The sequence below is a fragment of the Coffea arabica genome, chromosome 5e (genome assembly GCF_036785885.1).
Source record: "Coffea arabica cultivar ET-39 chromosome 5e, Coffea Arabica ET-39 HiFi, whole genome shotgun sequence".
In the NCBI taxonomy this organism is placed as follows: domain Eukaryota; kingdom Viridiplantae; phylum Streptophyta; class Magnoliopsida; order Gentianales; family Rubiaceae; genus Coffea; species Coffea arabica.
Genome location: NC_092318.1, coordinates 1978714 through 2048187, shown reverse-complemented (window position 1 = coordinate 2048187; position 69474 = coordinate 1978714). Strand labels below are relative to the sequence as shown.

Here is a 69474-nt window from a genome sequence, read left to right as displayed (position 1 = left end):
GGTGTTGAAAGCTGAAAATTTTTGCTTAGGTTGGATGGTTGGATGTAGTAGTTACGGGAAACAGGACAATTGAAATTTTAAAAGCATGAATTTTTCACTTTATTGATTGGAGCAAGTTCAATTGAATGTTTCTGAAATTTAATTGATAATGTGAAAGTTTATGTTAAGCGGGCAGTGGAACTGAATCTAATGAGTTACGATGTTGGAGTAATTGGTGTAATCTGTTTAATCTTTTGTTTGCCTCACTATGTTTATGCTGTGCAATTATTTTTTATTATTCGGATAAATTTCTCAATGTTTTATCTGCCTAACTGTTTTAACATTGTGGATGATTGTGTTATTTGATAAATTTCTCCAATGGGGAAGGTTAAGAACCTAGATACTTTCAATTTGGAAATTGGGTGTCTAATAGTTTCTGTGTCATGTTTTGCAGACATCATGATCGTTATCATCTATCGATAGTTCAAAAGTTGCTGCTTATGCATTGTGAACTTTTTTTTTTGTACATTTGATATTCTCTTCATTGTTTTCTTCCCTTTTTACTCATCTAAAATTTACTTTTTTTTTGTGATTGCAGGTGGAGAAAGTTGGGCTTTTTCCTCTTCAACATTGCTGCAATACTCTAAGATATGGTATATTTTATTTCATTCACTAACAAAAAGTTTACTTTAATGCACTGTGATCTTTTATATTTTTTAATCAAGTTTTGATTGTGATTTTCCTGGTTATTCATTACTTGGATGCTCTTTCATGAGCTTCCTTTTCCATTCATTAAGGAGAATGCCTGATTTCTTTATTTGCTTTGCATCTCTATGCCATTAAATGTTGGATCTGTTTTTGATAGTTCTGTGTGTATTTAGTTGCTGGTTTCCAGCCACAAATGACCAAAAGCATTGTAAGTCATCAAGGATTTCCATTATTCTAGATTATTGTTTCTAAGTGCCTTTTCCTCATGTCTTTGCATAAATTTTGCCTTTTCATTTTTCTTTTGCTAGAGTACAAGTTTTTCATTAAAATTTTGCTAATTTTGTTCTGAGGGGATTTGCTTGTGTATCTGATAGGATGACATTTTGAGGATATAATATAAATTATAGTAAAGTTAGTTCACCACCAAAATGGCTTTTCTTCTCTTTTTTCCTGCCATTCAAGAGGTTTTTTTTATTCTCAATGGAGCTTTTTTCTTCCCTTCTTCGTACCTTTTGGCTGGCTTTCATGGTACAGTTTAGTAGTACAAAATGCGATAAATCTCTTGGTAAAACTTCTTAGTTATATATTCCATGAATCTAAACTGTACAAGCTAACCAATTGCTTTCAACCCTATGTCAATTTTCGCTAAATTACAAGGACTAGCATAATTTTACTGATCTGATTGTTTCAATTTGGATGGTCAAATTTTTTCTTATTGGATGGGATAATTTGAAATTTAGAAATCGTATGCAAGCGTGGAATATACTTGGCAATGGATGGACTAAAATTGTTAGAGTTGTTTTAGGCAAGTAACGGGAATTAATTCATGGTAAATGATCTACTTATTTAGTGTTTTAATATTTGCCTTGTGTTAATGCCTAGATGTTTGAACATCCATTTAAGCCATTGGCAATTTGCGATTGATTAAACAAAATCTGTGCAAGCTTAAAAAAATATGTTTGCAACTCCTGTTTGTAAGTGCCATGAGTCTCTGATCATTGATTCTGTCTAACCGTATAGAAAAATGGAATTAATAAAATAGCTATATTTGCATTACCAAATTGCTATAAGTAAGAGAAGTCAATGGAATTCCTTCCCTAAGATACTTGCATCTTGTGTCTTACATGTATATTATAGTATAACTCATCCAAGAATAGTCTACTTCTATGCTGGGGAACATTTATGATACTTGGAGATTACTTTTGATGTCATTTTCTAAAGATAACATAATATTGCCTTTTGTTGATATTTGTCACTCAGGTGCTCCAAGAGAGTTCTAACATTTATTTTTGCAGTAAATTATGGGATTGTATTATTGTACCTTTTAAGTTGATTAATGGAATTTTCTGAAGATAACATAATACTACTTTTTGCTGATATTTGTCACTCTCAGGTGCTCCAAGAGAGCTCTAACATTTATTTTTTCAGTAAATTATGGGATTGTATTATTGTACCTTTTAGGTTGATTAATGGATGCTTCTTACCCTTTTGACTGTTGAACCTTTTTTTGAAATTCCATCAATTTTTTGAGATGCCTAATGAATCTATTCAAACCGTTTGTTATAATCTAACTGAGCTGGTCAGCTGATAATGTTTCTAAACCTGGAATTTTTTAAAATTTTATTTTTTTAATGTTGTTTCATAGTTCTTTGAATTGAAAGGATTTTGGCTGGCTTTAGCATCACTTGATAAACAGGACTTTTCTCTAGGCAGCAAGCCTTTTATGATTTTTATGAAGTTGGCAAAATATTAGAACTTACCAGGAATTTTCAATCTCTTGTATTGTGACGTGGAGAAGATTATAGTTGCTAAGTGTGATTTATAGTTGTCTTTCTTTTGTGGGTCTTTTATTTTCTCAATTCTTAAAGAGAATCCCTGCCTAAAGTCTCCATTTTCCCTTTGTTTCCAGCCTTCAAGCATGACAATGGAAGGGTGCACAAAAAGAAGCACCAAAGATGGTGATAAATCCACACTGGTACAGGCAGTTAACAAAACCTGAGCTGCTTCAATTTTTTAAATTCGCTCGGTTAAAGAACTATTGTTACTCAAATTGATGTTAATTCAGAAATAGTAACTATGATATGAAAGCAAGTATTATGATACACCGCTACATCACTTATCTCTTGATGCACTATATGTATATACGAATACATGAGAAACATGTGATCCAATAACAATCCAAAAAAAAATAAAAATAAAATTGCCAAAAAATCTAATTAAAAAGGAATTATAATCTTTTTGAATGTAATAATGGTAAAAAATACGTTGTAAAACTGAATGGAAAAAGAGCTAGAATCTTAATGGTAAACAATCTGCCTAGTAACAAATCCAAAATATATCTTTTGAACCAGGCTCCAAGTATCTGCACATCTGCGGTCAAGGCTTCGTCATTCATGGTAGAAGTAAAATAAACAATGCTCACGCAAATGTATAGAGAGCAGCAACAATGGCCTAAAGATTGATTGGTCTCTTTACTTATTTGATTATTCCTTTGTTGTATTTGTTTTCTGTGAGAGTTCTATCATTTTCATCTGAATTATGTGTTTCTCGGATTATCAAGTTTTTGGTTTCAACAATATATCACACTATTAGATAACATCATCCTTAATTTTTATAATATAATATAAGGTTTGGTTCTAACATCATCCTTAATTTGTATCCCAAGATTGCTATTTTTATATTTCCTTTCCTTTTTTTCATTCTTTTTTCCCTTTCTTTTACTCAATCTTAGGAATTAAGCATTCTGAAATTCAAATCCCATGTCTACTCATTTTTTTAGCTAACAATTTTTTATAAATAGTTATTAATTAGTAGTTATTGATAAGGCTGCTGGAATTAACTCTCCAGAGTTCAAATGCCATGCTTACTTTTTATTTTATTTTTGGTACTAGCAATATTTGGTGTTTTCTTTCCATCACATTGTTTCTTTCTTCTTTTTTTTAAGTGGTTATTTTTTTTAATACTTTCTGATAATGTCACATAAATTAGCTAACTTGACATCGAATCCAATGCCAATTTTTTTTCTTTTTTTTACTTACAATATTTGTTATTTTCCTAGGGTTTCAGTTTCTTTATACTAATAATAATATTACTATAGTAGATTATGGAATAGTGCTGTTGTGTTTAATAAATTGTTATTAATTAGTAGTTATTGATAAGGCTGTAGGAATTAAGTTTCCTAAATTCAAATCCCATGCTTACATTTTTTTATACTAACGATATTTTTTCACTTAAAGTAATTTTCCCAAAGTTGCCATTTTTTTTCAACAATAATAATACTATTATTATAGTAGAATATAAAATTGCGTTGTTACGTTGTTTTTTCCCTTTTTCTTTATTAGTAGCTAATTAATGAAAAATAACGCTGTAGAAATTAAGTATTTCTAGGGAAAGAAAAACACTTGCCGATTTCTTTTTTTTTTTAAACTACAGTATTTTCTTTTTTTACAAGGTTGTTGCTTTTTTATAATAATGTTATTATTATAATAGAGTATCCTTTTCCCTTTTTCCCCTTCTTTTATTCTCTTTTTTTACCCAAAGGTTTCTTTTATTTTTAAGTAGTTACTAATTAGTAGCTATTGATGCGGCAGCGTGAACTGAGTATCCTGATGCAAGAAAACATAATACTATTCTTCTTTCTGTTATGTGAACAACTAATTAAATACTTTAAAAAGTCTTTATATAATAAGCCGATAGAATGTGGATTTAGTATATAAGGGTGTAAATTTAGTCCTTCCCTTATAGTTCTTTCAAACAAAATTTAGAAATTAAATATAAATCAAATATCCAATTATTCTGACCCACACAATATACATATGTGCATAACCAAATACGCATATTAGTAAATCCAAATATATATTACAAAATAACTAATCCAATTTTTATACCTCATTTCAACAAATGATTTAATAAGTATCTCTATCCAAAAAATAATATCCACACAGATGAATTTGCATCCTTTTTAATGAAACTCCTTCTTATCCATTACTATGTCATTCACTCTTTTTTTATTATGACACTATACTAGGGATGTACGCGAGTCGAGCCAATATCGAGCAGCTTGCGAGTAGCTCGGTCAACGACTTGGCTTGAACTCGGTCAAATCGAGTTCGAGCCGAGTCTCGAGCTACTCGAGTATATTGTCGAGTCGAGTTCGAGTCAGCAATTTGAGACTTAAGGCTCGACGAGTAGCTCTTCTTTAATTAATATATATAATTAATATATATAATTTAAATAATATATATGTATTATAATTATAAAATGACCGTTATGGATATAATTTATACTGAATTTACAAGATACTCTTCTTTATAATAAAATTTCATAAGGGCAGAAAAGTAATAACATAATTGTAAAAGACCTAAAAAGAAAAAATGTTGGGAAAAAGCAAAGAAAAGCTTCAGACTTTAGTTTCTCTTCCTCCCTTCTTCTCTGTTCGAACGAGTGACTTCTAAACCCTACCTCCGTTACTCTCAATCTCTCACTCGTCGCCGACGCCGTTGCTCGCCGCATCTGTCAGCCGCCATCGCCATCGCTTTTCTGGTTACCGGTATGTCTGCCTATGCTCTAATGTGCATTTCCAGTTCTATTTCCATTTCCCCCTTCATTCATCTTCGCTTCCCTCCCTCTCTCTCTCTCTCTCTCTCTCTCTCTCTCTCTCTATGGCACTATGGGTGTGGGGACTGGGGACGGGGAATGAGAAGTAGTAGCATGATTGATTACTGGGTCTGGGAGTAAACCCAGAAGCATATTAAATTTGTTTGCCTATCAGCCTCCATCGTCATTTGGATCTGATGAAACACTTCTGCTTTAATTTGTTTTCCTTTTTTGTCTTTTTTTGGCCTTTTTTATTAGGCATGCGTAAGTGTAACAATGAATACGAAAGCTGTGTGGAAATTTTTTGCCTCTTTTTTGTCTTCCGTATTTGAATGGTATGTTGTGTGGAATTTTTCGTAAAAATGCCACGCAATTGGCTAAAGTAGGACACGGTTCTACTAAATTGGACTTCAACTGAATTGGTAACCTTTGTCAAAAGTGGTAAATTACTCACAACCCTTTTTTTCAAAAAAAAAAAAAAGAATTTGAAAACACACTCCATCATCTTCACATGGCTCTAGAATCTAATTATTGCTCTCTTTGTGCTAAAGAATAAATTCTAACTTCTAAGAGCAGATTTCTAAAACCCCAAAATAAAATTTGTAAATCATAGATATAAGGTGTAGCCTGTCAATCCTGGATGTTAAAAAGAAAGAAGGAAGAACAATTTGAGTATTCCGTGGTAGTCTGGATTTAATGACTTGATATGGAGAGTTAAACAAGCACCACTAGAATTGTTGAGTGTAATTTGTTAGAAATGCCATTAAAACAAAACACACTCTGTATAATTCCACTAAACTCCACAAACTTCATTCCACTTTGTATAATTCCTCTAAAGTCCCTAGATCACTTACATTAAGAGACTAAAGCTCAAAAAGTTTGATTAGGCTCGACTTGATAAGGTTTGACTAAAGGTCGAGCCTTATCGAGTCGAGTCTCGAACTTAAAAGAATTTTCTCGAGTCAAGCCTCGAGTTGCGATTTTTAGGCTTGGTGAAGCTCGAGCCGAACTCGAGTCTAGGTACATATAGGTCGAGTCGAGCTCGAGTATAGCACTACTCGAGCTCGACTTGGCTCGAATACATCCCTACACTATACCGCTGCAGTTCCATGTATTAGCCCTAAAGATTTGATACCCTATTTATTATATATTTAATAATTATACCACCTTAGTTGCATTCATTATACATAGGGGTGCAAACGAATCGAACTACTCGCGAGCAGCTCGGTGTTAGGACATGGATTAGTTGTAATAAATGCTCAAATTGGGCATAAATCAATTGAAGTCAAACGGTGTCGTTTGGGTTAGTAGTTAGTTAAGTCGGTTAATTAGCAATTTGCAGGTTGTTAGGATTAGTTATAAAAGGGGACCCACGCATGTGAAGAAGACAGTTTTTGGGTAATAACAAATTCCATCTCAATTTCCTCTGATTTTCTCTCCTTCTTCTCGCTTCCTCTGAATGCTCAAATTGGGCATAAATCAATTGAAGTCAAACGGTGTCGTTTGGGTTAGTAGTTAGTTAAGTCGGTTAATTAGCAATTTGCAGGTTGTTAGGATTAGTTATAAAAGGGGACCCACGCATGTGAAGAAGATAGTTTTTGGGTAATAACAAATTTCATCTCAATTTCCTCTGATTCTCTCTCCTTCTTCTCGCATCCTCTGATTCTTCCTTTTCTGCTCTTTTTCCAATTCGTTTCCCAAATTCAACTCTAATCAGTAACTCCAATTCAGGCCATTGTGCTTGAGTTCCTGACAAATTGGTATCAAGAGCAAGAAGATCCTAGGAACATACCATTAGCAATGGCAGAAGGCACTAGATTCCGGTCATTGGAGGAGCAAGTAAGGAAACAAGAAATCAAGCTGCAGGAATTGGTAGAATCTCTCCATGCATCACAGTCAGAGCAGCAACAAATTAAGAAGGATCTGAAACAAGAACTAGAAGAGAGTAGCAAACGGATAGAAAGCCTGCTAACAGGAATGGAGCAGAATCTCCACAGACTTCTGGAGCAAAAGCTGAACAATCTTCTGCTAAGGACCCCTCATATGAAGGAGAAGACTACCGAAGGGGATGGAAGAGTGCCAGTAGATCATACGCCACTTTTACCAACTCCACCAGCTCACCACAGGATACAAACAGAAGGCGAAGCTCAAAAGCTTTTCAAGAAGGACTGGAGTAAGTTTCAGATCCCAAATCCTCCCAAAATTGACTTACACTTGTTTTCTGGAGAACATCCTAGAGATTGGTTGAGAAAATGTAATAAATACTTCTTGAACTATCAAGTTCCAAACGAGCATAAAGTTGAAATCATTGAAATGTACTTGGAAGGAAAAGCTGACAAATGGTTTCAAGGTATAAGAATTGAGAAACCTAGACTAGATTGGGAGGAATTTGAAGATCTGTTATGTAGGAGGTTTAATGATAGGACGTGCAAGGACATAGTGGAGGAATTCAATAAACTACAACAAGTAGGTAGTATTGAAGACTATCAGGAGAGATTTGAGGAATTGAAACCTCTGATGATGATCAAAAATAGAAACCTGGATGAAAGCTATTTCATTTCTAGTTTTATAAGTGGACTTAAGAAAGAAATTAAGCTTGTAGTTAGGATGTTGAAGCCTACTACACTATCTGAAGCCTTTGAGCTGTCTCAATGGCAAGAACAAGCCATAAGAATCCAGAGCAAAGGGCCTAAAGAGAACACCAAATCATTGGGAGAAAACAGATTTGGTATAACAAGGAGTACTACTATTTCTGTGGGAACAAATTCTTACAATGTCCCTGCCACTAATAATTTTAAGCACTCTAAGTTCAAGAGTTCACCAGGGGATACCAGAGAGCCAAAAAGGATATCTGCTCAAGAGTTACAGTATAGGAGGAGTAATGGTTTGTGTTTCAGATGTGGAGAGAAGTATGGGATAGGACATCAGTGCAAAGTGGGATACACAAATTGTATGATACTGGAAGACAAGGAGGATGCTGCATTTGAGGATGTACTTGGAGAACAAGATGAGTAGACTGGGAATCCTGGACAGACCATGGAGATGTCACTGCATGCCTTATCTGAGGCTTTAAAAAGGAAAGCTATTACACTCACAGGTGTCCTGGATGGAGAGGAAGTACTGATATTAGTGGACACTGGGAGCTCAGACAGCTATATTAGTAGTGAGCTACTAATTGGAATGGACATAAGCTATCAGTGGGTGGATCAACCTTTTTCTGTCATCATGGGAAATGGATCAAGTGTCACCAGCAATGCTATATGCAAAAGGGTGAACTGGAGGATTAATCAACACAACTTCAGTTATGACCTCAAAGTGATGGAACTGGGAGGTTGGGACATAATCCTAGGAGTGGACTGGATGACACACTTCAGTCCCATCACATTCGACTTCCAACAACTCAGGATATCTCTGCACCATGAGGGAGATGAAATCCACTTACATGGCCAAGCAGATAACTGTGATATGGACTTGATCAGAGGCAAAGATTTAAGAACATTTATAGAGTACAAGAGGCAGATGTGTATGGCTATGAGTGGCAAATAGGACAAGGACAGAGAGGGGGAGTTAGAACCTACACCCCAGGAGGTAGAGGCTCTGCTACAAGAGTATAAGGATGTATTCCAGACTCCTAACTCACTGCCTCCAAGTAGGAGTGTGGATCATGAGATACCTCTCAAACCAGAGGCTCAGCCCTTCAAATTGAAACCTTACAGATATCCTCATTGCCACAAGAAGGAGATAGAGAGACAGGTTGCTGATATGTTGCAGAAAGGCATTGTCAAGCATAGTAACAGCCCTTTTGCCTCCCCTGTGCTGCTGGTCAAGAAGAAGGAAGGCACTTGGAGATTTTGTGTGGACTACAGAAAACTGAATGAGATCACTGTCAATGACAGATTTCCAATACCCAACGTGGATGAATTGCTGGATGAGTTGTCAGGAGCTGTGTTTAAAACCAAGTTGGATTTGACTGCAGGGTATCACCAAATCAGAGTGAAGCCACAGGACAGCTTTAAAACAATTTTCCAAACTCATTGTGGGCATTTTGAATTCTTGGTAATGTTTTTTGGCCTCACCAACGCCCCTGCAACTTTCCAGTCACTAATGAATCAGGTGTTCCAATCGTACCTGAGGAAGTTTGTCTTAGTATTCTTTGATGATATCCTGGTCTACAGTGCCACACTGGAAGATCATGTTCATCATCTAAGAACTGTGCTGGAACTTCTGAGAGGACATCAACTATATGTGAAGAAATCCAAGTGTGCATTTGCTCAGAAACAAGTTGACTACCTAGGACACACTATTACTGATAAGGGGGTCAGTATGGATAATTCTAAGGTCCAGAGCATCTCACAATGGCCAGTACCAAGATCTGTCAAGGAATTGAGGGGGTTCTTGGGACTTACTGGCTACTATATGAGATTTATTAAACAGTATGGACTGGTATGCAAACCACTGACTCAGCTACTTAGAAAAGATAATTTTAAGTGGAACCCCCAGGCACAAACTGCATTTGATCTTCTTAAGGAGCTCATGTGCACAGCTCCTGTTCTTAAGCTGCCAGACTTCAAGCAGGCCTTTGTGATAGAAACAAATACCAGTGGAGGGGGCATTGGAGCAGTTCTGATGCAGGAAGGACACCCCATAGCTTTTCTAAGCAAGGCACTGTTAGCAAGGAACCTAGGCTTATCAGTCTATGAGAAAGAGCTACTTGCCTTGGTAATGGCAGTTACCAAGTGGAGGCATTACTTGGTTGGCAATCACTTCATTATTAGGACTGACCACCAGTCCTTGAAGTACCTACTGGATCAGAAGCTGAACATTGCTCTTCAGCACAAATGGATGACAAAGTTGATAGGTTTAGATTATGAGATACAGTACAAGAAAGGTACTGAGAATCAAGTAGCAGATGCACTATCAAGGAGACCTGATCATGATCCCAACTTCCCACTACACTCCTGCCTAGCCATCACTACTGTTAGACCTGGATGGATTGAAGAATTGCAGAAGAGCTATGAGACTGATAACCAGTGTCAGGATATCATAGCTTAGATATCATTGGATCCCAACTCACACTCTGACTATAAGTGGGCTGATGGAGTACTTAGATATCAAGGCAAGATCTATATTGGGAATTCCAGTGACATTAGAAGACAGGTCATTCAGGTCTTACATGCTTCAATCTTAGGGGGACATTCTGGTCAGAGAAATTGTTGGCAGAAGGTAAAGAGTCTGTTCTACTAGCCAGGAATGAAGGAAGAGGTGGTGGCATTCGTACAGAACTATGACATATGCCAGAGAAATAAATCTGAGCATGTTCCCTACCCTGGACTGCTGCAACCAATTACCATTCCTACACAAGCCTAGTCTCATATATCTATGGATTTTATTGAGAAATTGCCCAAATCACAGGGTTATGATACCATATTGGTAGTCATTGACAGGTTCACAAAGTTTGGCCACTTTATTATGCTCACTCATCCCTTCACAGCTAAGACAGTAGCTCAAAGTTTCCTGGATAACATATACAGACTGCATGGTCTGCCAGAATCCATCATTACTGACAGAGATAGGATCTTTACTAGTGGTTTTTGGAGAGAGCTGTTCAAGGTGATGGGAACAGAACTGCATTATTCATCATCCTATCATCCCCAATCTGATGGACAAAGTGAACGACTGAATCAGTGTGTGAAAACTTACCTAAGGTGCATGACTGGGGAAATGCCTTCTCAATGGAGTAAGTGGTTGGCAATGGCTGAGTGGTGGTACAACTCTACTTACCATTCCAGTCTTAAAATTACCCCATTTGAGGCATTGTTTGGATACAAACCAGTACCCCTACCTCTAGGTCCTTACTTGGAATCAGTGGTACCTGCAACTTCTGACGTGATCCAGGAGAGGAACAGGATTGCCAATTGTATCAAGGATAACTTAGTTAAAGCTCAACAAAGAATGAAGTATTTTGCTGACCAACACAGGACTGAAAGGGAGTTTGCTGTGGGCGATTGGGTGTTCCTGAAGCTACAGCCATACAGGCAACAAACGATTGTAGTCAGGAAGTGCCTCAAGTTGTCTGCCAAGTATTTTGGTCCCTTCCAGGTAGAAGAGAAGATTGGTTCAGTAGCCTACAAGCTGAAGCTACCTGTAGGCACCAAATTGCATCCTGTGTTCCATGTGTCATTGCTCAAGAAGAAGGTGGAGCCATTACAGAATAGTTCAACCAAACTGCCAAAGTTGGACACTCATGATCAATGCCCTTTGCAACCAGAAATCATTTTGAAAAGGAGGGTCATCTTGCGAGGAGGACAGCCTGTTGTACAATTCTTGATCAAATGGGATCAACTGGACTATGAAGAAGCTTCATGGGAGGACAAGTCTTTTATTGAACACCAGTTTCCCATATTCCAGACTTGAGGACAAGTCTGATCTTAAGCGGAGGGAATTGTTAGGACATGGATTAGTTGTAATAAATGCTCAAATTGGGCATAAATCAATTGAAATCAAACGGTGTCGTTTGGGTTAGTAGTTAGTTAAGTCGGTTAATTAGCAATTTGCAGGTTGTTAGGATTAGTTATAAAAGGGGACCCACGCATGTGAAGAAGATAGTTTTTGGGTAATAACAAATTCCATCTCAATTTCCTCTGATTCTCTCTCCTTCTTCTCGCTTCCTCTGATTCTTCCTTTTCTCCTCTTTTTCCAATTCGTTTCCCAAATTCAACTCTAATCAGTAACTCCAATTCAGGCCATTGTGTTTGAGTTCTTGACACTCGGTCAACGTTCGACTCGAGCTCGGTCAATATCGAACTCGAGTCGAGCTCGAGCAGCCCGTTTATAACACGAGTCGAGATCGAGTCATGTGTATGAAAGCTCGAGTGGCTCGCGAGCCATAGGAAATTACATAAATATCCTACTTATATAACTAATTACTAAATTAGAAACTAGATAACAACTAGGCCTGGTGCCCCGCGAGTTTCGCGGGGTGTCCATTGTTGATTGTTTAATGATAATGTAGGTTATAATTTTAGAGAAAAGTTTTTTTTTTAAATTTTGGTTTTTGGTTGTATATTTTTGATTTTTTTAGTTTTTGAAATATTATTGAAGTAATATTTTTGGAATATAGTTAATGGAAGGTAATGGAAAGTGGTATAATTAATTTGTATTTATTAAATAGCTATGGATTTTTTGTTGATAAGTGTTTTATGGTAGTTACATTTGTGTTATGTTATTTAATTTAAAAATGGAAGAACTTTAAGTTAATAATTCAATTATTAACGAATATTATTTAAGGAGTATTTTTGAAATAGAGAGAAATTATGTTATATTGTGAAAAATAATTGGTTGGGGTAAAATATATTTTGGAAAAAGTGGAGATATATAAAATGGGTAATAAATAAGATATAAAAATATGTTTATATGTTTTTGTAGCGAAAATAAGTCTGTGTTTGTATTATAGAATTAAAGTTGTGTTTTTAGAGAATAAATATTTTTGTTAATATATACATTGTGGAAGATAAATTATATATAAAGGGTATAGAATTAATTATAACTATTTTTTGAATAGAAAGAAATTATTGGATATTTTTAGAAAATGGTTGGTGAAGTGAATGGAAGTTAAAGATAGATTGGTATAGTTGATTTATATTTATTGGATGTGTGTGAAGTTTTTGTTGATATATATATATATTTTTTGAGAAAATGAAAATTTTTTGATATATATATTTTGGGTGAGAAAATGTATGTTATGATTGTTTGATGTTGTTTATATTATCTGTTTTTTTGTTTATATATGTGCGGTTATTATTGTAAATATTTAGAGTGGGCGGTAATGGTAAAATTTTGTGAAGTTGTGTAATGAGAGGAATTTCATAGTTGGTGGTAAATTTTTTATTTCATTACATAAATGATGGATAATTTAAGGGAATATAACTGTTATGTCTCATAAGCTGTAATGAACATTTGTTGATCAGGATTGCTGGATGAAGTCTCTGTCAAAGAGGTTGATAGAATAATTGTTTTCGTTGAGCAGGGTAAACAATAGTTATTAAACCCGGCCCGGAGAGGAACCCGGTGAAAGAGGTGGGTCAACGGGTTACTGGTTCAACCAGTGGGTGAATGGTCCAACCGGTGGGTCACTACATATATTTAAATATTATGTTTTATAATTTTTGATATGGTTAAAATTATAATAAACTATGTTATAGTAAGGGTTAATCGCACTTTATCCCCTTTAAGTATGTGTCATTTCTTACTTTACCCCCCAACGTTTGTTTTTCTTCAGTTTATCCCAAATACTAACAGTCAACTCTAACGGAGATTAACAGAATAATGAAAAGACAGTAATATCCTTAAGAAAATAATGAACAACCCAAAATACTCATATGTCAAAACAAATTTCCAAAATTGCCCTGGAACAATGGAGGAGGAAATTTCCCTCCATCGGGCACATGGGACAAGAAAAGGGAAACCAGAAGACAAAAGGTTTCCTTCCTCTTTGTCATTGTCGGTCAAGTCTCTCTCCCCTCTATCAGCCTCTTTCTTCTTCTGTATTCCTAGCAAAACCTCCAAAACCTCCATTAAAGAACATGAAACGACACCAGAAATAGAAACGGCACCTGCTTGGCGGGTCGGACCCAGGTGCAATTGACCCATCGATGGTGAAATCTCAATTGGGAAGGAGGAAAGTGAAGTTCGTCGGGTGGATTGGGAAAGGTGACGACGAACCTCAGAAGAGAGGGGGACTGGGGCTGCTTGTGGTGGTAGTGGCAGTCGGCGTCGTGGTGCTGAAGAAGAAAAGCGGTGACGACACCAGTCCACCAGCCGTCCCTATAGTAGGCATCGACGACGTCGCCTAGGTCGAAATAGGGTTCAGAAGAAAGAGGGTAAGGAGGAAGCACAGGGCGGAGGAATTCGGCATTGACGTACTCGCGGAGAGGGACGTTGGAGCCCTCCTCGACGACGAGGGTATGGTACTGGACGTAGGCCTTACTATTGGAGTGGAATTTGAATTTGCGCTTCTTGGCAAAAGAAGCATAGAAGGAAAAAGAAGAAGCATATAATTTTTTGAATTTTATGTTTGTGAGAAAGCTTCTTGCACGTTTACTGGCTGATGCTTAGGTTAGTTTGAAACATCTGTGATTTCCTAATGGATAATTTCCTCCTCTGTAATTTTTTGCTCATATTATGCTTTGCTCTGTTGGATTAGTACTCGTGGGTCTGCTAGAATAATCCAAACTGTTTCTAAAGGCTTTGAACTGTCATGTTAGCCTGAGGATTAGTTAAAGTTCACAGTATATTAGATAGCTGATTCACTCTGCTGTTCTTTGAAATCAAACTTTTTATGTTTATTCAAAAAGTGATAGTCTGAATCTTTGGAAGAAAAAAATCTCTTTTAAGGAGGAAAAAGTGCTAAGCAACTTTTTAAGTGTTCAACTGATGAAATTGAAAGAGTGAGGGTAACTAGGTGCTGGAGGAAGGAAATACTTAAGAGACTGTGAAAGTGACAATTCAACAGAAATATTATCAATTAGAAAATCATGCACCACCTTGAACTGCTGATGAAAAATGCACACATCCAACTCAAAAATCAATTTGCAATAACTACGGAGCCCTATTAACTACCCAATGGCAATTTCGGCATCTTGAAGTTTTTAACGTGCAATTGCTGATGGATGGGATAAACTGAGGAAAAACAAACGTTGTGAGGTAAAGTGAGAAATGACCTATACTTAAAGGGGATAAAGTGCGATTAACCCTTATAGTAAATACTTAGTTAGTCCAATTTATTATAGAATCATTAATTCTTATAAGAATTAACAAAACCTAAATTTAATTAGTAATCCACCAAACTTCAAGTATAAAATTTTATCTAAGTGTAATTATCTAGTTTATTTTTGAATTTTAAGCACAAAAGGTTATTAAGAATAATATTTGTTTTTAAAATGAATTGTGTAATATGTTATTTTTTAAATCCATTTCATAATTTATAGAATTTAGAGAATAATAAAATTTTATTAAAAGATTCCAAACAAATATTGTTTTGAAGAAATAAAATAAGAATAAAAATCTAATATATAATATAGAAGGAGTGAATAAGCACCAAGTGAACTGCTAGGCTAGTGGTGAGTGCGCGTAGCTTTTATGCTTAAAGTCGGAGGTTCAAATCAGCATTGGACCAGCCCGGTTTCATGGCCGGTTCACCGGGTTGACCGGTTGAACCACCTTCTGTTATCTGCCAACCTTCTGTTATCTGCATTCCTTGTAGCGAACACAATTTTAAAGAGTCTATTAGCTCATTGATATGAAAAATTAATCATGGTTGTTAGCTCATTAATATTTATGTAATCATGAAGTCATTTATTTATTGATTAATGAATATGTTACTCAAAATCAACAAATAGTACATGGGCTTCTGTGTTATGGAGAAAAAACACAATTTTAAAGAGTAATTTTAAACAGTCTATTAGATCATTGATGTCAAAAATTACTAACACTTGTTAGCTCATTATATTTATCTAATCATGAAGTAATTTATTTATTGATTAATGAATATCTTATTCAAAGTCAACGAATAGTACATGAGCTTATGTGTTACAGAAATTTAAATTACAATAAGGTGACTCGAGGCATTATTTTTTACAAAATCAATATGTTTGTTAATATATATATTTTGAGTAATTAATTTATTGATTAATGAATATCATAATAAATATAAAAGAGAAGAGAGCATTATAGTTTGAAGAAAGAAAATGGAGGAGAAAGAAAAGGACGAAATTGGGGAGAAAAGCTAACATTTGTGAGTAAAGTCAGGCAACAGCGGAAGATCCAGGAGAAACAAAAGGACAAAATTGGGGACAAAATTACAGGCGAAACAAGGGAAAGGGCAGAATGGGAACAAAGCAACAAAAAAAGCAACAAGGACAAGCGGAAACTAGGGCTGCAAACGAGCCGAGCCGAGTCGAGTTTTGAGCTAATCGAGCCGAGTCTCGACTAAATTTTACCAAGCTCGAGCTCGAGCTCGAGCTCGACGAGCCAGCAAATTTCGAGCTCGAGCTCGACTCGAATCAAGTCGAGCCGAGCTCGAGCTCGAGTTCGAAAAAAAATAAAAAATAATTATTTTATTTTTTAAAAAATAAATAAAATAATATTTTTTTCTTAATAAATAATAAAATATTAAGGATATATACGTAATTTTACTATGAAAATAAAAAATAAAAAAATATATATATAATATACGTAATTTTATTATTAAATAAAAATAAAAATAAAAATAATATATATATACCCAAGCTCGCGAGCCGGCTCGCGAACTAACGAGGTTAATATTTTGAACTCGAGCTCGAGCTCGAGCTCGATATTAATCGAGCTCGATGTCAGGCCCCAGTTTCTAAGTGTTGTCGTTTGATGTGGAGTGCTCTGCGTTTGAAGGTTTGAAGGGTAGCAGTCTTAAACGACGTAGTTAGACTAAGTCAGTTAGTTGGAGTTAGTTGCAACAGATAACAGAAATTGTATAAAGGTCCCTTTCAATTGCTGTATTTGATTACCAGATTCATAATACAAGAATTACTTTCTCTTTCTTCTCTGTTACTCTCTCTTGCCTTCTCTCTTTTCTCTCGATTTCCCTCCTTCCCTAATTCTTTTCTTCCAATCTGTTACCGATCGATCTAGCTCAGGAGTGCTTGCCTGACAATTGGTATCAGAGCAGCCGATCCTTGGCTGCTTTGGGCACCACTCATGGCTGAAAACACCAGGTATCGTTCTCTGGAAGAACAGCTCAAGAAGCAGGAAACTCGACTCCAAGAAGTAATGGAGACCATGGCGGCAGCTCAGGCTTCCTGTCAGAATAGCTTGCAGCAGAAACTCCAGGAGGAGCTCGGACAGAACAACGCGAAGGTAGAGGCGATGGTCGGTAATTTGGATCAGAGGTTCAGTAAGATGGAGATGAAACTCAATGCATTGTTTAAGGTGATGATGAAAGAAAAAGGTATGCAGGAGACAGAGGCAAGCTCGTCAGAACCACTTCTACCGACTCCTCCGCCGCATTGTAAGCTCATGACGTCCACAGAGGTGCCTGGAGCTCAGCAGGAGGTGAGAACTAAGAATTTCACTCCTAACTTGCCAAGACTTGAAATACCTATGTTCGCATCTGGTAATCCTAGAGAATGGTTGAGGAAATGTCAAAAATATTTTCTGAATTATCAGATACCTGAAAATCAAAAGGTAGATATGGTGGAAATGTTCTTAGAGGGGAGGGCTGACAATTGGTTCCAAGGAGTTAGACTAGAAAAACCTAGGTTGACTTGGGCTGAATTTTGCGAGCTGTTGTGTGAGAGGTTTGCAGGGAAGTGGTCACGCGATGTGGTTGAGGAATTCAACAAATTACAACAAAAGGGGACAGTAGAAGAGTATGAGGAGAAGTTTGAGGAATTGAAAACACTAATGTTGATCAGGAATCCTAGGCTGGACGAAGGTTATTTTATATCCAGTTTCATTAGTGGATTAAAGGATGAGATCAAACCAATGGTCAAAATGTTCAAACCACAAACTCTGTCCAAAGCATTTGAGGTTGCTGAATTGCAGGAATGTTCACTGGAGACCATGTCCAAGCAATCTAAGACCTCAGGCAGGAATGTGGTTGAACCGAAGTATGGGATGTTTAGAAACCACAGCACTGGTCAGAACAATTCCAGCTCCTATAAACTTCCTGCTATTGATCCTACTAACAGGAAGGGTGACTATAGATCCAGGGAAGTGAGCAGGATTTCAGCTGAGGAAATGCAGTATAGGCGTAAGCATGGCCTTTGTTATAGATGTGGTGATAAATTTGGAATTGGGCATCAGTGTAAGGCTGGGGGGTTAAACTGTGTGGGTATAGAGGAAGAGGAGGAAGCTGAATTCGAAGATGCAGAAGGAGAGCAGGATGAGCTCACTGGTAGGGTGGGAGAAATGGCTGAGGTGTCACTGAACGCTCTAGCAGCAGCAATACAGAGGAAATCTATTTTACTACTGGGCAATTTAGGGGGAATACCTGTCAAGATCCTAGTAGACACTGGTAGCTCTGACAGCTTCATACACTATCAGTTGGCGAGATCTCTTCAGCTTCCTTACCAGACAGTCAGGCCTTTTACTGTAACCTTGGCAGATGGCACAGACATTACTAGTGGCACAATTTGTCCGGATGTTAGGTGGTTAATACAGGATTACCAGTTTCAATTCGACCTGAAGATAATGGAGTTGGGGAACTGGGATATCATTTTGGGAGTTGACTGGATGTGTCAATTCAGCCCCATTACCTTTGATTTTCACGCACTCAGTATTGCTCTTAGCAGCAGGGGTGACTTATTACATCTCCAAGGCCACATTAATCAACCTGTGATGGAACTAGTAAGGGGTAAAGATCTCAGGGCTTTTATACAAGAAAAGCAAAGGAGTTGTGCCTTCCTGCAGAGGAATTCCCAGGGAAATCAAGAGAGGGATATGCCTGAGCAAGTGGCTTCAGTTCTGCAACAGTACTCTCAGGTGTTTGATACTCCTCAAGGACTACCCCCTGAGAGAGAACTGGACCATCAGATTCCCCTGAAACCTGGAGCAGAGCCATTCAAACTTAAGCCTTACAGGTACCCCCATGCACATAAATCTGAGATTGAGAAACAGGTTGCTGAAATGCTTACAAATGGAATTGTTAAGCACAGTTGTAGTCCATTTGCTTCTCCTGTGCTGTTGGTTAAGAAAAAAGACAATACCTGGAGGCTATGTGTGGACTATAGGAAGCTAAATGAGCTCACTGTCAAGGACAGGTTCCCTATCCCAAACATTGATGAGCTATTGAATGAACTACATGGGATTAAGTACATGTCTAAACTGGACCTCAGAGCTGGATATCATCAACTCCGAGTCAAGACTGCGGACGTACATAAGACTGCTTTCCAGACACATCATGGCCATTTTGAATTTTTGGTAATGCCATTTGGCCTCACTAATGCTCCAGCTACCTTCCAATCTTTGATGAACAGGATATTTCAACCTTACATGAGGAAGTTCGTATTGGTTTTCTTCGATGACATTCTGGTTTATAGTCCTACACTGGAGGCACATGCTCAGCATTTAAAGATTGTGTTGAGTATCCTAGCTGACAACCAATTGTATTGCAAAAAGTCTAAATGCTCTTTCGCTCAGACTTCAGTGGAGTACCTGGGACACATTATTTCTGAGGAAGGAGTGAGTATGGACACGAGCAAGGTGGATTGTATTCAGTCTTGGCCTACTCCTGGCACAGTCAAGGACTTGCGTGGATTCTTGGGGTTAACTGGATATTATAGAAGGTTCATTAAGGGGTATGGGATCATCTGCAAACCGTTGACTCAGTTGCTGAAGAAGGAAGGCTTCTTATGGAGTCACCATGCTCAGCTAGCATTTGAGGATCTCAAAAGGGCCATGACTACTGCACCAGTTCTCAAAATGCCCAATTTTGAGCTTCCTTTTGTAATAGAAACGGATGCTTGTGGTGTGGGTATTGGGGCCGTGTTGATGCAGCAGGGGCACCCCATAGCTTTCATTAGTAAAGCCCTTTCTCCTCAGAATTTAGGGATGTCTGTGTATGAAAAGGAGTTGCTGGCTTTAGTGTTAGCGGTGACTAAATGGAAGCATTACCTTGTGGGGCACCACTTTATTATAAAGACTGATCATCAGGCTCTTAAGTATCTGTTGGAGCAGAGACTTACCCATCCCTTACAGCATAAGTGGCTCACCAAGTTACTTGGTCTGGACTACGAGATTCAGTACAAAAAGGGGACTGAAAATGGGGTGGCTGATGCCCTCTCTAGAAGAAAGCTGGAGGGAGGAAACAGTGAGTCAGACAATGGTAAGCTACTATGTGTCCTATCAGCTGTGCAACCAATGTGGGTAAAGGAGCTAGTTGGGAGTTATGATGGTGATGTGGTAGCTTTGGATGTCATGTCTCAATTGTTGTTAGATCCTCATGCGTATCCAGAGTATCAACTGGATAAAGGATTGCTCAAATTCAAGGGGAAGCTGTATGTAGGGGCAGCAAATGGAATCAGGCACAATCTGATCAAGGCTTTACACGACTCAGCAGTTGGGGGTCACTCTGGTCAAAGAGCTTGTCTGCAAAGGATACAATCTATATTCCACTGGCCAGGCATAAAAAGGGATGTTGTACAGTTTATTCAGGCTTGTGATACTTGTCAAAGGAATAAGCATGAAAATGTCCCTTATCCAGGCCTTCTGCAACCTCTTCCAGTTCCTCAACAGGCATGGACACACTTGACTATGGATTTTATTGAACAGTTGCCTTTATCTCAGGGGTATGATACCATTCTGGTAGTGGTGGATCGTTTCACTAAGTATAGTCACTTCATGAAGTTGTCCCATCCATATTCAGCTCATCAGGTAGCTAAGTTGTTCCTGGACCAGGTGTACAAGCTGCATGGTCTACCTGAGTCCCTCACCTCTGACAGGGACAAGGTCTTCATTAGCAGGTTCTGGCAAGAGCTGTTTCGTGCCATGGGGGTTGGGTTGCAGTATAGTTCCTCTTATCATCCTCAAACTGATGGTCAGAGTGAAAGGGTCAATCAGTGTCTCGAAAGCTACTTGAGGTGTATGTGTAGTGAACATCCATCCCACTGGAGTACTTGGTTGTCTGCAGCCGAGCTGTGGTATAATACTAATTTCCACACCAGTCTGCAACTGACCCCTTTTGAAGCTCTATACGGATACAAGCCGTTGCACCTGCCTTTAGGACCCTTCCATGATAGTGTTGTCCCCGCAGCTGTTGGTATGGTGCAGGAGAGACTACAGGTTTTAGCCAACATCAAACATAATCTGGCCAAAGCCCAGAATAGAATGAAGCACTTTGCTGATCAAAACAGGACAGAGAGGTCCTTTCAGGTGGGGGAGTGGGTCTTCCTGAAACTGCAGCCTTATAGACAACAGACAGTGGCTATCAGGAAGAGTTTAAAGCTGTCTCCTAAGTACTATGGGCCCTTCCAGGTTATCGAGAAGATTGGAGCAGCAGCTTACAAGCTGCAACTGCCGGAGAAGGCCAGAATACATCCAGTGTTCCACATTTCTCTGTTGAAGAAGAAGGTTGGGGTAGGCTTGGGCACTGAACCTACCCTGCCTGAGTTTGATGCCTCTGACCAGTGTATTTTGCAGCCGGAAAGGATAGTCAAGAGGAGGGTTGTTCTACGCAATTCCCAACCCGTCATTCAGTATTTGGTCAAATGGAATCACTTGCCCGAAACTGAGGCATCGTGGGAGGACAAGACGTTCATTGACAAGCAGTTTACTGATTTTTCAGCTTGAGGACAAGCTCATTTCTTATCAGGGAGGGAATGTCAGGCCCCAGTTTCTAAGTGTTGTCGTTTGATGTGGAGTGCTCTGCGTTTGAAGGTTTGAAGGGTAGCAGTCTTAAACGACGTAGTTAGACTAAGTCAGTTAGTTGGAGTTAGTTGCAACAGATAACAGAAATTGTATAAAGGTCCCTTTCAATTGCTGTATTTGATTACCAGATTCATAATACAAGAATTACTTTCTCTTTCTTCTCTGTTACTCTCTCTTGCCTTCTCTCTTTTCTCTCGATTTCCCTCCTTCCCTAATTCTTTTCTTCCAATCTGTTACCGATCGATCTAGCTCAGGAGTGCTTGCCTGACACTCGACTCGAGCTTGACTCGAGCCGCTCGCGAGCAGCTCGTGAGCGGCTCGATTCGTTTGCAGCCCTAGCGGAAACAGAAGCAAGGGCGCTACATGAAGCCCGCGAAAAGACGAAAAAGGACAAAATGAGCTGCAAAACCACAGCGAAACCGGCACAATCAACTGTTCATCAGGCTTCGCGGCTTTAAGTAGTTTAGATAGATTTCTCCAAGGACCAAGAGAGTGGAGGACGGTGGACCCAAAGTCACAAACACATCTCCTTCTTCCCACTCGGCTGTTCTGCTGTCCGCATTCTTCTTTCCCCAAATCAAAAGCAAGCCCTAGCCGCCGCTACCACTGTCTTCAAGGCTCAAGCCACTTCTGCAACCACCACTGCCGGCCTTCAATTGAAGAGCCCTTTCTCTCCGACTCCCAGTTTGTTGGCCACTTCTGCCACCACCACTGCCGCCATTTCTCTCCGACTCCCAGTTAGAAGCTACGGTAGGCAAAGCGAACAATCTCCGACTCCCACCACTGCCGCCCTCTCCAACGCCCATTTCATCAGCTCCATTGGTGGAGGGCCTCGCGAACAGGCAAAGCGAACAGGTTGTCCTTTCTCTTCTTCCCTTATTAATTTCCTCTTTCCTGTTAATGGCGACCGAGCTTTCGTTAGAATTAGATCGCCTCTTCTTTCCCATTTCCGTCCCCAATTTCTCTCAATTTATTTAGAATTTATTTGGACTTTCGCATGTATTGAATTGTTTTCTGTCAATGTACTTTTTTCTCCTTATTTTTTTTTGAATTTGGATCTGTTATTATTATTAGGGACTGTTTTTTGAAGATTGGTAAGAATATTGGGTTTCTTTTCTTAACTTCTTACATACATTTTCATGGAATATACCTTCTGTTTGATTGAAATACTTTTGGTTTGTAGTTTTTGATTGTTCACTTTTTATTTTCTCATTCTGGGGTAATTTTTAGCTTGTCCTGTTAGAAAATGCAATCTGGATTGCGTTTAAAAATTATGTGCTTAGTGACAGAAATTTTCGAGCCAATTCAAGCTCTTGTCGAGTTGAGTAAATCGAGCCTTATCGAGTCGAACTTGAGCCAGCTTCTTACTTATTTGAGTCGAGCTCAAGCTCGAGTGTACAGTAATCGAGCCTGACTCGATAAGTTTAATGTTTGACTCGGCTTGTCTCGTTTGCACCCGTAATTATACAAAACAAAAAAATCCATAAATTACATGAATATCAACTCATTGTGGGCATCACTTAAATTGTTTGCGCACGGTGTTCTTCTGCTAGTTTAGCTAAAACCCTCTAAGTCTCGTGCAGTGCAGCAAAAGGCAACTGCTGGTGTTTAAGGTCCAAAAAAGCAGCAGCTCCTCCTCCTCCTCCTGAAAGCTGAAATTGAGAATCCCCATAAGTCACCAAACACAACATCATCTCGCTAGTCGCCACTCAATGGCTTCAGATTTCTTGTTTGAACCCCCGAGCGATGAGGAAATCGAGTACGAGCACGACGACAGTAAGGACGACTCAGGCGAAGAAGACGGAGAAGCGGAAAACGACGCCGTTAACGAGGAGGAAGACGAAATATCAATTTCTCCAGCTAAAAAGAATAAAAAATCCAAGCACTCTCCCTGGGATTTCTCTTCCTACTCCCAGTCAGTTGCCGACGAGCATGCCCGCCGCTGCACCACTTCCATTGACTTCAAAATCTCCCAAGCCCTCCTCCAACAGCGATCCGCCCCTGCCCCCTCCCCGCCTATCCCCACCTCTGACCACGACCACGACCACGACCACGACCACGACCACGATCACGACTCCGATTCCCAACCTGACCGTCAAGTTAGTAGCTCTCAACCCCCCCTTAATTTCTCATTTCATTTTTTCCTTTCTCCTTTTTCTTTTGGGTGGAATTGCCTTTTCGATAAACCTACCTAGACAGTAATTCTTCCTTTTCTTGTTCCTTCTTTTGAATGAGGCTAGTGGAATCTAATTCATTCCGGCTAATGCTCACCCCTACTTCAGTATTTAATCCCGGAAGTTACGCAATCCACCTTCACTTTTCTACTGATTGAATTGTCAAAATTTGTGTCATGTTATCAAGTTCATACATACACTATGATCTTGACACTTCCCTTATGGTATTATCTTGTAAACGTGATAAAAATACTTTTCCTTCTTTTTTTTTTGCTTTGTTTCTTGGGTTAAAACTGTAATATGTACTCCAAATAGTAACTAGTATGATTGAAAGGAAGCTAGAAAGTAATACTTTTTGTTAGTTTGTAACTGTCCCTATACCTAGGCATTTAAGTTGTTAAAAAACCTAAACTTGGGGGTATTTGTATTATTTTGGCTAATATAAAGTAAGAGAAGAGTGCCTGAAGCTAATGCTGGAGTGTCAAGATCATTAGCCTCTTTTTTTTTTCAAATAATAATAATTTTTATGGGTTTAAAATTTAGGAGGACTATAGGGAGGAAGATGATGATGATATGGCTAATAGTAATGCTGTCAGTGATAAAAAACCATTCTTTGGGTCGGCGGAGGAAGTTTCCTACCACGCAAATTCATTTCTGGAGCTGCATCTTTCGAGGCCCTTACTTCGAGCTTGTGAAGCATTGGGCTATACCAAGCCCACACCAATTCAGGTTTCTGTTTCTTTTCCATTTTTTTCTTTTGGTTTTTTAAATGTGACTTTAATTTGATGGATATATGATAAAGTCACGCATCCAGTAGTCTTATGTTTTTGTGAGATGATAAATATTTGAGGATCTTTTGTTGTAGGCTGCATGTATTCCGTTGGCATTAGCAGGCCGTGATATATGTGGAAGTGCAATAACAGGTTCAGGGAAGGTATATAATATAGATGGAGATATTTATGGGCTTTATTTCCTTATTTCTTTTAACCGATGTATGCTGGTTTTTTGCCATTATGATTGGAAGAAAAAGAGAGAATTTTTTTTTTTTTAAAAGTTGGAAGTGCAATAACAGGTCCATGGAAGTTATATACAGATGGAGATGTTTCATGGGGTTTATTTGCTTATTGTTTCTTTTAACTGATGTATGCTGTATTTATGCCATTATGCTTGTAGAAATAAGAAAGAGATTAAAAAAATTGTAGAAATAAGAAAGAGATATTAAAAAAATTAATTGCAGTTATTGGTATGTTTTCTTGTTTGACTTTGCTCATGCAGACGGCTGCCTTTGCCTTGCCAACACTGGAAAGGTTACATTTCCGTCCAAAGAATCGCCCTGCCACTAGAGTTCTAATTCTGACGCCAACAAGGGAGTTAGCTGTGCAGTAAGTTTTGAGATTAGGCTGTCAGTCGATTCACTTGATTTGTCATATAAAATTAGAACAGTTTTATTCCATTTCCTCAATCATTCCCCATGATCTTAATTGTGTCTTTTCTTCTCCTCAATAAAACTCTTTCTTTCTTTTCAAAGTCAACCGAAATATGTTAATGATGATAAAAGTGGTGCATTGACTTCTCTGCTCAGGTTTATGTTTGAATTATATTTAATTGATTGGCTAATTTTTATTCAACCTTTTGAATCAGGGTCCACAGCATGATAGAAAAGCTTGCTCAATTCATGACAGATATTAGATGTTGTCTGGTGGTTGGTGGGCTTTCATTGAAGGTTTGTTGTTTATCATGCTTTTGCAAGAGAACTATGCCATCTCATCTTGTGCTTTTTTATCATTCATTTTCACTTTGCTGCATCTTTTAAATGTAGTTGTATTGACTGCCAGATAAACGCTCTTTAGTTCGTTTTCAGTTCTCCCATATCTTTTGGCTTGTACGATGCTAGTCAATGCCTTCTTTACTTCCTTTTTCTCCCCACTGCCTTTGCTTCTAGAATTAGAGTGGATTTTGAGCTGAATTTGGTTCTACATATGAGTAAGCTTAAAACATTGTCAAGCTTCACATTAGTTTGGAGTTAGATGGAAAGGTGGCATGCTACTAGTGAATAGGAGTTAGGCATTTGTAACACATAATAGGTAATAGTTGGAACTTGGTTGCATTTGTTTGCAAATACGAATTGGGTAGAGTATGCAGAACTTCCTCCCTTCTGCCCCTAAATGCTGAAAAGGAAAAGTAGAAGAAACAATTGCCCAGGGTTGAAGTTAATTTTCTTCTGTAGGGACTGGTGGTACATATTTGGGAATTTTGTTAGTCTCAGTTTCTATTTAAAAAATGCATGGAGGTACCAGATCATGGTAGTTCCTCATGTGATTACATTATCTAACTATTAGTGTTTTTTCAAGGACTTTACTTTGACACTACTGATGGTTTATCATACCTTGTCTACTCATAGCATTTGGTTGTCTACCAGAGAAAGTTTGCTAACCTTGAGCAATTTTCAGACGCAAGAGGCAGCTTTGAGGTCCAAGCCGGATATAGTTGTTGCTACTCCAGGACGTATGATAGATCATCTCCGGAATTCTCTGTCCATAGATTTGGATGAGCTTGCTGTTTTGATCCTTGATGAAGCGGATCGTCTCCTGGAGTTAGGATTCAGTGCTGAAATTCGTGAGCTGGTATGTTTGACGACTGTGTCTTTTTCCTTGTATGGAGAATGGGCATTTTTAGGAAGTTTTGCAATGAGAATCCATTTTACTTTAACTCCTCTAATATTTTTCTTTTCTTTCAATCGTTTTTAATAATCCCTTCTGTGGTTGTTTTTGTACTTTGGGTGTGCTTTCTTTAAGTGATTATTGGAGGGCTTGTCTCAGGTAAGACTGTGTCCTAAACGTAGACAGACCATGCTATTTTCAGCTACCATGACAGAGGAAGTTGATGAGCTTATCAAGCTATCCTTGAACAAACCTCTGCGTATTTCAGCCGATCCATCCACAAAAAGGCCAGCAACTTTAACTGAAGAGTAAGTCATCCCAGAGATGCTTTGGCACTTAGCAGCTTATGCTGATGGCAAAGGGTTCTCAGAGCCTTGTATTTTTATTGTGTACTACATCGCTATTCATTTTCTTCACCATGTCAACTGGTTTTCTGAAAAACTTGGTTTTCTTTAGACATTGCGAATTTATTATCCTGTTCTGCATTTATGTAGGGTGGTTAGGATACGCCGGATGCGTGAAGGGAATCAGGAGGCAGTACTTCTTGCTCTGTGCTCTAGGACATTCACATCTAAAGTCATTATTTTCAGGTTTCCGCAGATAAAGTGATACGAGTTCATTCGTTAAATTTTTGTTCGACTCCTGATGTATAAGTATGGTTGATAAATAGGTTATTCGAGTGTATGTTTCATGTTTACATCATCCATGTTATGAGTTCAGATAATTGAGAACCTTCCAGGTCTTAACACTGGTTAGTGTTGATTTAAGTCTACATTTTCTCAGAAATTTCATTTTCATGTGGCAGTGGGACAAAGCAGGCTGCCCATCGGTTGAAAATTTTGTTTGGGTTGGCTGGCTTAAAAGCTGCTGAGCTTCATGGAAATCTGACCCAGGCTCAACGCCTAGACGTGAGACTTTGCATCCTGCATCCTGCTTTAAAAATTAAAGTAGGTTACTTTGTAACTGTTCAGCTAGCATATTCTCATTGGTACTTTTTCTGTAGGCTTTGGAACTTTTTCGGAAGCAACAAGTGGATTTTCTGATTGCAACTGATGTTGCTGCTCGAGTAAGATAATTAGTCCATCTTTTGTAGGGTTTTATTTTAGCATTGCTTTCAATTCTTTATTCTGTCTATATTGTACAGTCTGAAAACTCGGCAGCGCAGTTAAAACACAAATTTAAAATATCACGTGCTTATGGCCTAACTTCTTTTCTTTTTTTAGGGACTTGATATTATTGGAGTCCAAACAGTTGTCAATTTTGCATGTCCTCGCGACCTTACAAGGTTTGTAATATTGGTCCCCCCAAAAAATTGCTTGGAGTTACATGATTTCAGTTGTTTTGCTCTTCTTGATTCCGTATTTGTATGCAGCCATATGCAGTTTCTTCTATGCATATGTTGTTCTTTGGAGCCTTCCCTGGTCTCTGAGAATTGAATTTCTTTGGATTGATTGTATCTTTGAATTCTGTCGGTTCTGTTAATTTTTTCTTCTTAATTTTATTTCCAGTTATGTTCATCGAGTCGGTCGTACAGCTAGAGCTGGTAGGGAAGGGTATGCTGTTACTTTTGTGACTGACAATGATCGGTCTCTTCTGAAAGCCATTGTAAGAGCCTCATCTTCATTTTGCAGAGTTGCAATTGTAGAATGCTTTGCATTTTGTGCATGTTTGTGATTTTTATGCTTCAATGAGAAGGTGTTCTAGTGATTGGTAATTGTATTTTAACTTAATATGATATTGCTATGCTCCATTACATCTAGTGACGGGGGAAATTTCTATGATTGAAACTCAATATTGCACTACAAGTCAGAAACATTTTGGATTTTGGTCATGTCCACAAGCCACACTTTTCTAAAGGCAAAAAGGTAAAAATGGTTTTGAGATCTTGCCTGCAAATAGCTGGTTTTGGCTGTGATTCTTTTGTCTGCAATGTGATGCCATCTCGGACTGCAACATACCTGCTGATACCTCTCAAGCTTCTAGCCACTAATTTGAGTAATTTCATGGTTCTTAAGATTTTTATAACTCTATATTAACGTTAAGCCTTTCCCCCTAGATTGACACCCTGCTGCATTTTTGAATGAGAAATATGCCAATCAATCAGTGTTGGTCCTTGTGAATGAATCACTACATGAGAAGTTCATTTCAGATGATTTTGGTGGTGCAACAGGGTGTTCTTTTTTTTTACCCCTCCTTTTTCTTTAGTAGTTTAGACCTGAAAGAGAAGGATGTTTATGCTGGTAAATGTAAATGTGATACATTCTGGCAGGTTAAAAGAGCTGGGTCCAAGTTGAAGAGCCGAATTGTGGCAGAGCAGTCCACAACTAAGTGGTCTCAAATGATTGAGCAAATGGAAGACCAAGTTGCCGAAATTCTTCAGGAAGAGAGGTTTCTCAATATTCTAACACTAACCTGTATTTTATTGAACTTGTGCCTTTTGTTTCAACATCAATTTGGTTTTTGCAGGGAAGAAATGGCTTTGAGAAAAGCAGAAATGGAAGCCGCTAAGGTTAATCACCTTTCCTTTCTTCTAGTTTCCATTTTGATATTTATGAGAACAACTTGCTTGTTCGTGGTATATTTTGTGAAACAGTTGACTTGAAAGTAGACAATACTTTATTCTGGCACCAGCATCATCTGAAAACTGGTGTGACTTGTTTCCATGGCACTTGCATTGTTGCCTGCTGGAACTAGACACATATCTTTTGTGGTATCATTTTGACAAATATTAACAGGAATTCCTCAATGCATTGCAGGCTGAAAACATGATTGCGCATAAAGATGAAATTTACTCACGCCCTAAAAGAACTTGGTTTGCTACTGAAAAGGAGAAAAAGCTTGTTGCAAAGGCAGCCAAGGTAAGTTTCAACTTTCCATGGGGATACTATGGAAATATGAATCTATGCTTCAATTTTGATGATGAGATACTTGGATGGTTTGTGGATCAGTGGTCTTGACTATTGTTGTGCTGATTTGAATGCTTTGCTGCGCTATTCAAGCTTCACTACTTGGCTCTATGAAGATTTCAATTTGATCATTTTTTAAGTCATTATGTGGGGAATAAGAGAATGTTCATTAGAATTGGTTTACTATCCGTTGAGGCCTTTGGAACTGCTGAATCCATTATTGTCTCTGTTGTTTTTGTGTGTTATTGATCAGTTGGAAACATACCACACTTCTGGTACTGTGGTTTTTAGCTGTGGACACCTTTTTCTGACCTCGTTTTCTTAGTTTCTCTGCTTATACTCTATATTTAGTATGAAACAAATAGAAAAATCGTTTGTTATTTTCACAGGGTCTATATTGTGAAAGTTGGTAGTCTGTTTGTTTTTTTCATCCCAAAAGCAAGTCTAATAACTAGCCCATTTGTTTTTTCTTAGGGCCCAAATATTGCTTAAAGTCCAAAGTCCCAAAACAAATTTGAGGAAAGGCCCAAACATGGCTAATCAATGTCCTCTTCCTCACTCCTCAATAGCCCTAAAAACGGCATAGCTAACACACTCCTCAAGCTTTCATCTTCATCATCAGCCCCAAATCCTAATTCCCAACTCAATCTTCAACACATTTTTTCTCTCATCGCAGCATGACCACTGTTCACTGTCATCTTCCACCTTGAACAAAAACACACAGCCGCCACTCTCAGCCACCTCTCAAGAATCTTAATCATCATCACTGATGCTCCTTTTTCTTTCCTTGAAGATTTTGATAATCATCTCGTTGCAAAAATTCAACTTTCCCTACTGGGATTCCGTCATCTGCTTATTCTCCTATTTTGTTTCAACTATTCTCACAGAAATAATGTTTAGGTGACTTGTTGCCCCTAGAATCAGGTATTCTGGCTTTGCCGCAACAGTAGCACTTGTCTCAAGGACCTCATGTGAAAATTTTGGCATTTGTCCAGAATCTCCATTTCTTCCTTCTCATTTTCTCTTTGTAGAGGGTTTCTGTTATTTTTGTGAACCCATTTTTGTTTCTCCATAATGGCAAACAGGATTCATGAGATTGCTGCAATTGTAAGGCGTTGTGTCAGGAAGGGTCAAATGCCATAGCCTACTCCTTTGTGCCAGACCTGTATTGGTTTCGTAAATACGGATCATGATTTAGTACCCTCAGCTGTGCTTGAAACCTTGCAATTGATTTTGCTGCACATACATTATTTTTTCTTGACTATTCCCCTATGTGACCCATGTTTATAAAACATCAAATTTGCTAGCTTCCCTGTAGTTTGTAGTTTTTGAATTTCTTTGTTGCTTGAATCTTCCATTTTTGCTTTTATACTTGCATGGACAAGACTAATTCTCATTAATGGTATCTGGTTAAGTCATGGACTCTGGATTCGGTTTGTCTCCTTAATGCAAGGTTGTGGCGGAAAGTATTTGATATGGAGATAACATGTTGATTTCTGTTGCTAGGAATTGTTGCAAAATAGGAAGCATCCTGGAAATGAGCTAGTTAGTGCTGAACAAGCTGAAGATCTTAAGATGAAAGAAAAAAGAAAGCGAGATAGGGAGGTTCGTATTATCTTTTATTGACACAAGTACAAAATTGTTGGCGTAAGTTGTCATACACATTTTTATCTGATTGTTTTCTTCAGAAAAATCTTCCTAGAAAGAAAAGGAGGAAGTTGGAAGCAGCTAGAGAGAAACTGGAAGATGACAGTGAAGTTCTCCAGGTATGTACACTTGCTCTTTACTTTTTGCCTCTGACTGTTTATGACTAAATTCTTGCTATGATTGCATGCACGTTGTAGCTTCATTTGTTGCTGACCTGCTTTACTTTCTTTGCCAGTGTTATCATTTACAGTTCTTTAATTGACTGTCTTTTGTTCTTATAGCTAGTTTCTCGAGTATTGGGTTTAGCAATAATTTTTTTCCCCTCCAGGGCATTGACAAAAGTAAGAAAGAGAATGCTGGAATTTCCCTTGTTGATTTAGCTTATCGGCGGGCAAAAGCTGTGAAAGCTGTGAAAAGGGCTACTGACGCTGGAAAAATTACAAGAAGGGTGGAAAAGAAATCCAAACATCCTTCCCAGAAAACCCAATCTAGAATGGAAGAGATGCGGGAGCTTTTTCAGAGTGACATGAGTGAGAAAAAACAGAAAAGAAACCCTCAAGGAGGTGGGAAGAAGAAATCCTCATTCAAAAGCAAGTCAAGGTATGAATCTGGTCATATTTCTCTTGTCATATCCTATATGTAGAGTCTTGATACACTGGCCGAATGCTGAGTACTCCAAAGATAAACCCTGCCTCGTAAGTTTTTAAAAGACCATGCGAGTGACTAAAACATAGGATCTGGTGATGCCTAATGTTAAGATTTTTGGACGTCAGAGGTTGGAGAGAATATCATATTGTCACATATGTATTGATTTGAGCTTGTTACTTGAGTTGCGCAATAGCAGTTTGATCTTCTGCATGGGTCTGGAAGTTGGAAATGGGCAATGCAGGATAGCAGTGCTATTCAAAATGCGTTCTTAAGACCATTGTTACTGATGCAGGTACAAACGGAGGTAGCAGAACAAGCAGAAGAGAGTTTAGATTACACTGGAAGTAGAGATGCGTTTTTGTTTCAGAATTACATCTGACCGACCTTGAGCAAATATATATTTTTTTTTAAGTTTTAGTACGGCTGTAATATAGCTGTAAGTGTTTCTTAGTGGACGGTGATTAATTAATTATTCACTTCTGTACATTCTTTTTTGCATAAACAGCGTTTTACGTCTACCTCTAATTATTCAGGTAGTGAGTAGCAAACTCATGATATCATCCTTGGCGACTTTTTGTAAACTCAAGCCACCTGGGAATCGAAGTAAAAAAATTTCCTCGTTTATTAGCTTGGCAAACAAAGTTTTTCTTCTTCATTTTTTTGTTTAGTTGGAGACAATCATGAATTAATTGGTAATTGGGCCTCTGATTCTGTTGTTTCTGCTTTATTAGTCGATGCATATGTTGCATTTAGTTGATGGAAATTTTCACTGGTTTTAGTCACGCAGGCGAGGAGGAAGTGTGAAAGGACGGCACCTAATTTCGAGAATTTTTTGAAAGAACAATGATCGTACTAGTTGCTTAGTCTCCAAACAAATAGCTCCGATTCGACTGTAATCGTCGTCCTGCTTTCCCCTTTCGTCGTAGAGCGTGTGATACCCCCTTACTAAACTACTAGTGAAATGAATGAAACGGATTTGGTTTTACCCTCATCTAATGCATTCTGAATTGCGGATGTGCAAATCCCTCGCGGACTAGACTCGTGAAGAACTTCCAAGTTCAAACCTGACGCGGCCAGTTCATGGGAGTTTACGAGCCTTAAATAGAGTTACCAAGCAGACCTGGTTAGTCGCTTGGTCGGTCGCAGAATATGATCGGTCCGACGGATGACTCTCGCGGACAAATTTTAAGGCAGAGCAGATGGCTTTCCTAGTTAGCACGCAGTCAAACTGATGACACAAAACTAACGGTCTGCTTCTAGATGGCTTGAACACGTCAAGAGAAACATGGGTATCAGATGAGTATCAAAGTAACAGTGTTGCTGCTGGGTTTTTTTAATCTTTTTTTTCCTTCCAATTGCTGCTGGATTTTCTGAGATTGACTGGTTCGATGCACACTGTAACCCGTAAGGGTCTTGTCAAAGTAAAAAAAGAATTGAAAGAAAAAAGGAAGAGGAAGGAAGCAAGAAAAAATTTGCTTCGCTCTCTCTATCTGCTCTTTTTCACCGGTGGCGGCAATCAATCTGGCCGTCCGCGCTATATAGGCAATCGAGCCCGACCATTTAATGAACCGATCTAAGTTTGAACCTAAAAAATAGGTCCGAATTAAATATGAGCCGAGTTTGGGCCTTATTAGGTTCAAACCCGGTATAGGGTCGACCCTTTAATTACCTATATATATAATATTTATATTTTGATATTATGTATAATTATATATCCAAATATATTATTACTAAATACTAAATATATATATAAATTGCAAAACACAACAATACATTTAAAGACTCTTTCATGAGCTTTCTTGAGAGCCAATATTAGTAATGCATAACTAGATCTCTAACTTTTCTTATTGGTTGAGTAAATTTTTGTATTGGCATAATTTTGTTGATTTCTTTTTGGTCTACAAACACAAAAATCATCAAGCATATTTGGATTTAAATCACAAGATTATAAAAAAAGTTTCAACTTTTAAAGATGTATTGGCCTATGATCGCATGTTTTATTACTATTTTTCATGCATTTTGAACGAATTAAATATAAATATTGTTGAAAAAAATTTTGGTTTATATACTTGTTAAGAACTATTATTTGTTCATGTTTAGTTTTAACATTATAGTCTTGTAAATGTTAAATTAGTTTTACAACTTAATAGTTATAGTAATTATATTAAGAAAATTAAGGAGTAATAAGTGAGTTTGGGCTAAACTCGATTAAGGCTCACAACCCGAATATTATGTGAGTTGAATATGAATTTCACATATATGAACCCGAAACTCATAGCCCGAAGCCCGAAAAAGTTTCAAATTAAATGAGCTGACCTTGAGCTCATCAAAGCCCGGCTCATTAGGCCCGATTGACAGGCCCAGTGAAAAGAGAAGGTTTCTTTAGGCCTACTCAGCATCAATTTTGATTTACTTGTTTTGGGCAATTACATAATCAACCCAACCTTGGTAATTGTCAGCCTGGATGGAGAACCCTTAGAATATTAATTAACATCTTATCATGCACTACAAAATACAGAGGTTATAAATAATGAGATAGACCTAATCCATAGATTTATTTATGGATGTTCCAATCAATTGGAGAGTTGATATATGATGACAAAGAAAATTGTTGTGGCTAAATAATCCACGAGTAGTTTGAGAAATTGAGTCTACCTAAATATTTTTCAATTCGAGTTAGAATATGTTAGGGTACTTTTGAGACTGCCAAGAACGAAATGCGGAAAGACGTATACTTGAGATGATGAACATAAAAGATGTAGTATTGTTAATTGCCTATTCTCTATGAACGTGGATACTTGAAGCATTTATCTAAAGGGAAAATTCCAGAAACCTTCCTTGAGGTTTCTGATAGTTTCCCTTAATATCCCTTAATTTTGAAAAATATCACTTGTCTCCCCTCCTTTAGTCTATTTGTAACATTGTCAATCTATTTCAAAATATGTTATTAAAAATTCATCACTAGATAGAGAAGATGTTTCATTTCAAAAGTACCCTTTATTATCTTACCCTTTTTTTAAGAAATCATTATCCTAAGAATTTTGTACCTTATACAGTTCATGGTAAGGACAGCTATCCATGTTATAGAAGAAGAAATGATGGTAGAAAAATAAAGGTGCACAAGCATGAGTTGGACAACAGATGGGTGATACCTTACAGCCCGTACTTATTAGCTTTGTTTGATTGCCACATGAATGTTGAAATATATTCGACTGTTAAACTTGTTAAGTACCTTTATAAATATATTTTTAAAGGTCATGATCTTATTAGTTTTAATCTTCTTGATCAAGAATCTGTTGGTAACATTGATGAAATTAATCGCTTCCAACAAGGACGTTGGGTTTCAGCTCCCAGAAGCTTTGTGACGCATATATGAATTTCGACTGACAGAAATGAATCCAGCAGTTTACACCCTACAGGTTCATCTTCCTGACCAACATCGTCTTGCTACAGCTTTACAGCGAGATCCCAAACATTATACCTATAAATATGATGATGCATTCATTCAACAATATTCGGCCTTGATTGAAGACGTTGGAATTCTTGAACTTAAGAATACTATTTCCATTCCTAAGTGGTTACAACGTGTCCTAATGTTTGTTTCTCCATATCCACCAGGTAATTGTAAATTCACATCATTTCATCCTTGTATTACAAAAATGCTGTTTTCTGACTAACTGCTATTTCAATTATTCTTATTCCAGATACTGCTCTTCCTGAGGTTAATCCTAATGTCTATGGGCCACAACCATTCTATTTTACGATTTGTTTTACAAAAAATAAAAGACTGGTACTTCTTTGATGCATGCTAATCGCCTTTTTTCTACACAGAAAATTCTAACAACCATAACTAAAGATATTGTTAATTCGACAGCATGTTCCAGATGGCCTTATTCCAATGATATGACAGTGCAGACAGCTATTCCTGACTGTCAAAGCAAGAGATGCATATTGGTTGATCACCTTAACAAATTTTCAATTTGATCAAGGCTGGAATGACTTTGCAACAGACCATAAGCTTAGCACAGGTGATATCGTTCTGTTTAAACATTTAGGAAACATGTAGTTCAACATAACCATCTTTACAAAAAACTGTCAACAGCAAACATTTCCCTGGACTACACAGCTAACACACAAACCACAGTCAGATCCATTCGCACAAATGCACTTTAATAAGACTACCTGTGTTTATCAACAAGTTATCACCGGCTTATCAGATAGCTTCGCATAGGATTTAACTTTTCCAGCATTTTTCCATCGCGTCACTCTTGAAGATGCTCTTCAACTGGTATCTTTAATTTTATATTGTTGCTATCATAAATTATTATCCAAAGAGCCTAACCTATAGTATATTTTCACAGAAGCTGCCCTTTAAAATCAGCACGCCAGATCAGCAAAAGAACCGCACTTTAGTCATTCATCTACATCGGCAAAAAATTCATGCTCAGCTACAATGCATTAACAACTGTCTTACGAAAGGTTGGATGGAATTTTTGGACCAAATTCATGCAAAATGAAATGAAATCTTATTCTTCCTTCCAACAGCAATGCTCAACTATCAAGTCATCATCTGTGCTGAAAACAGCAGCAAAAAATACACTGCAGAAGACACAAGAATGGTGCTTCAATCATATGAATTTGAGACAACACTACCAGTTTGATGAGTCCACTTGCAAAAACTCTTTTATCCTTCTTTTGTATCCGCCTATGTTCTATATTTGTTTTATCTAAAGAACTCCAAACTCATTTGCCTGTAGGAGTGCCCAATGTCATAGGTTAAATGTACAACTTTTTCTTCTATGCAAGACACAACCAACAGGAAATATTTTTGCTTAAAGTCAGAAGAAGCTGTTTAATTTTTGATGTTTAGTTTCCTGAACACATAATCAACTGTTTGTCCGTGCAGCATTCTATTGTTTCCATTTCCTCTTGAAAATCTTTTCCGATTGTACTCGTTTAATCCGAAACAGCTACTACACAACAAATCTAATGTATTATGCAATAATTCTCTTCATCCAGGATGCATTATATTAACAACAGTTCACGCTCCCATAAAATATATGATTAGCAAAAGAATATATACATAAAAAATTTAATACAGAAACTAGCTATTTAAAGAAATCACCTGTGCAAACCCTATGCAAAACACAACACCAGTGGTCTATTATTTAGCCGTTCCCAATATACGACTCCCTTCCTATAAAACTTGACAGTACCCACTTTATTTGTATAAAACATTTCTAGGCACGACACCTTTTAGCTATATGGTTACGAAGCACTCGTGACTCATAGTAAAATCCTTGCACGAAAAATTCATTGTCCAGACTATCTTAGCTGTCTCCTATACCACGCTGCACCTTTGTCAATCACTTTGCAACCCAATTCATAAATTTCTTCTCTTTCCAACTGTTTAAGAGACTCATTTCACAGACAACAATTCCTGGCTCAATTCTCTTCCTCCCACCGCACTGCACTTGGTCTTAAGGTAATTTTCCTTCTCCTCTTTCTTCCTATTTTTCATTTTTCTATCCACTGGACTGAAATGCACCTACTTTTACACTTTTTTTCTTCATCTGCCCAATTTTTTGTCTGGTATGTTTTAGAATGTTTTGTCTAAATGTTTTCTTTTAAGCGAAAAAAGTAGAAATAAACTTTTGTGTGTACATATAGGGGTTTAAAAAGTACACACACTTTTGGGGTTAAATAAAAAATATATGGTATTTGTTAAATTGGTTGCTACCGAATATGACGAAATTGGAAGGGGTATTGCAAGAGTTATTTCAGTTTGTGGTTGCACAAATTACTCGATGAAAAACTAATCCTTGCTGCTTATTTGTGCCTTTTTTTTGCCAGCCCAAGACTTCTTCACTAAAATCATTTTTTTTTCTCGCATGTTTTGAAATACCTTTGACTGCTAATTCATTGTGCATGAAGTAGATCTCAATCTTCTTTGTGGTAGTTTTGAGCTCAAAGCCACCAAAATAGAGCTTCTTAGTGATAGTTGATGATCATATTTCAGTTTTGTTCACTACCAAACATTGTAAGGGATAGGATTTCCATTTTTGTCTTCTACTTGCCAATGCATATTGTTGCTTCCCAAATAAGGTCTGTTACAGATGTAATCACAAATAATTCTTATTATTCTGTAGTATCCTAGCTTGTGTTAAGACTACCCTTGCCAATTGTAGGTTTTACATGGTTTTGCATGACTGTTAAATTAATTTACTCTGCTTAGTATTTCACTAATTTTCATTTTCACCGACATTACTAACTAAATATTAACTGGCATATATACCACTGCGCACAACGCAGTGCACACCCCCTAGTTAAAGGAAAAAGCATGTAGAAATACAGTTTTTGGTTATGCACTTGTCTAGGTGATATGAGCAACATCTTATTGGCTCTTTTGTTTTCATATAAAAATTTTGTTAAAATAAATTTAAATTAGTCTTTCTACTCAGTTATCTATTTGAATTTGTGCTCTTTTGTAAGGTGAATATATGCAATCCACGCTCAAAAAGAACTTCTTGACGTAGTGACTTGGTAGCGGCGACGGTTGTTTGCTGTTGTAGAGTTAGTAAAGTCCGCAAGATTCAAAACATTTGTCAATGCAAATTCCGTTGATTAAAGTGGAACCTAAACTATTTTATATACTGGCAAAGAGGAGATAGGACTCTACAGATATATTTCATTTTACCTTTGACAAGATGACAATAATTCCATTAGATTTCATGGTGATGACGAGCCTGACTGTGGATAGTAAGAATATTTCCTATGACACTACAATTTCTGATGACTACGACTATCTAATGAAAATATTTGGATATGTGCCAGAGATGGATAGTGATGGTTAAATCAAGGTTGATAATCTACATGAGCATTTCATTATCATGAAAATTCCACATGATAACCGAGCTTATGCGATGACAAGGGGATTTATCTTGTATATGTTTGGTTGTTTGGATTGTATTTTTCTGGATTTTTTTTTATAAAAAAATATTGTAGCGATTTGATATATGTAAGATAAAAAGATAATTAAAAAATGTGTTCATAGAAAAATTTGTACGCGATAAAATTTCAAGTCTGCAAAACGACAAGAAAAATACACGACAAATATATGATATATAAATTTAGAAAAGTATATAGGTACAATCTCTGGGGTTTTCTCGAACTTGTGGAGAGTTTCCCTCGATTCTTCTCCTCGAACACCAATCCAAGGGCTTCGCAGCTTGTTCTTGGATCCACCACCGATTCCTTCAAATCTTGATATAGAAGATTTGAAGAACTTTAGAAGATATTTGAAGACTCAAGTCTTGATATCTGGGAGACTTGGAGAGCTTGAAGAGCCGAACCTTTGTAGCTTGGAGCTTCAATGCTTTGAGCGTATATGATGCTCTTTGAAGTCCCTCTGTGTATTTTTTTTGTGTGTGTCTTTGATTTGGTTGAAAGACCCCTATTTATAGCTGTGGCAAGGGGTAGAGGTTGAAGACCTGCATACCACTTACTTGTCTTGCAAGATGTGCAGTCATATTAGGACTGTGCTAGCCAAATATTATCTCTTCATTTTATATTTATTAATAAAGAGATAAGTAATCCCTTGATTGGCCAAACCCGTGGGGACACGTGACGTGGCGCCGTTTGACTGGTCAGGCCATTGCAGTATATAAGAGATATATTTGGATAAAACAACTCTAAATATTATCCCTTTAATAAGAAATAAATATTTAGATATTTATCCGATAAACATGTGATATGATGTGATTTGGTTGGTGGAGATACCCCTGCAATTTGAATTGATTTGGAACACCTCACCTTGACACGTGGAGGAATATAATTGGCTATTTAATAACCAAACTTTTCAAGTGTACATGATATATGGCAATATCCGATTGGATGAAAATATTTAATAGACCAATGGTAATTTTTAGAATTTAATTAAAATTTCATTGTCTACAAATGCCCCCTCGAAACTCGTTCGTGAATAAAATTAAAGCGGGATTTGAGCGAACGAGCTTCGACAATTTTTTCCAACTTAATTCGATTGTCCTAGGAGCAGGACAACATTAACCTCCAATTCAAATCCACAAACGTATGAAGTTCCTAGCCATAGCTCTCAATTGATAACAAGCTCCCGAGGCCAGTTCCAAGTAACATTTGGGTTCCAATTAGCACTTGATGTTGATGATGACTAAGCAAGTCCCGAGGCCGGATTACTCCAATTTGAAGTCTTATAGTAGAGTCCGTCAATGGACTTAAAGCTTTGCAATATCTTAGCTTTTGAATTGGTCATGAGAAGACCACGTGGGGTGCCACCAATACATGCAAAATTCGGTGATATCAATCCAGGACCAAAACATACCAATCTAAAGTTTCAAGTCCACCGCTAGATGTATCATTAAACAAATTCTGCTGGTTTCAATTTTCAAGGCCGAATGACTTCATATCCATTTGCCCAATCACCTACGTGCAAGGTGCTCTAAAAATGAAATCACAGGAACCCAATTGATCTCCCACGCATTTTGCTTATCAATCACCCACGTCACTCCACAGATCCAAACCCCAAGACCACTTCTCCTTGTCGGCCTCGGGGACTTGGGCGGCAACTCTTCAAGGATTCATCTAATATGACTAGGACACCCGAATTAACAGCTTTCATTCCCTTGTTGGTTTCAAAGTCCAAGCGATCTAGAAGTTCGAAATCGACTGCGATGGAGCCCATCGCGGAAGCAATCTCCCAAGACTTAAAAGACTTCGTGAGCAGGTTTTTTTTTTCCTTTTAACTCGGATTGAATGTTATAAGGGCAAGCCCTCCAATTTTTTAAAAGATCAATTGACTCTCTTTAGCCTCATATCCACCGCCCCAGCCATGTGTTTAATATTCCCAAGCTGAACCAGAAACTAGTTGCCATCGGAGAATCCCAAGTAGAATTTGAGATTCGTTAGAATTCTACAAACCACGTATAACAAAATCTAATTAACCGAGCATGAAGTCCTGAAGCCAAACTGATGTTAGAATCATAATGGACCTTAAACTCATGTGCGCAGGACCTGAAAGTAATTTGAGCACCCGACATATATTAAAACTCCATATCGGATCAAAACTCCACGGTGACTTGCCATTACAAATTCCGCTGATATCCACGCAAACCCAAAGACTTTGATGAACTAATTTCGGTTTCGGATGGCAATCAGTATATCCATTAGTAACTGGAATAAATTAGGAGTCCGCAGGATATGCACACTCCAATCTTAATTGACCAATCAGGAAGGTCCCGAAGCCAGACTCACGTTGGACTTGTAATCAATCTCAAAGTCATCTTACGGTTCCTTGCATTAAAGAGCTTAACTCTACCTATTATAAATAGTCAGGACCGAAGCCGGGAATTCTTCACTGAAAGCTTTTAAACCAAGCTTTGTTCCTTTCTTCTTACTTGCCATCATCCAGCTGCCGCTACTGGGAATTGCTTTGTTGCCATCACCACCGCTTATTATTTGCCGTTCGCTCTACTCAACTGTCTTTCAACTGATAGAAACAAACTGGAGTTGGTCATCACCTTTGCCGAGCTACTCTTAAATTATTTGGAGGTACGCATTACTTCTCCAAGCTACGAGTGGATTTTTTTTCTTTTGCTAGAGTCTAAAACTCTCCCTTCCTTTTTTTTATACTACTGTCTCTCGGACCTAATCACAATGCTACTAGTGTAAATAACCAAGATTATACCCGTGCGTTCACTTGTGAGAAGCCAGAGACAGCAATAATCACTTCCCGCTACTGCCGAGTTGCCTTGTCGCTGCTACCAGCGCTTTCTTGTGGTTGGCGATTCGAGAGCTGCTGCCTAGAACTGCTACGGTCGCTGGTGCCACCAGATTGATGCTTGTTACTTGTAAACTGCCTCCATCGTACTGACCTAAAGCCGTTGCGCAAGCCGCTGCCGCGAGAGTTGATCATCCTCCGCTGGTTGCACTCCAATATTTTTCCGCCTGCCAGGTACTTGAAGCCCTTTTTGTTTCCTCCTTGCAGCATTTAATTGTTTCAAGATTTTTGCATGCCAAGAATTGGTTTCGGTCAAGGCTTTTGCAGGTTTCATCATTGGATGCTTTAGTCACTAAATAGCTTTGGTCATACTTGTCAATAAATAGCCTCGGTCAAGGCTCTTGCACGCTTCATTGTTTGACGCTTTGGACATGATCAGCACTTGGAATTTATTTGTCTACTCCACGTGTGCTTTTGACTTGTATCTCCAAGACAGTTTGGCCCTTTGTGATTTATCTACTAAAATAATGCCAAGCATGATATTTGAGTTATCCCTCAAGGCTGAGAATTTAGTCTCAATTTTTGTACCCCCTTTTCTTAACACTAAAAATTATTTTTTTTTTTTTTTTTTTTTTGCTAATCTATTAGGACAACACCAAATATGATATTTGGGCAAGAATTTCCCCTCTTTTTGCTAGAACTCTGACCTTAAAATTTTTTTTTTTTTTTTTGCCCCCCCAAATATCACTATACATGATTTTGATCTAAACTTTGTCAACTTGCCTCTTTGTAGACAACTCAAGCTGCGCTTGAAGAGGGGTTCGAAACAATTCCAGGGATTTGAGAAGAGGCAACCAATTAGGTAATTTAATTACCAAACTTCTTGCACGACGCTCCTGCATCCTCTAATATTTTCTTTTACAAGATTCCAGCAATCATGCAAATTAAGGACTACGCCGTGCCAGTGCCGCATATTTCACTGACGGATGAACGGGGAGGAACGCAATCAAAGAGCTTGTCACTACATGTTTACAAACCCGCAATTGGCCCGCTCGCTGAATCCTTCATACCCCTCGAAGGATGCTTTCATCTCGAAGACTGGACTAGCAAGTGGACTAAGGAAGTGGTGGCACCGTCGACTTTCTCCACTACGTCAAGGGAAGAAGAAGTGGTCGTGCTAAACTCGTCTCTTCACAATGGAGATCCAGAAATAGCCAAATTCACTCTTCCGTTCGTGGGATTCAATGTTGACAAAGCTACATGGAAAACCCCTTCGTCATTCTTCGGCGAGGCGTGCTTTACCTCCCATTATTGGGAGTGGGTTGAGGACATGCTTGGACGGCATAAAGACATACTCACACGCGCTGGGATATTTGAAGCCGTCTACGCGTCGAGATACTCCTACGACCGCTGTGAAAATATCTTGCGAGCCTTCTTCAAATATTGGTGTCCCTCGACGAACACACTCCATACGCCCGTTGGGGAGTTGTCCATCACACTTTGGGACCTTTATCGACTTGGTGGCCTTTCGATCGATGGCGCGTTTTTTGATGAAGTTGTTCCTTCGGCGCGGGAGCTCCTTACTCGTGACAAAGAAGGGAAGCCACTTCTCCCTGAGAGTTGCAGGCATATTTTTTCGGCTTACTACCACCTCTGGACGAATGACCAAGGGGTATGGATGAAGGACTGGATTCGCTTCTGGTTCAAAGGAGAGGCTAGGTATAGGGCTCCTCCGAGTAGAGCGAATAGAAGGAAGACCACATCTAAACCAAAAATGACTTACAACCCTTCTGGAAGCGTGGAGCCTTACGACCTTGCCGATACGAATGACTTCAATGTCCATTTTGACACCCTGGGTATCCCAAGGTCTCTAAGAAAGGAGACCTATATTGCGGCATTCATAGCGTGTTGGATCTGCAAGTTCCTTTTGCCAAGCAAAAAGGTCGACCGTATTCGCCCAAGTGTCTTCAAGGTTGCATGCTTAATGGCTACAGGGAAAAGATTTTGTCTTGCAATTCCCGTCCTTGCGAGCATATATCATGGGTTGAGGGAGGTCGTCCACGCCCCTAACCTTGGAGAATGTGGGGTAACTTTTCCAATCCATTACGTCTATGCTTGGATTGGTCAATACTTCGATGTATACTACGAAAATCATCAAGTGAGTAGCCATCACGCGCGCATGACAAGGTTTAGTGGTGAGAAAATGGCAATATTTTATGGCCAATTGGAAGCTGAGGAAATTTTCAAAGAAACGAATCCTTTGATGCTTCCTAAATTGTGCTGGACTGAAAATGAAGAAAAGGCGTTGATCGATGACGGATCCTTATCATCAAGACTCACGAGCTACTTCATTAGTCAACGCTCTTGCCATTTAACTCTACGTAAGGACAATACTTTCATTACTGAAAAATATAATCCTTGCAGGTTCAGCAGGCAATTCGGTTTTTGTCAGGACATCCCCAACAACTTGAAAGAGATCACTCACACTTATACCCTAGGTGAAGCTATTCAACTATGGGATTCCTCAGTTCGCACGCAGACGCGGTCTCGGATGACTATACCCATGCACAGGAAGCATCCATTGATCACAAAAGACTATGATGCCTGGTGGTCGACTCGGTCAAATAGTGTCTCTTCAACTCCCTTAAAATTCACCGTTAAGATCCCTCAGCAATCAGTGAAGAAGGGTAAGGTTACCTCTGCCAACGAGTCAGTGCATCCTAGTGGAGTCATAGAGATTGTAACGGGTCTTACCTCATCCACCTTGCGGAAGAACAAAACCATTAGCAGCCCCTTGGAAAACGTTGTTACAAGAAATAAGTCTTCCAAGGACTCTCGACAGGTCATCAAAGAGGCGCAACCAGTGATTCCCTCAGAGAAGATGCCGCCCAAGGTTTCAAAATCTTTATCAGTGACTCACATAGAAGAAGATGTCGAAATTGAAACAATGGACGATCGTGATTCTCTCGAGGCTATAGGACAAGAAGGGACTCAAGCTCAGGGCATCGAATCTACCCAAAGAGGAACTCATTCGTTGGCAAGCGGCAGTAGTAGCCAAGACCGTCATTGGAACCGATCGAAGAAGAGGACATCTTCTGATTTGGAGGAAATTTCCTTTTCACCACCGTCGGTTGGAGTGTCGCCACTTAAGGTAATCATATTTCCCTCTTTTTTTTTTTTTTTTTTTAAACCGTCAAAACATTTTTTTTTTTTCAGCCCCCACTTCTTGAATTCCACCAAGAAGATGTTGGTACCAATTCACCACTTGAACTTGAGACTGATGCTATAATTTCAAACAAGAAAGGTGACGAAGTCGTTATCAACATCCCAAAGCAACTTGCCCCCAGTGGAGGCGCTTTGTCAAAGAAGGAGCTGACTAATTTGCACGAAATCCGAAAAAAACCTAAGGTAGCATTGGTTTCAGAATTTCATGGTCAAAAATTGATCCAGGCGCATCGAAGGAAGTACTTGCAGAGTTTGTGGATGGATTTTCGCGGACAGATTCTTGACTCTCCAACTGAGCAGATCTCTTCTTTAAAAGAGTGTGCAGAGGAAATCATTACGGAAATCACAAGAACGGATTCTACCAATGGTCTCCCTTTAAAAGATCACTTGATGGAATTGTTTGCCAAGGCGGAGGCATATTATGTTCTGGCATCCTCATCGTGAGAAAGGATGAGCAAAGAAACACATGCAGAACTCCTTTCCAACGCGACCATCCAACTCGAGAGAGTTAAAGCAAAGGAAGAAGGACTAACTTGTTACTTGCAAAGTCTTGAAGAAAAGTTGCAGTCCATTGAAGACAGGAAGAAGGTTCTGCAACAGGAACTCATCAGTTTGGAGAAACAAGGCCTGGAAATCAGTTCGACTATCGATCAAAAGCATGAGACCTTCAAGGAGATCCAGGCTGAAATAACCCAAGCGCATGATGAGCTATCTTCCATTGAAAATACTAGCATCATGACTGATGACGCAATGAAGGAACTTGAAGACATGAAGTTTGCACTTGAATCATATAAAGTAGCTGTAGTGGAATACAAATTTGATATTTAAACTTTCCACCATGTCCTTCTTTTTCTTGAATTCTTTTATCATTTTCTTTATGTAATGAGTTATTCTTTTGAATAATAAAATGCTTTTCATTTCTTATCTCTTGTTGTTGTTGTTGTTGTTTTTTTTTTTTTTAGAGAAAAGAACTCAAATGGAGCATTTTATTTTTTTTTATATATATATATATTTTTTTTTGGAAAGAGAAAATTCTTTTTAATTTAATTTAATTTAATTTTTTTTTTGTAAGGGACAAGGATTTGATTTGGAGCGGTGTAACTGAACTTAGAGGATGCCCTCCAAGCTGCCTACGTATCCCAACAAGGGAATCAAGTCACACGTAGTTCCTTCCGTTCGCATTTTAACCTCATGCGGGCCAGGAGTATCTATTTGTTTACCACCTTAGATTTGGTGGAGTGTTTCAGCAGTTTTACCACATACTACACCATTGGTGGTTGCCATCCACAGTTTTAGCTCATGCGGGCCAGGAGCATGGCGCGGTTCCGATTACGCATAGTACCTTTTTAGGTACTTGCCATTGATGGGGCCAACCCTTAATCCATCTTCAGCAACCAACTTGTATGAGCCATTTGTAAATACTTCTCGAACGACATATGGACCATCCCACTTAGGAGTAAACTTTCTTTGTCCGCCATGAGTGAGAATGATTGGTCTCCGAACGGCGAGTACTAACTCTCCAATTTGGAAAGAGCGGGGTCGAACGTGCTTATTAAATGCCTTTGAAAGGCGAGCCTGATAGCACTCAATCCGTTGCTGAGCTTCTAATCTCTTTTCGTCGAGTGCTTCTAATTCCTCGAGGCGAAGACGACCATTATCTTCTCCACTGAGCCCTTCTTGAATTGCAATTCTTAGCGAAGGTATTTGACACTCAAGTGGAAGAACAGCTTCAACACCGTAAACAAGCGCATATGGGGTTGCTTGTATGGGAGTTCGAAAAGTGGTTCGGTATGCCCAAAGCGCTTCTCCAATCCGAAGATGCCAATCCCTTTTCGATTTATCCACGATTTTCTTCAACAGATTACATAAGGTCTTGTTGAATGCTTCAACGAGTCCGTTTGCAGCAGCGTAGTACATGGACGAATTGTATTGTTTGAAATGAAACTTTTCACAAAATTTGTTCATTGCTACATTGCAAAAAGGTTTACCATTATCGGTGATGATATACCGCGGGACCCCATACCGATAAATGATGTACAAGCGAATGAAATCTACTACATTCTCCTTTTTGACCTCTCTTAGAGGAACCGCTTCAGCCCATTTCGAAAAGTAATCTGTCGCCGCCAAAATGAAAATGTGTCCGCCAGAAGATTTTGGATGTGGTCCAACTATATCCAAACCTCAGGCATCGAATGGCCAAGACGCCACAGTTGGATGCAATGGTTTAGGAGGTTGACGGATGAAATTGCCATGGAATTGACAAGCTTGACATTTTCTAGCAAAATCGATACAGTCCTTCACCATTGTTGGCCAGTAGTATCCCATTCTTTTAATGCGGAAGTGTAATTTCGGGCCAGATTGGTGAGCACCACATATCCCAGAATGAGCCTCTTCCATTACTTGCATGGCCTCATCTTCTCCAAGACATCGTAGAAACACCCCATCGAAAGATCTTCGGTAAAGCGTCCCTTTGTAGTAAATGAAACGTGGCGCTCGACGACGTATATCAACCCTTTTCTTGGGATCTTCTGGTAACTTCCCATGACTAAGGTAATCCACTATGAGATGACGCCAATCCTCCTTTTCGATCTCATGGACAAAAATATGATAAGTATTTTATTCCTCACCATCGTCATTTTCATCAAACATCGGAGGTATGACCCAATTTTGACATATTGAAATTTGATTTCGATGAGAAGGTAGAGTGATCATGGACGCCACCCTTGCCAAAGAATCAGCTTGTTGGTTGAAATTTCTTGGGATATGTTCTATAGTGACATTACCTAAATATCCCATGAGTTGCCTTGCATACTTATAATATGGGATCAATTCTGGTTTCTTGACATCATAAACACCAAGAAGTTGATTTACCACCAATTTTGAATCACCATAGACTCTAAGATGCAACTGCTTCATGTCTACAGCCGTTTCAAGACCGAGAATCAACGCCTGATATTCAGCCACATTGTTGGAACACCGACGTGTTAAAGTGAAAGAGTATGGCAATATATCTGCTTCAGGAGTATAGAAGACAACTCCCGCACCAGCTCCATCACGGTGAGCAGCTCCATCGAAATACATTGACCACGACGATTCCACCACAAACACTTCTTCATCGGGAAGTTCATCAGTCAACTCCCACTCGGCAGGTAGGGGATGATCGGCTAAAAAGTCTGCCAATATTTGTCCTTTGACAGCCTTCGCAGGTACGTAAATAATTTCAAACTGTTGAAACTGAAGGTACCATCTGGCGAGTCGATCAGACAGTACAGGTTTTGCCATGACATATTTAATGGGATTAGACTTAGATATGAGTCGAATAGTGTGCGCTTGAAAGTAATGTTTCAACTTCTGAATGACAAATATAAGTGCCAAACACAACTTCTCGATGGGTGAGTAGTTCAACTCATTTGATGTCATCATCCGGCTCAAGTAATACAGCACATTCTCCTTACCTTCATCATTTTCTTGAGCGAGTAAGGCCCCAACCGACCGTTCTTGAGCGGAAATATAGAGAATCAATGATTTTCCTGGAATGGGCGCAGCCAACACTGGGGGATTCATGAGATACGCCTTGATGCTTGTAAAAGCATTCCTACACGATTCATCCCACTCGAAGGGTACCCCTTTCTTCATCAGTCTACTAAAGGGTTGGCATCGCCCGGCCAAATTAGAGATAAACTTCCGAATATATGCCAACTTCCCTTGAAGGCTTTTCAATTCATGAATGTTCCTCGGTTCAGGTATGTTCACAATGGCATCGATTTTAGATCGATCGACCTCTATTCCCCGTTGATGAACGATGAAACCGAGAAACTTGCCAGAAGTGACTCCGAATGCACACTTCAAAGGATTCATCTTCAGTTGGTATCTCCGAAGGCGTTGAAAAACTCTTCGAAGATCTTGGATATGATCCTCTCGCTTCTTGGATTTCACCACAAGGTCATCAACGTAGCACTCCACATTTTTATGGAGCATATCATCAAAAATTCTTTGCATTGCCCTTTGATATGTCGCTCCAGCATTTTTCAAGCCAAATGGCATCACTTTATAGCAATAAATTCCCTTAGGGGTGCGGAAGGCAGTGAGCTCCTCATCCTCGGGCGCCATGCGTATTTGATTGTAGCCAGATGATCCATCAAGAAAAGATAGTGCTTCATGCCCAGTTGTAGCATCTACCGTCAATTCTGTGATGGGGAGAGGAAAATCATCTTTGGGGCAAGCCTCGTTTAAGTCTCGAAAGTCAACACAAACTCGGATTTGCCCATTCTTTTTCCTTATAGGGACGATGCTTGAAATCCATGTTGGATATTTTACTTCTCGTATGAATCCGGCTTCAATCAATCGATTTATCTCATTTTCTATCAGAGGAATCAATTCGGGTCGAAAGCGCCTTTGCGTCTGCTTGACAGGTTTTGTTCCTCGCTTGACAGACAAATTATGAACGGCGACCCTTGGATCCAAACCAGGCATTTCTGAGTAATTCCAGGCAAAGACGTCCCTGAACTCGAGCAGCAACTCAACATACTCTTTTTCTTCTTCAGGAGTCATACAAGAGCTTATGTAAATTGGGCGAGGATCGTCGCTTGTGCCAAGGTTAATCTCTTTTAGCTCATCGACTGTATTTTTTACCCCTTGTTCAAGTTCAGGGGGAGCGTCATCCGCATCTTCTTCTTCTTCTTCGGGATCACTGATCGTAATATGGTGACAGGAAGCCGTACTTTTTTGACCCTGTTCTTCAAAAATGGTTTCAATTCTTACATTGAATAAGTCTCCATAGTGCATGAAGAAATTGGAGACTCGCTTTCTTGGTCTGTTCTTCTTTATTGGAGTAAGACTTTCTTCCCTGGCAACTTGGTACTCTTGTTTCTTACTGCCTAATCTCTCATAGACGGGCGACTTCAGATTTTTCGGCTGCGGGCCAAGTCTGTCAAACACAGAAGTACGCTTTGACTTATTTCCCAACCTATCGAACACAGATTTCTTTCGGCTTGTGACCTCTATTTCTTCGCTCACGTAATTACAACTTGCTCTTTTGATCATTATACGCACTGGAGAAGGTGGTTGATAACCCAGACCCATCGATGAACTTTCAACATTATAGCCTTTTCCTTTCAACATTTTCTGCGTAGGTGTTAATCCATGAGTCTTCTCGCCAATCACCTCAGGAGGGAGTTTGCCCAATGTATTCTTCTCATTTGGGTTATAACCCGCCTTAGCAAGAAGTCTATAGGCGTTTGGATCAAAATCTTCTTGAGTCCGATTTGTTGGTAGCGAGTAATGTTCCACTGCCGGTTCTTCTTTGGGACGGACAAATCCTTGCAAGCTCTCCTTCTCAATTTTGACAGGCTCTATCTTGGTGAGCGGAACATTTAATGTGTCATTTCTGATAAAAGAAGACTGACCTTCTTCTCTTTTTGATCTTGGAGTATACCGCAAAATGGGTACTTTGGAATCTTGACTTTCTTCCCTTACCGATTCCTTTCTTTTTGCTTCTTTGTGAAGATAAAATTTGGCATCGGCAAAGTGAGTTTCGGCTTCCGTGAACGGTTTGTCGTCCGCAGTGACTTTCTTAACAATACCGTCTCGACAATACTTGAAACATTGATGCAGAGTAGATGGTATAATTTCATTCTCGTGAATCCAGGGCCTTCCCAAGAGCATGTTATAAGAGGTTTTGGCTTCAATGATATGAAATAACGCACTTGAAGACAGCTCACCAACGAGCAATTCAAGCCTTATGAGGCCAATTGCTCTTTGCCCCCCTTGGTTAAATCCTTGGATCATGAGGCGGCTCTGGGAGAGTTCATCACTTGAGATTCCTAACTCTTTCATAGCACGTACGGACATGATATTGACGGCAGATCCCCCATCAATGAGTATCCGATTCATCTTTTGTTCTCGAACATATGCACTAACAAACAAAGGTCGATTGTGGGTCTTGAACTCAACAGTTAAATCGTCATCATAAAAAATGATGGTCGTTGCACAATCCACCGGTGGTTTATCATCGATTTTGAGCTTTTTCTCAAATTCAGTGCCAATTTGTGTGACTTGAGAATTTTCGGCTTTGACGACATTACAAGAAGTGGAATTATCAGTATCGTCACTTAAATACCCTTTGGGTATAAATTCTCTTAATGTCACGGGCTGTCGAACCTCTTGAAGAAGCTGAAAATCTGACGAAATTGGTGTTGTGGCGACTCCCTTCTGTTTCTTTGTCGCATTTCGTCGTTTCATCGTCACTTTCGGCTTTGTCGAATGAATGCTTTTCGAAAAGATATACTTCTTTGTTTTTGGCTTGCAAGTCCTCTTTCGAGTGACTAAAGTCCATCCTTCGTTGTCATCTTCAATAACATTTTCAATTGACGATTTTTCAACCTCCTTGGGCGAAGCACTGCTTGTTGTTTAGAATTTCTATCGGACAACACACAGACCCAAACATTATTGTTGTTTGGTTTGCCGATGCTTTATCTTCCTCGAGAAGGATCTTTCCTTGACGTGCCAATTCCATAATTTTGTCTTTAAAGACAAAGCATTTAGTGAGAGGGTGACCAATCAAGCGGTGATAACAGCAATAATTCGGATCATTGACTTGATCGGCTTCCTCTGGGCGCTTCATTTCAGGAAGTTCAAGGAGTTTCTCCTTGAAAAGGTCATCAAACATCCCTTGTAAATCAGATTCAAGAAATGGGTATTCTTTTTCTTGCATCTCTTTTAACGTGGGTCTTCTTGCCGACCTATTTTGAAAAGAGTCTACTTTTTCGGTGATTTTTCGACTCACCTTGGTAGCAATTTTCATGGGGGCTGTGTTTATTGCCATGGACTCCTTATTACTGAATTTTGAAGAAGGCTTGCCCTCTTTTTTATTTTCTTGCCTTTCATTGCTTTGACGAGGCGGCTGCACTCGCGGAGCTTGAATAGGAAGCCCATCAGTTGCATTGGCCGTGATGCTTAACTCCATATCATGAGCGCGAGTAGCTAATTCTTCAAATGTATTTGGGCGTATACCTTGTAGAATATAGCTCAGGCTCCAATGCATTCCTCGGATGCACATCTCTATGGCAGAGGGCTCAGACAGTCTATCCTTGCAGTTGAGACTCAGACTTCTCCACCTATCGATGTAGTTGACCACAGGTTCATCCTTCCATTGACGAGTGTTAGTCAACTCCAGCATACTAACAGTTCTTCTAGTGCTATAGAAGCGATTTAAAAACTCTTGTTCCAGTTGACGTGCGCGGAGTATACATATACAATTAAGCTCATCCTAATCAAGTTTTACATTTATAAACTCCTAAATACCCCACACGCGATTTATCGCAAGTATACGAATCGTGAGCGAGTATAGGGTATTAAGGGTCGATCCCACAAGGAAGATTGCAATTACCGGTACTACTAAAGCTTCTCTATTATTTAGACTATCAATGAATTATAACAAATTAAAGCCTACTGAAATTATACAAGAAAATAACAAATGAAAGCTCCTTAGGTTGTGGTATCCCTAACTACTCATGCAAGTGTTATATTTGGATCATTGAATACTACATCTAGGCTAATTATGGTGTAATTTCCTTATGCATTTGAATCCTACTTTCGTAGTGAATCAATTATACTCATAACTAATCCATACCTATTTTCATGGTTATGAAATTAGCTACAAGTTCATTTCTTCAATGAAATTACATGAAATGAATCACTAAAAACCACATAAGTGCACCTCTACTTTCGTGAGTGTACTCCCTATGTTTAGCACTTCTTGAACTAGTGTTAAATCTCAATTTTCATTGCAGAAACAACACCTTAGATAATCACAATTAATGGTACCAGATTAATCATGATTTCAAGAGCTAAAGTGCTAAATAACTTGCTCAAATCATAGCAGTCAAATAACCAAATAATAAACACTAACAATTATAGAAAGTTCAACCAAACCCAAGGTATAAACTTTAGAAACACATAATGAACACAAAATCCAGAACTTGTATATTAACTAAACTTGGAATCAAATACAAAAGATAAAGAGTTTGGAAGGAATACAACCCTTGTCACATGAGCTTTCTTCCTTGCCTTCTTCATCCTCCATCTTCATCCTAATCTAGATAATAAACAAGAATGGAAAAGCTACACTACTCTATACTAAGCTAAACTAACACTAGAGAGATGAAAGAGCTACATTTCTGCAACTTCAAGCTTCTCCCGTATGTCTCTCTATTTTTCTGCTATGAACTCCCCATCTCCTTTTTTGCAATGAATTTGGCTATTTAATGATGAAAGGTGGTCAAGAAATGAGGATTACATCTCCCTTTTACAGCTGGGAATGTTTCTCACATGTCTAGCATCCAATGTGAGTTGGTGGAGGTGAAATTGAGTTTTACGCGTACAGAGCAGCCTTTTCTGACCAGTGATCCGAGCTGCTACAGTACCTCGGATCCACTAACCCAGAAACAACCGAGCGTTCGGATGAATAGTGGATCCGAGTGTGGATCACTTGCTCTGTTTTTGGCCCAATTTCAACCAATCTTTTCTTGATGTTAGAGGCTGAACCAGCTCATGTCTAAAACACGAAAGTTGTAGCCTTTTGAGTTATCTTTCTAATGCATCAAGAATCACCTCATTTGGATCTGTGTAGGCTGAGATATGACTGGAATACCCTTGCCTGCTCATTGCCCTGTTCCAGCTTCGACCAGTAGAAATTTGCTATTGTAATTCGGCATTTTGACCAGGAAAACCTTCAAACTGGATTTAGATGTCTTCACCAAAGTTGTAGATCTATCTCTTATCTTCAAATGGGTTCAAGAATCATCCCAATCCGATCATTGTAACTCAAGTTATAGCCGAAATACGAAAATGTGTCAAAACTGTCAAAATACACAAAATCCAAGTAAAAAGTGATAAAAACCTCATTTAATCACTTAAAAACATTTATTCACCAATTATAGCCAAAATGATTCATATTCTTCCAATAATATAACCAAAGTGACTAAAAATAATATAAAATGTCATACAATTATTACGTAAATTAGTCACTTATCACCAGTTGTTCCCAATTGTCGATGGACCCCGGAGTGAGATCAGTGTACCAGTCAAATGCGTTGCCCTTCAAGGATCGGACGAATTGTTTGACTAGCAGGTCACCATAGGTTCCAGCGTTATTGCAAGTTTCGACAAAATGGGCCACATGTTGTTTTGGACTGCCTTTTCCATCGAACTGTTGAAATTTAGGCGGTTGATATCCAGCGGGCATTGCTAGGTTGTCAATTCTAGCAGTGTAAGGCTTGCAGTAGGTAAAGCTTGACTTTGAACCACCCTCCTTTTTATCTTTGATCACGCCTTCAACAAGCTCCTTCAGTTGTTCCACGGGAATAGCTCCATCGGCGGTCACATATACTTCCTTCACCTTGTCTTTACCTTTTTCACGCTCTTGGTGCTCCTTACGATTCGCATGGCTTCCTTCAGGAGCATGATCTTTCTGGGTGAGCAGTTGAGCAATGAGAGCATCTTGGTCCTTAACGTGTTTCATCATGGTTTCCATCATCTTGGACATGTTCGAAACTTGTTCTTCGAGACTCAAAGTATTTGTCATCATGGCGGGCATTGCAGCAGAAGAAGCAGCAGAATCTTCAATACAAAATCTTGAATGAAGAGTTTCATGTGAAGAGGCTGATCCAGTGCTTGATGAATCATCGTCATGCTTATAAAATTTGGGTTCGGATCCAAATTCGAGCATGGCAAGAGCCTTCTCAATCGAGGTGAAAACGTCTTGGACCCCCATCGTGGAGGAACAGCTCATTTGTGATGTTGACCCGAAAACGGGAGTTGGCGCCGAGAGTTCCATGCTACTTTGGGTGGAGGCTCTCGTCATACTCCTTGTCACGGGGCCAATAACGCGGGTATTGGTGGCAACGTGCGCAGCTTCCTGAACAGGCTTAGCATCAGTAGCCTTGGAACGTGCAATCACGATTTTGTTGCTCTTTGGTGCCATTGGTGATAGACGTAGTTGAATATTCGAGGAGAAGAGATGGAAGGCAGAGAGGTCCCACCGGGCGTGCCAAAAATTTGTACGCGATAAAATTTCAAGTCTGCAAAACGACAAGAAAAATACACGACAAATATATGATATATAAATTTAGAAAAGTATATAGGTACAATCTCTGGGGTTTTCTCGAACTTGTGGAGAGTTTCCCTCGATTCTTCTCCTCGAACACCAATCCAAGGGCTTCGCAGCTTGTTTTTGGATCCACCACCGATTCCTTCAAATCTTGATATAGAAGATTTGAAGAACTTTAGAAGATATTTGAAAACTCAAGTCTTGATATCTGGGAGACTTGGAGAGCTTGAAGAGCCGAACCTTTGTAGCTTGGAGCTTCAATGCTTTGAGCGTATATGATGCTCTTTGAAGTCCCTCTGTGTATTTTTTTTGTGTGTGTCTTTGATTTGGTTGAAAGACCCCTATTTATAGCTGTGGCAAGGGGTAGAGGTTGAAGACCTGCATACCACTTACTTGTCTTGCAAGACGTGCAGTCATATTAGGACTGTGCTAGCCAAATATTATCTCTTCATTTTATATTTATTAATAAAGAGATAAGTAATCCCTTGATTGGCCAAACCCGTGGGGACACGTGACGTGGCGCCGTTTGACTGGTCAGGCCATTGCAGTATATAAGAGATATATTTGGATAAAACAACTCTAAATATTATCCCTTTAATAAGAAATAAATATTTAGATATTTATCCGATAAACATGTGATATGATGTGATTTGGTTGGTGGAGATACCCCTGCAATTTGAATTGATTTGGAACACCTCACCTTGACACGTGGAGGAATATAATTGGCTATTTAATAACCAAACTTTCCAAGTGTACATGATATATGGCAATATCCGATTGGATGAAAATATTTAATAGACCAATGGTAATTTTTAGAATTTAATTAAAATTTCATTGTCTACAAAATGTAACAATTTTTTTTTTGGAAAACAAACAAATATTTCCAAAGATGACTAATGGTAATTGCACCAAAGATGAGTAGATATTATCGTTTAAGTTTTATAGAAAAACTATTGATTCCCTTAGTGCTGACCAAGTAATGTCCATGTTTGGAGTTTAGACTTTTCATATTTTTTTTAACTTTTCGTGTTTTGCTCTAACTGTCATTATTAACTATGCAGGTTAATTAATTGCAGATCATGAAAAAAAAAAATGAACTTTGTTGGCTGCGTGAACGTATTTCAGCAATGAACCCAACGTGGCTTATTTTTGAAAAGTTAGTAGTGGCACTCCATTTCCCAAAGCGCAGGCTGATTAGCACTAATCAAAAAATTAATTACAGCAATTAATTATAGCCATTGCAGCCATTCATCTCTGACATTATCTCTGACGCTGACCCACGTTGTCCACATGGAATCATTTTGGACTAGTAGTTGAAGAGCGCTTCTGTGAAATTACCGTTTTGCCCCTACATCGACCACTCGGTCAATCAGTTGATATTTCTTTGATTCCGTCGTTCATTGATCCTCCTCTTCGTCGTCTCAACTCTCGACACTTCAAACTATTTTCCAAATATTGATTGCTGTCACGCTATTTAGGCCCCCTTCCCTCTCTCTTTCTCTCGCGCACTACACACGCTCAAACAGACTGCAACAACTTCTACTCTTGTGGCTTTGGGTTGTCTACAGTCCATTTGTCTTGTAATCTTCTTGCAGGTTAATTTTCTTGACCTCCAATTTCTTGGTGTTCTGGACTCAACTTGTTAATTTAATTGGTATGATTAACATTTGGTTTCTGGGTTGTCTTTATATTGGTTCATACTAGTAGTGATTCTTTAATGGAGACTGGTTTTTTATGATGTGGGATGGCCTTTTTTTGTTTTGTGTTTTTGGTAAATTTTGCAATTTTTTGTTCTCATTCTTTTGGTGTAAATGTGATGATTTGAGAGTGGTCTTATCTGGGACTTCTTTTGTCCTGTTTTGAGTTTTCTTTGTGGTATAATACTTTGGATAAAGTATTTCTGCAATTTAATTGTCCCAAAAAGCCACTTTTCAAGTAATCGTGAAAACTTTGTTCAGAAAGTTGATATCTTTCTATTAGCCCCCTTTTCTAAGTTTATTGCCTTTTAATTAATAGGTTTTAATTGTGTATTCAAGATAAGAACAAAAGGAATAGTTCTTTGTAGAATTAGTAGGCTTCTTTATGGAGTTTCCTCTTCTAAGTGCTTGTTTTTAAGCTAGGAAGATACCAATATGAGTGCGTGGTCTATGCTTAAGTAATTGTCGGTGCTGGGAAGTGTTAGTTGAACTAGGGGAGTGGCCTTTGAAATATATAGGATTAAAAGTTTAGTGATACTTCATTTTTAACCTTTAAAATGCTCAAGGACTGCATTTTTGTTTTTCTTGTGCATTGAAGTTTGGGCATATAATTAGTCTGAATTTCTACTATCCATAGAAAACCGAATTAAAATGTGAACGGTGTACATAAATTGCCCTTGCAATTCCAAGAGGTTCCCTTAAGGTTCTGTTAAGTAAGTCTGTCTCCATATTCAGTTTTTTCATGTTTTATGTCTCCTAAATAGGTTGTGTTGAATACATTCAGTTTTTTCTCATTGTATGCCTCGTAAATAGGTTGCACACGTGTATACCATGTTCTGTCTCGCATTTAATCCAAGTACTGGTGCAGTTTGGTTTAGAAGCACAGTGGACTACTCCTTCTAAGTTAAAAGTAGTAAACTCTTTAAGGTTATCAGCAGCTTTTATAAAAGCTGGATAATTGCATTTCTTTCACTGTTAATGGCTAAGTTTGACATGGAAGCATGTTTTGGTATGGCTTTCTGATTATACCAACTGTTTGAAGTGCAAAATTGCTATTGAAATTAGATGAAATAACCATGTCTCGTATGCCAAAATGTCTAGTTGGCTATCTTTTCAGCTAGATGTGAAGTAAAAGAACAGCCAACACCTTTACTAGTCCTTTGAGTTTCAGTTCCTTTGGTTTTACTGGCTTTTGGAGCCTATGCTTTTCTGGAACTGGAATGCACCAGTTCCACACGTGTAAGTTTGCTGCCAATAAATCATATGGGTTGGTTAGCAGGCTTGCAGGTTGAAAACTTGGCATATGAAGGGTGAGCAAACCATTTCCATGATACTCCAAAATGTTAATTCCAGTGGCTCGTTTACAAGTTTCTTGCATGTCTTTTAATATTGGTTTTAAAGCAGTCCCTGTTCCCTACAATGTATTTTTGACTTGTGCCATTCCTATGCACAAAGCTATGATATAACTTTCCCTTTTACAAACTATACCTTATTCAGCCTTGGTGATGAACTAGGAATTGTTGGTGACTACTGTTATATTGCTTCAGAACCCTTGAATCAATTAACTTGCGCTGTCATCCTTTGTCTTATAATTTACCAACCTTGTTTGCTGACAAATTTTCCTATTACATTAGGATTTCTACACTTAATTAGCTGACATTATTGTTTTGTCTGCTATCTTGTTTTTTGCTTGCTGTGATGTTTATTGAAGTATGTTCTTCTCATGATGTTTCTTTATTCATTTCTTGCAGCATTTTAAAGATGCCTGAGGGAATATCAGCTGAGGATCTTATCAGCAATGTCATGGAAACACTTTCCGATGGTGTGTCCAAACATAAATCTGTGTCATTTTTTGAGGAGCAGAAATCAAGCTCAGTCTCTTCTCAGTTAAACAGATTGTTTGGGCGCCAGAAACCAGTTCATCATCTTTTAGGGGGTGGGAAATGTAAGTGTGATCTAACAGTTCTTTCTGTTTATATCGTGTTACAATGATATCTGTAGAGACAATTTTACATCTCATCTCTTGTTAACCTGTGTGTATAGCTGCTGATGTCCTGTTGTGGAGAAATAAGAAGATCTCAGCTGGTGTTCTTGCTGGTGCTACAGCTGTTTGGGTGCTTTTTGAATGGCTCAACTACCATTTTCTCTCTTTGATATGCTTTGCCCTGATTTTTGTCATGGTTGCTCAGTTTGTTTGGTCAAATGCTTCAGGCGTTTTAAACAAGTATTCTTTCTGTTTAGACTACTCTAAACTTTTTTCTTTCATCACTCTGATTCTCTATGCTAATACCTTGGAGTTTTAATGGCAATAGATCTCGATCTGAAGTCCCACGCTTTGTTCTGCCTGAGGAGCTTTTTGTCAATGTTGCTAAGACCACAAGTATTCAGGTCAACCAGGGTCTGGGCTTCCTTCAGGACACTGCATGTGGAGGAGACATCAAGCAGTTTCTGATGGTAAGAAACATATTGTCATTATCTTTCCTCTACATATATGCTCTTTTGAACATATTGACCATTTATTGAGGTCATAAACAATTCATGCATGAACTTTCACTGACATTCCATGTCAGGACTTCTTAAAAACTGAATAAGTTTAATGTGTTCTTCTCTCTTCAATACCATTACAATTTTCTTCAAGCTTCGGTTGATTATCCGACACTCCAGGTAGCTCATCCCTCTGGCTATGAGGATCTGTTATGAAACTTAAATTTCTGCGTGCAACCAAAACTACTCATACATTACCAGTGATCCAAAGAATAGATTGTGGCTGAGCAACAATATAAGGTCTAGCAAGTCTTTGGTGTGTGGGTAAATTGTCCAGTAAAGAGTTGAGGAGCCTACTATAGCAAAGTTGGGTAGGTTTAATGCCAAGAATCATTTCCTATCACTTTATCTCTTTTCTGTAAGAACCTACTTATTGTGAATCAGGAGGTTGATGACTAAGAGGGATTTTGAAGAATGCTAGTCATTCGGAAGTTCAGTTTCCTAGTTAGGGGCATGGTAATAAGATAATAGGGAAAACATATTTCAATTTCAAAAAGCTTTGAGAATGTTTGTAACCTTCTAATTGCTGCACTCAAAAAGTTCGGGCCTGTGGGTGACTGCCATTTTGACACTGTATCCACTTTTGGCACTCAGAGCCTATTTGAAAGTTCATCCACTGTGGACGCAATCCCCTATGGCCAGGTTCTGTATACTGTTTCATTTACCGTTGGCTCAGACTTTTAGTCCATAACCTAACCTGTCCCTGCCTTGTAGGACCACTGTATGTCGCTCACCTTCTAGTTAAGCGTGAAATTTGCTGCTTTGCATTTCCTGGAACTCCTAAAGATAGATATAATTTATGTGAATGATGATTGTTGTATCAGATAAATATAAAATCTAAAGGCAGTGTATGATATAACTCCATTGTTTATTTGTGTGAAATAAAAAGCTACACATGCTTCACACTGGGACATGCGCAGCAGACAGGAGCTGAGTCAGGATGTTTTACTTCCTTTTCAATAAACCATTATAATGTTATTCCTGCTGCTATGATCTTGAAAAATTTGCTGGTTGACTGGTCTTTTCTGCTTCCTATATTCTTCTGTTGGTTTTCCAATTCTACATCATTTGTCAATCTCTATAATACTGATCTGCAGTTTATTTTCTCTGGGATTTAAGGTTTTTGTAACTTGGTCTTGTAGCACTATATCAGATGCACTGCTGTAAGAAATCTTTATGTCTCTTTCTTTATGAGTTTAGGTCGTAGTAGCCCTGTTTTTAACTGATACTTCTTTTAGGCAACTAAAAGTCAGTAGTTTTCCTTCATTTTAGGTTATACTGAGCTTATTTGCTGTTGCTGTGATTTCAAGCTGGTGCAACTTCATGACTATTCTGTTTATAGGTAAGGGATCTCTATTTTTTGAACTTGTGACTTTATCAGTTTATTTGGTGTTGACTTCACTGACACCTTGTTGGTTGCTACATACATGGCATGTTGGTGTGTCTTCATGCACTGGCCATCTTTTATTTATTTGTTGATAAGAAATCAGCAATCCTTCATTTTGCACCCCAAGTTCAAATTCGGTCAACTTAAATATCTTGGCTACAAGGAATAGAAATCTGTGGCATCAGCAAAAGAAACGGGCAAAGCTACAATTTTCTTCTTTAGAAACACGATCAAGAAGGAGTTAATATGTTTTTTTTGGCTAATCAGATTATGCTGAAGTTCAGAGATATTATCTTGTTATTCTAAGTAATTTAAGATTCCTGTGTAAAAGATGCCCTGCTTTATAGCATCGAATCCCTGGATCGAACATGTGGAGAAGGGATAGCAGGGGTTGGGGTAGGATGTGAATTGATGAAATGCTATTCATGCATTTGTTATGTGGGGTATGAGTTTTACGTGGTAAAAGTTTTCTTTATCGCTTAGAAAAATTTGATCTATTTCTTCGGTTAGCTCCTCCTGCAGATAGATTCTTACTCTTGATTTACCATCTGATGCAAAACCCTGTCTTGAAGGCTTTGTTGGTGCCCACACGCTACCAGTTGTGTATGAGAAGTATGAAGATGAGATTGATGGCTTCGTACATAATGCCCTCGAACAGCTACAAGGCCGTTATCGAAAGATGGATACTGGCTTCCTTAGCAGAATTTCGAGGGCAAGTTTCAAGGGGAAGAAGCATGAATAGATTACATCTATTCTGCAGACAGACAGATGCAGCAACTTATGTACACAATTGATTGCCAACTTGAACTCAATGTTGTATCTTTGTAGAGAATGTAGCATCTGTACCTTGCATTAGTTGCTTTGCTTGAATTCACCCTCAAAAAATGGTACTGAACTGTTTCATTGAAGTCAATCATCTTGTAACTAGACATTCTGATGTTTGGCTGAATTTGGAATTGACAGTAAATACACAAATAATGGAATTGGAATGTTTTATAGTGTGACAGATTTTGGTATAGTTTTTTATCTTTTTTTTTTTAAGATAAGGTTGTAATGGCTATAGATTAAATGTGATAGGCTTGTCTAGTTGATGAAATTAGGCATCCCCTTGATTGGTGTATTTTTGAAAAGCAAATGCATTATTGTCTTTCATTTTCCAAATTATACATTTATAAAACTCAACTAGCAAAGGTAATCTATTTGTTTTTAAATTTTTTAAGTAGAGAGGAGGAGGGGGGGGGGGGAATTTAAGAAACGAGGCGCGGAAATGACAGAAGATATTAGAACGTAGTACGTTTAATTTTTGATATTTTAACGTGTAAATGACATAAGACTTATGCTCTAAGAAGTATTTAAGGAGTGTATGCATAAATAATAATTATTAGTTTTTTTTTAGTAATAACTAATAACCAAAAAGTGAATGTTTATAAAAACTTATAAAGGCTTCACATAACCATTTTTTAGAAAATTAAAACCATGACCGGGTAATATTTTCGGATCCGGGTATGGATTAGGGGGTTCAACTAACATTAACGACCAATCCGAAAACATCCTTAATTAACCCTTTGCTAATCATCACACACCAACTAACACACAAACACGCCAAGAAACACACGCAGTGACAGACAGGTCTTTCCCTCTCATACTTGTATCTATTGTGCTTGCTGCAAGAAAACAAATTTCCAGGCTTTTCAAAACCTTAAGAGAAATTCCACCAAGAATCCAGCTTGAAATCTCAGCTTTGATCACAATTCATGTCATGTTAAATACGGAGAAAGTTCATTTCTTCCCATAAAAATACCAACTTTTTGGCTATGGCTTGGTTTCCGAAATTCTCTGCTGTTCAGCCTTCATCAGCGGCCCTGAAGATCTCTTCTTTTCTGGGTTTTATTTTAATTTGCAAGAAGGGTTTTGGATATCAATGTGGTTGTCTTAAGCCCAGTTCAGTATTTTGTTGCCTTGGATGGAACAACCAGTTTCAGTACTAGCAGTAGCACTAATAAGAAGCTAACAATGGGGCTGATGGGAATTCAGCTGGAGCGCAATAAAGGAGTAAAGTTATGGGCTTTAGGGGATTTCAACCGGGTTTGGATCTGCCCAATTGGCCCCCTGCCTGACCAGGCTTGGTTTCGCTCTGTTCAGCAAGATAATCAGTGGTATAATTTGTTGATTTTCTTGTATCATTAATTTTCTTCTGTTTTTTCTCTCTCTGCCACACACAAATTAACGTCAATGTGTGTAATGTTGGTGCATATGATTATTCGATGATAGTTGAGGTGTATACTACTTGCTTATTGTAGCCTTCTTTCATATGTAGGCTCTTAGTTGTATTGAATGGATTTTTTTTTTAATTTTTGAATAGTTTCTTTTTTGGAACCAAAGGGGTTGTTCTTCCTAGTCCTGTCACATACTCGAGATTTATTGTGATGGAGAACATAATTAAGCCATTGAGATAATTTGAATTGCAATTTTTTTTTTTTTTTGGGGTGGGGGGGGGGGGGGGTTATGATAAATGAGTAAAATGTTTTACGTTGGATAGCTGAGTTATTATGTACTAATAGAATTCGAGGTTGTGTGATCAGATAGTGGAACTGAGTAGTGATTTATTGTGATGTTGTACCTATGGTCATTTGGAAATGACAGCTGAAGTTTGCTATTGGAGTCAGTCCAAGTAGTTAAGTTACTTTTTGTTATTGTCTTTCAACTTGTGAATGAAAAAGGCTGTTAGATGCCTTCAGTAATTCTGAAATGTTTCTATGAATCTCAATAAACTAGTCACTCATCAGTTATTCTGATAGTTTAAGGCGGGATTACCTTATTTTTATGCTTTGATGGAAATTTAGAGTTGTGGATCTTCAATTTATATGCTTGGAATGTAGTTGCATGTTTGTGTTACAGATTTGTGAGAGTTGGGGGATTTTTTTCTTAGATTGCATAGAAATGCATTTTGTAGATTCCTTTTCTCTCTGGCAGTGTATATATGTGCATAAGTCTAATCTGTCAACTATATCTCTAGATTTGTACATCTGGATCATCAAATTGAATTTAATCAGCTGCATTTTGTTCTTGGTACTCTAGTTGAGTAGGTTAATTTCTGGTACTTTGGTTCTCTTTCCTTCTAAGGATTGAGCTCTCTCTATCTCTCTCTCTCGTGCATGCACTCACACACTTTCATGCATGCATGCACTCTCACATGTTAAGGGAGACACATGAAGATAAAAACGTTTGCGTGTTGCTTAATACATACACTGTCTAAAAATCCATTGTATTTGTACTGTCTACATTTTGGATAATCAGATCTTGGGAACGTCTTTTTGTTCCTTCTCTAGTGGAATGATTTGGTTTCTTTCTACATTGGAGTGCTTCTACTGCTATCTTCAAAATATACTGGAAATTGTCTACATTCTCTTTTCTGTTTTTTCCTCTCTTTATACTGAAAATTACATGTGCAATCTTATGGCAATTTTCCAGTATGGAAACAAGATAACTAGACAGTTTTGTTGAAAAATTTGTGTAATCAGGAGAATAATAAAGCTAATGAAAGTTTGCAATTTTGCACAGCTATGCTACTGTTTACAGTGTCTTATAGTTGTGCATTCTTATTGCTGGACAATTACTGCATGCTGTTCAAAGTTGGATTGTGGTAGATGAAGCTTCTCTTTTAGTGGTCAGAAACTGATCCATCAGGGTTATAATTTATTCATGTTAGATAGAATTTAGCCTTTTTAACCTATTTGTATGGGAGAGAAAAAAGAGTGATTCCAACAATTCACTTGCCATTACAACTCTTATCCAAACAGCCGGGTTTTAGCAGTAATGACTCAAGAGGGTCTTGGTAGCAAAGCAGGATTTTGCTCAGAAAGGATGTGGTTTTGAAGATTTCACTTTTTCAATGGGGAATTATCCTGATATGAATGGGAATACATAAAGGTTGTCAGTAGATGGTCCTGACTCCATGAAAAATCTTAAATGCAGCTAGTCCTTCAGAAGTGGTTAAGTTAATTGGGCATTTCAGCCAGTGTTGCATATGCAATTGGACTGAGTTTGTCCGCCTTCAACTATTTTCTGCATAAGTCATTACTTTCTTACAGGAGGCTTCTGAACTTTATGCAAACTCAAAAAAGTTCTTCAACATAGAATAGATATTCTGAAAAAACTAGCGGACTAGGTAGAATCAATTTTGAATTCTACACATTATATCCGTTTTGAAAATGTGTTTTCCACAGGTCTTTGAGTTTGTGCAGCATTCACTTTTGACTACTATATTCTATTTCTTTCCTTTAAAGACATACAAATAATGCAAAGAAATATCAGCATTCACTTTTGGATCAGCTTGCTTTATTTGTATGTGTTTGTTGCTGATATTTCTTTCTAATTGTAGATTAATCACATGAAAGCGATGATAATACAATATCAGTTGTATATTTTTGTCGACCTACAACCAGATGGATTTTGATCATGGCAGTAGATGTCATCATTGAAGCTCCTTTCCAAAAAAATATTTCCCTATCCTGTAATTACCAGATACATTTCCTGAGTGAAAGGAAGTATTAGATGCCACTATTCGTATTCTGAATCAGATTTTCCAATATTTTTTCCTTTGGATCGTTTTGTAACATATAATTAGTATTCTGAGCAGTGTCATACTAGAGAACAGATTTGAGGTTGCTTTCTATTGTTGAATGTGAGATATCTTTCTGCATTACATCTCCACTTAGGAATTTGGTTTCTTGAATTTCCAAATGTTGGTTCACAAGATTGGAGAAGTTACATCCTTGGTCTATCAGAGTAGTTGCTGACAATGTGGAAATACTCAATGCAAAAATGTTATTTGACCTTTTAAATGATTTGTCAAGCAGTCTTATACTTGCCTTATTTCAGAATTTAGTTGGTCATTTAGATGAAAGGTGGGAGCTAGAATTTTCATGTTTAATGAGTCCTCACTTTTGTTGTTGGAACCAATTGAGAGTAGGCAAATGTAAATTGGGATTTTACAGGTGTTGCTGGAATATGAAGATCTCTGGTCTACAGGGTACCATCAGCCCACTAACCCTAGGAAACCAAATTTTCTAAAATTTTCTTAGTAAAATGAATCTAGAAGAATGCAATTGCAGAATATTGAGGAATTTGGTGGGAGAAGGGGCAGTAACAGTTGTCAATACAACCATGATGGTGCATCCATTCCTGAACGATGTAATGCTTCTTGAACAAGTTGTAATGCTTTGAAACCTACTTGTACACTTTATACTCATTTACTGTTGTTGTGGACCTGTAAATGTCAGTTATGTCAGAGTTAAGTGGCGTGCTATGATCTGTACATTTCAAAATTTTCCCTGTTGGCAAAATCCTTAGCGTATATTGGTTGGGACAGTTTTACCCGACAACCATCCAATTCCCTCTGAAATTAATGAAAATAGAGTGAGTTTATGTCCAAATGTTGGAGCGGTAGGCGAGTGTGAATGCATTTAGTGCTGGTAAGCATGTGCGCCAAGACAGAATCCAAATACATAAATGTGTCAATTTTGTAAATAAGCCAATTTTTGGTGGTAATCTCCTGGAGTTTGCTGTAGGGTTTGCCTTTATATATAGATCAATCTTTTCCGTAAGCAGAGGGTGATTGTTCTCTTGGTCGCAGGGAGGCGAAAATGCTTCTTGCGGACAGGACAAAAGAAAGAAGAAGAAAGATGAAGAAGAAGAAAAGGAAGGATATAACTATGTGTTGCTCATCAAAAATAAAGAAGTTAGTTTCAATCCATCATCGAATTAATGATCTACCAGATTCATTGCCGTTTTGTCCGTCAGGGTTTGATAAACTTTTTTCCTGTTCAACCTCTTTGTTTGCTCTTTGCTTCATTTCTTTTAGGAGATTATTGCTTTTTCGGAGAACTGTCGGCCTTAGGTACTAATTTTAATTCATTTCTTTGTCTTTTCCGGTATTACCTTATGGAAATTGGTATTGCCGACAGTGCATTTGCCAGATCTACAGCTACAGAGTGGACAAAAAAGAAGCATTACCACCTCTTGGCACATTGAAGTGCTCCCAAATCTACAGCCAGTGTAAAGTTCTCCACTAAACATTTACAGATGCTTTAGATGTAAGGATACCTTTAATGGCCTAAAAACTGGGTGGAGAGTGGGAAAGTTTATTGTGTGTCGGGCTAGAATACAAGATGAAATAGTTGTCAAACTCAGATGGAACTTGTAGCTACTTCCTTTGTCTTGGTCTAGAAAAGACCCAGGATGTTCTGGCTTGGTTAAGTCGTAAATCGATCTTCTTGTGCCGATTAATTTGGATCCATATCTAATCATACTCTTGTATTTGTCCATTGATTTGGACCATATACATACCATAAATAGCCTAATCATGAATGTTAAACATATTATATAATTTTATATTCTGAATTAAAAGTCTAATTTGTTCATACAAATTTCGTGTATGGAAGCAGTTATAACTGTGTTAAAAACCCATAAAAAATGGGTCTAGAAACCCAGGTGTGACCTAATTTGGATTTGGATTTGGATATGTATCTGCTATTCCAACTTGGTTGAAATAGTAAACAGGCTTAATTCTTGCATCAACTCCTATCAGAATGAACGAAATAAGCATGATTTTCATTTTTGTTGCTTATGTATAATCCATCTGCCATGATGTTGAGGTGATCCTACAGTTGCATATATTTTGTAAATCACAAACCTGAAAGATTTTATTTTTTTATTCAATCATGTGAAAATTTTCATTTATTTTGCTCTTGTTGTTTGGGAGCTATGGAGTAAGCTACGTGATTATATTATCTTTGATTCCATTTTGTTGTTGTTTGGGAGCTATGGAGTAAACTACATGGTTATACTATCTTTGATTCCATTTTGTTGCTTGTAGATCCTTAATTTATCAGTAATAAAATTTGAAACATGATTACTTTGACTTGACAGATCATGAAGCTTGCGTGGAAGAACGTGGTAGAAAAATAGACTTGGCTTCTGGTAGCTGGTATTCTTGTTACACGTGTCAAGAGGTATCTCTATTTCTTTTACGACCGAAGGTGTGAATTTGTTGAATATTGCCATGTATTTATGTTGCTTAACCCTTTGGTATATGACTTCTGTACTTTTTTCTAACAGACATAAGATATAATAATGGAATGCTGTCATAGAAAAATTATTTTGTTGACCAAACACTTAGGTCTTGGGGGCATTTGGATGTGGGAATTGTGTAATTTCCAAACTATAATTTTGAATGACCCTGACAAGAGGTCAGACATGTTATGTAACAGGAGAGTTTGGAGTAGCTTTTTGAAGATTTAGGTCATAGTTCATTCTTTACCTACTTGTTTTAGAATTCCCAGGGAGTGAAAAAAAACAAGAAGATGTGAGCTGTTGCCGTTGTACTGGTCATAAAGTTTGCCTAACCATAAAATAGAGGGGACAAACTCCTGAAACAAAGTTTTACAGTTTTATGTGAATAGACATTCCTTATTTGTGTTTTCTACAATTCCATTTTCATTCCTTTTGCTGTAGCAAAGTAAATGTTTCTAATTCTTTGCTCGTAGTTCCTTTCTACATGAGTAGAACATTCAATTCACTGTGTCATGCAGGTCTATCTAGGTCTTCAAGGACAAGGTGGCCTCATGAACCTGCTTCATGATGGAGCCTGAGGCAAGACGAGGCCGACCCAAAGACTAGGCAAGTATTGTGTCCTCTATTCTTTCGGAGGTTGTTTTCATTTTCTCTTTAGGAAGTGATGAAGTTTGTCGTGGGAAACAGGAACTAATTGCGCTTGAACTACAAAGGTGGGAAACAGGAACTACTTGCGCTCGAACTGCCAGCTGAGTTGCATCCAGTGAGGCCTTTCCATACAATGTGGACAACAAGCTGATCAGGTTAGTGCTTTGAAGAAGCCAATTAGCAAACTAAAACTTGGGGATGCTGATGGATGAGAAAAACACAGAAAGACCTAGGTAGGTAGCTTGCACCATCAAGAACCTGAGACAAAAGTTTGATCTCTGTCTAGACAACAGCCTGATGAAGAAGCTCATACATGGGAAGAAGTCAGGCTTGCTAGACATTAGAATTCTCAATTAACTAATTAAAATGTTAAGGTGCAAGCAGTATGTATAATCAACTGACAAAGGCTGCCTAGGAAGGAATGGCTTCAATTTTGGAAAAAATCCAACTTGTAATAGTAGTCTCTTGTTTGGAATCTTAGTACGTAGCTGAACACCATCAAGAACCTGAGGCGAAAGTTTGGTATACAATCTGCGCCTGGACAACAGCCTGACGAAGAAGCTCATATATGGGAAGAAATCAGATTAAGGTGAGAAAGAAAAATAGTACTTTTGATATACTTTTGAAATCAGATTAAGCTCAAATATGACGTTTGGTATGCAATCTGCGCCTCGACGATGCATTCTAGTTATGCAAATCAACTTTACGAGGCATGAGCAAAAAATGAAATAAAATAGAATAAACAGGAAAAAGTGATTGTAATGTCAGAGATCCCTGTTTTTATTTATTTTTTTTTTTTTTTGGGTTTTTGGGATCCAATTCCAAGCATACTTGAGGTGGATCCAGCGCCGTTTGACAGATAAATGACGCAACTGAATCGGGCCCAAGATCAGGTTCTCTTGAGTACTGGATCCATGCCTGGATCTAATGGCGGATGGTTTCGTAACTTTCAGTTCATTTTACATTTTGTTAAGGCTGTGTAAACTATAAAATAGGCATATTTAAATCCTGTTTGATAATTCAATTCATTACTTAACTTTAATGGATTCAAATCTTAAGATGTTTGGATATGTTTGATAACAAAAAACTAGAACATCTAAATAAATTAAATAACATTGAATTTTTTAGATAACATTTGCTCCCAAACATAAGTGAAAAGTTGTTTATTTATAACTTAATATGACATATAGTGAAATGTATCAGATTTAGTATTTAACAATTTAGTAATTTAATGAATTCAAAACTTTAGATTTCAAATTTCAGTTTTATTAAACAGATTGACTATTCTTATTAGACAATTCACTTATAAAACATATTTTTG

The 69474-nt window shown here is 38.2% G+C and overlaps 7 protein-coding genes and 1 long non-coding RNA gene across 18 annotated transcripts in view; 6 read left to right on the top strand and 2 right to left on the bottom strand.

The window, feature by feature from the left end:
- The window catches only part of LOC113722717 (uncharacterized), a 4203-nt gene extending 915 nt beyond the window's left edge, over window positions 1-3288 (top strand). Inside the window, exons 3-5 of one of the 2 annotated variants that reach the window (XR_011814026.1) lie at window positions 578-632; window positions 2597-2662; window positions 3039-3288. This is a non-coding gene — a long non-coding RNA (uncharacterized lncRNA). Of the gene's footprint in view, window positions 1-577; window positions 633-2596; window positions 2790-3038 lie in introns of those variants that run through there. The other variant, XR_011814025.1, reaches the window with a different exon arrangement.
- A 5031-nt stretch (window positions 3289-8319) lies between these two features.
- LOC140006382 (uncharacterized) lies at window positions 8320-8829 on the top strand. The gene has a single exon (XM_072048193.1). It carries the CDS (start codon window positions 8320-8322, stop codon window positions 8827-8829), a length of 510 nt encoding a protein of 169 aa, XP_071904294.1.
- A 13339-nt stretch (window positions 8830-22168) lies between these two features.
- On the top strand, window positions 22169-32340 carry LOC113722716 (DEAD-box ATP-dependent RNA helicase 28-like). Of its 2 annotated transcripts, none has more exons than XM_072048269.1 (20): window positions 22169-22536; window positions 23265-23780; window positions 24399-24584; window positions 24721-24789; window positions 25131-25237; window positions 25497-25578; window positions 26306-26479; window positions 26675-26823; window positions 27010-27105; window positions 27321-27423; window positions 27519-27581; window positions 27739-27800; window positions 28024-28120; window positions 28785-28903; window positions 28982-29024; window positions 29272-29373; window positions 30928-31026; window positions 31110-31187; window positions 31397-31668; window positions 32009-32340. In XM_072048269.1, exons 2-20 carry the CDS (start codon window positions 23394-23396, stop codon window positions 32022-32024), a joined length of 2304 nt encoding a protein of 767 aa, XP_071904370.1. In that variant the 5' UTR covers window positions 22169-22536; window positions 23265-23393; the 3' UTR covers window positions 32025-32340. The 2 variants fall into 2 exon arrangements, with proteins under 2 accessions (XP_071904370.1, XP_071904371.1); XM_072048270.1 differs by having other exon boundaries at window positions 22398-22536; window positions 23270-23780.
- A 7770-nt stretch (window positions 32341-40110) lies between these two features.
- LOC140006418 (uncharacterized) lies at window positions 40111-45619 on the top strand. Of its 2 annotated transcripts, none has more exons than XM_072048267.1 (6): window positions 40111-40477; window positions 41162-41301; window positions 41460-41704; window positions 42264-42332; window positions 42403-44621; window positions 44687-45619. In XM_072048267.1, the coding sequence occupies exons 5-6, from the start codon at window positions 42408-42410 to the stop codon at window positions 45137-45139; spliced, it is 2667 nt and encodes an 888-aa protein (XP_071904368.1). In that variant the 5' UTR covers window positions 40111-40477; window positions 41162-41301; window positions 41460-41704; window positions 42264-42332; window positions 42403-42407; the 3' UTR covers window positions 45140-45619. The 2 variants fall into 2 exon arrangements, with proteins under 2 accessions (XP_071904368.1, XP_071904369.1); XM_072048268.1 differs by having other exon boundaries at window positions 44775-44974.
- A 405-nt stretch (window positions 45620-46024) lies between these two features.
- LOC140006381 (uncharacterized) lies at window positions 46025-46612 on the bottom strand. Its single transcript, XM_072048192.1, has one exon. The coding sequence runs from the start codon at window positions 46610-46612 to the stop codon at window positions 46025-46027; it is 588 nt and encodes a 195-aa protein (XP_071904293.1).
- Window positions 46613-47311: 699 nt separating this feature from the next.
- On the bottom strand, window positions 47312-50935 carry LOC140006380 (uncharacterized). The gene is made up of 2 exons (XM_072048191.1): window positions 50420-50935; window positions 47312-50290 (listed from the first exon to the last, which is right to left on the bottom strand). The coding sequence occupies exons 1-2, from the start codon at window positions 50933-50935 to the stop codon at window positions 47312-47314; spliced, it is 3495 nt and encodes a 1164-aa protein (XP_071904292.1).
- Window positions 50936-56212: 5277 nt separating this feature from the next.
- LOC113722735 (reticulon-like protein B8) lies at window positions 56213-61437 on the top strand. Of its 2 annotated transcripts, none has more exons than XM_072048265.1 (6): window positions 56213-56398; window positions 58252-58445; window positions 58544-58724; window positions 58813-58954; window positions 60317-60386; window positions 61004-61437. In XM_072048265.1, the coding sequence occupies exons 2-6, from the start codon at window positions 58262-58264 to the stop codon at window positions 61171-61173; spliced, it is 747 nt and encodes a 248-aa protein (XP_071904366.1). In that variant the 5' UTR covers window positions 56213-56398; window positions 58252-58261; the 3' UTR covers window positions 61174-61437. The 2 variants fall into 2 exon arrangements, with proteins under 2 accessions (XP_071904366.1, XP_071904367.1); XM_072048266.1 differs by lacking the exon at window positions 56213-56398 and adding an exon at window positions 56439-56457.
- A 562-nt stretch (window positions 61438-61999) lies between these two features.
- On the top strand, window positions 62000-69195 carry LOC113722656 (uncharacterized). Of its 7 annotated transcripts, XR_011814021.1 has the most exons (8): window positions 65282-65624; window positions 66067-66171; window positions 66398-66488; window positions 67362-67444; window positions 68024-68111; window positions 68193-68308; window positions 68635-68742; window positions 68980-69195. XR_011814021.1 is itself a non-coding variant. In XM_072048263.1 (6 exons), the coding sequence occupies exons 1-5, from the start codon at window positions 65520-65522 to the stop codon at window positions 68081-68083; spliced, it is 444 nt and encodes a 147-aa protein (XP_071904364.1). In that variant the 5' UTR covers window positions 65283-65519; the 3' UTR covers window positions 68084-68111; window positions 68193-69195. The 7 variants fall into 7 exon arrangements, 2 of the variants coding, with proteins under 2 accessions (XP_071904364.1, XP_071904365.1); XR_011814020.1 differs by having other exon boundaries at window positions 68635-69195; XR_011814018.1 differs by having other exon boundaries at window positions 65283-65624; window positions 68193-68742.
- The last annotated feature ends 279 nt before the right edge of the window (window positions 69196-69474 follow it).

Excerpts from the sequence above, each read along its gene's own strand:
- LOC140006382 (XM_072048193.1), top strand. The coding sequence starts at position 8,320 with ATGGAGATGTCACTGCATGCCTTATCTGAGGCTTTAAAAAGGAAAGCT.
- LOC113722716 (XM_072048269.1), top strand. The coding sequence starts at position 23,394 with ATGGCTTCAGATTTCTTGTTTGAACCCCCGAGCGATGAGGAAATCGAG. Across the intron at positions 25,238-25,496 it reads ACAAGGGAGTTAGCTGTGCA|GGTCCACAGCATGATAGAAA; the intron begins GTAAGTTTTGAG and ends CTTTTGAATCAG. Across the intron at positions 26,480-26,674 it reads GTGCTGAAATTCGTGAGCTG|GTAAGACTGTGTCCTAAACG; the intron begins GTATGTTTGACG and ends GGCTTGTCTCAG.
- LOC140006418 (XM_072048267.1), top strand. The coding sequence starts at position 42,408 with ATGCAAATTAAGGACTACGCCGTGCCAGTGCCGCATATTTCACTGACG. Across the intron at positions 44,622-44,686 it reads TTGGAGTGTCGCCACTTAAG|CCCCCACTTCTTGAATTCCA; the intron begins GTAATCATATTT and ends TTTTTTTTTCAG.
- LOC140006381 (XM_072048192.1), bottom strand. The coding sequence starts at position 46,612 with ATGTACTACGCTGCTGCAAACGGACTCGTTGAAGCATTCAACAAGACC.
- LOC140006380 (XM_072048191.1), bottom strand. The coding sequence starts at position 50,935 with ATGAAACGACGAAATGCGACAAAGAAACAGAAGGGAGTCGCCACAACA. Across the intron at positions 50,291-50,419 it reads TCATAAGGCTTGAATTGCTC|TATTGTCGAGACGGTATTGT; the intron begins GTTGGTGAGCTG and ends CAATGTTTCAAG.
- LOC113722735 (XM_072048265.1), top strand. The coding sequence starts at position 58,262 with ATGCCTGAGGGAATATCAGCTGAGGATCTTATCAGCAATGTCATGGAA. Across the intron at positions 58,725-58,812 it reads GCTTCAGGCGTTTTAAACAA|ATCTCGATCTGAAGTCCCAC; the intron begins GTATTCTTTCTG and ends TAATGGCAATAG. Across the intron at positions 60,387-61,003 it reads CATGACTATTCTGTTTATAG|GCTTTGTTGGTGCCCACACG; the intron begins GTAAGGGATCTC and ends CCTGTCTTGAAG.
- LOC113722656 (XM_072048263.1), top strand. The coding sequence starts at position 65,520 with ATGAATCTAGAAGAATGCAATTGCAGAATATTGAGGAATTTGGTGGGA. Across the intron at positions 66,172-66,397 it reads TGCTCATCAAAAATAAAGAA|TGCATTTGCCAGATCTACAG; the intron begins GTTAGTTTCAAT and ends TATTGCCGACAG. Across the intron at positions 67,445-68,023 it reads CTTGTTACACGTGTCAAGAG|GTCTATCTAGGTCTTCAAGG; the intron begins GTATCTCTATTT and ends TGTGTCATGCAG.